This window comes from Cimex lectularius, unplaced genomic scaffold, assembly GCF_000648675.2.
Source record: "Cimex lectularius strain Harlan isolate CLEC.00 unplaced genomic scaffold, Clec_2.1 scaffold210, whole genome shotgun sequence".
In the NCBI taxonomy this organism is placed as follows: Eukaryota; Metazoa; Arthropoda; class Insecta; order Hemiptera; family Cimicidae; genus Cimex; species Cimex lectularius.
The window spans coordinates 202,434-274,522 of NW_019392884.1; the positions used below are offsets into that span (position 1 = coordinate 202,434).

General features: G+C 33.0%; 4 protein-coding genes and 1 non-coding gene across 11 annotated transcripts; 2 read left to right on the forward strand and 3 right to left on the reverse strand.

The window, feature by feature from the left end:
* Positions 1 to 8,872: 8,872 nt before the first annotated feature.
* On the reverse strand, positions 8,873 to 27,668 carry LOC106674196 (DDB1- and CUL4-associated factor 8). 6 transcript variants are annotated; one of them, XM_014406785.2, is made up of 15 exons: positions 27,442 to 27,667; positions 26,925 to 27,014; positions 22,401 to 22,595; positions 21,984 to 22,043; positions 21,851 to 21,898; positions 19,594 to 19,751; positions 19,285 to 19,534; positions 18,989 to 19,224; positions 18,751 to 18,925; positions 18,528 to 18,690; positions 18,343 to 18,473; positions 18,153 to 18,272; positions 14,576 to 14,686; positions 14,381 to 14,511; positions 13,727 to 14,314 (listed from the first exon to the last, which is right to left on the reverse strand). In XM_014406785.2, the coding sequence occupies exons 3-14, from the start codon at positions 22,569 to 22,571 to the stop codon at positions 14,386 to 14,388; spliced, it is 1,749 nt and encodes a 582-aa protein (XP_014262271.1). In that variant the 5' UTR covers positions 22,572 to 22,595; positions 26,925 to 27,014; positions 27,442 to 27,667; the 3' UTR covers positions 13,727 to 14,314; positions 14,381 to 14,385. The 6 variants fall into 6 exon arrangements, with proteins under 6 accessions (XP_014262276.1, XP_014262271.1, XP_014262270.1 ...); XM_014406784.2 differs by lacking the exon at positions 27,442 to 27,667 and adding an exon at positions 27,125 to 27,235; XM_014406790.2 differs by lacking the exons at positions 13,727 to 14,314; positions 14,381 to 14,511; positions 27,442 to 27,667 and adding exons at positions 8,873 to 9,334; positions 27,125 to 27,237.
* Trnad-auc lies at positions 14,860 to 14,932 on the reverse strand. Its single transcript has one exon. It is a non-coding gene; the product is annotated as a tRNA-Asp (tRNA).
* Positions 27,669 to 30,560: 2,892 nt separating the features above from the next.
* LOC106674135 (coiled-coil domain-containing protein 85C) lies at positions 30,561 to 36,239 on the forward strand. Its single transcript, XM_014406670.2, has 8 exons — positions 30,561 to 30,681; positions 30,878 to 31,165; positions 33,987 to 34,119; positions 34,258 to 34,515; positions 34,588 to 34,756; positions 34,816 to 34,931; positions 35,014 to 35,151; positions 35,308 to 36,239. Exons 2-8 carry the CDS (start codon positions 30,990 to 30,992, stop codon positions 35,350 to 35,352), a joined length of 1,035 nt encoding a protein of 344 aa, XP_014262156.1. The 5' UTR covers positions 30,561 to 30,681; positions 30,878 to 30,989; the 3' UTR covers positions 35,353 to 36,239.
* Positions 36,240 to 36,519: 280 nt separating this feature from the next.
* Positions 36,520 to 54,347, reverse strand: LOC106674136 (ankyrin repeat and SAM domain-containing protein 3-like). Of its 2 annotated transcripts, XM_024229043.1 has the most exons (7): positions 54,180 to 54,347; positions 47,215 to 47,388; positions 38,538 to 38,733; positions 37,062 to 37,180; positions 36,934 to 36,998; positions 36,743 to 36,875; positions 36,520 to 36,661 (listed from the first exon to the last, which is right to left on the reverse strand). In XM_024229043.1, the coding sequence occupies exons 2-7, from the start codon at positions 47,322 to 47,324 to the stop codon at positions 36,601 to 36,603; spliced, it is 684 nt and encodes a 227-aa protein (XP_024084811.1). In that variant the 5' UTR covers positions 47,325 to 47,388; positions 54,180 to 54,347; the 3' UTR covers positions 36,520 to 36,600. The 2 variants fall into 2 exon arrangements, with proteins under 2 accessions (XP_024084811.1, XP_014262159.1); XM_014406673.2 differs by lacking the exon at positions 54,180 to 54,347 and having other exon boundaries at positions 47,289 to 47,379.
* Positions 54,348 to 63,731: 9,384 nt separating this feature from the next.
* LOC106674138 (peroxiredoxin-5, mitochondrial) lies at positions 63,732 to 71,868 on the forward strand. Its single transcript, XM_014406674.2, has 4 exons — positions 63,732 to 63,919; positions 68,019 to 68,153; positions 68,271 to 68,402; positions 71,423 to 71,868. Exons 1-4 carry the CDS (start codon positions 63,824 to 63,826, stop codon positions 71,615 to 71,617), a joined length of 558 nt encoding a protein of 185 aa, XP_014262160.1. The 5' UTR covers positions 63,732 to 63,823; the 3' UTR covers positions 71,618 to 71,868.
* Positions 71,869 to 72,089: the final 221 nt, after the last annotated feature.

Sequence of the window (72,089 nt, forward strand, 5' to 3'; positions counted from 1 at the left end):
ACATGATAAATAATATATTTCAATGAATTAATCTTTACGTGAGGTACTGATTGAAATGAAAAAGTCAACGTCACGAGCGGGATTCGAAAGTCGTGGGTTCGAATCCCGCTTGTGACGCTGATTTTTTTCATATCAACCGATACCTTACGTAAAGATTGATTAACTGAAAGAAGTTATTCGGTCAATCGGACTAGAAAATATAATGGATTAAATTTATTCGTTACTGATCACTTTGCTTTGCCTAACCTCGCATTGGTTGGTTTCAGACCAAAATGATCCATAACGACCAAATTACAAACAAAAACTTACTCAAGAATTTTGCGCATTCGAATTAATTTCTTAATTTTACGGATTGCTTTGAAATCTTTCTCTTATCAGTCCGCTATTCATCGCCTACCAAAGCGAAATTGGGCGGACCAGTCTTAGATTTGGTCTTCAGCTCCTCTCCGACCCAAATAAAAAACGGTAAATTTTACTAAGAGCTTATCCGAGAAATTGTCAAATAACAGGCACACTGAAGATGGCGAAATGCCGAAACGACGACCAACCCAGTCAGGATAGGCAGACCAAAATGAGTAACTAACAAATTACAACTAAAAAACTTACTCAAGAATGTAGCGCATTCAAAATAAACGAAATTAATTTCTATTTTTAAAGATTGCTCTGAAATCTCTCTCTTATCAGACCACTATTCACCGCCTATCAAAGCGAAATTGGGCGGACCAGTATTAGATTTGATCATCAGCTCCTCTCCGACCGAAAAAAAGCGGTAAATTTTACTAACAGCTACTTATCGGAGAAACTGACATGTAACAGGCACACTGAAGATGGCGAAATGCCGAAACGACGACCCAGTGAGGATAGGCAGACTAAAATGATCAATAAATACAACTAAAAATTACCCAGGAACTTAGCATATTCAAAATGAACTAAACAACTTTTTTTAAATTAATTAATTTCTTATTTAATCGTACCTCCACGTCATTTTCATTAAAGATTCATCACAGCAAAAATGGGTGCATGTAACAAAAAAAAATCAATAAATTTAAAGATCAAAATCATAACGATAACAATGAAAGAAAATAGTGAGAAATTAGTTCATTAAGCACTTAGAAAAGTCGAAAATGATTTTTTTTGCCCACCACCCCTATACAAAAGGGGAAAATTGTTTCATAAAAAGTAATAGGGGTTATTTAAATGCAATTGATTCAGGTGGGGTGGTTTAAAGGGATGAATGGGGTCTTTTCGATTTGCATGAGTGGCTATTGTCACGAGTCGCACCCTTATCATAATTCAAAAGTCCAACAGGTGCTCTACGGTAAAACATGCATCACGTGCCTACGATTACGCGAGTCAACAACCCTTCCCTCCCTTGGACACGGGTGCCCTAAAGGGTTTTTTTTTATAAACGACTACCTAAGTGGATTTGGTAGTGAGATGATTTATGGTTTATTAAACAACTAAGGCTATTTTTTTATATATTCTTGAGAGATAATTGAAATTTTATATGTGAATATATAGGACCAACAAGGTACGACCAAGTTGTTGGGTCACGGATTTGGACCAAACTTTTTTTGGTGATTCTACACTCACAAATATCGGACACACTTTTTGTGAATAGGCCCTAGTTTCACCAAAAATTGTGAAAGTTTAAATTTACCGTTTTTTAATATTTTAATTCTCCTTTCTACTTGCTCAAATTAAGTATAAGAATATATCATTTTACAGCATTTTTTTATGTAGATTGCAATAAAAATATAGTAAAAGCTATCAAAGTTTATCAATAACCAAAAATGTCTAAAAGCCAAATATTTTTAAAATATTTTTTTCGTGGAATTAATATTAAATTTCGTGTTAGCACCTCTAGAAAACCCTAAATCTAAATTTTTGTACGAATTTAAATTTATGGATTTTTTGACCCCTAAAATTTTTCCGATTTTTGAAAAGTCGTTATCGTTATATCTTAATGAAACGGCTATAATTAAAAAACGGATAAAATGATTTTAACGTTAAACAGGTCATTTGAAAGAAGAGGAACATAGCTTTTTAACGACGTACGTAACGTTGAAAGGACGTCGAAATTATCAGTCAAAAAATTAATTAATTAATTATTAGCGAAAAACAGCAAAAAGCGATGAACTACCTACCTAAAACACTTAACAAGAACAATCTCTAACAATCAACACTAGCACAAAATCACAGCAGTGAATTACATGTCAACAAAAGCATAGATAACATCTAAGCACATGCAAAACAACAACAAAAATAAAAAAATAAATTGAGAAAATGTTTAAAATAATTCACTAGTTTTCGTGGTTCGCGTGACCAATTAATATCTTTCAATTAATTAAGGTTTTTAGTTGAGATAAAAAAGTCAGTGTCTTGAGAGGGGTTCGAACCCACGACCTTCGGCTAGATACGCCGCTGCTCTACCACTTGAGCTATCGTGACTTCGATCCACTCAGACACTAACTTCCCATCTCAACCCCACCTTTTGAGTTTTCCCTCCTTTTTGCCATTTTTCAATTTTTTTTCTCTACTAAAAACCTTAATTAATTGAAAGATATTAATTGGTCAAGCGGGCCACGAAAACTAGTGAATTGAATAAGTTAAAATGAAGTATATCTTCACTAAAGCTCTCCGTGGCCATTTCATTTGTCACCGAGAATCAAGACACATTTGAAAAATGGCAAAAAGGAGGGAAAATAAAAAAAAATAGGTGAGGTTGGGATGGGAAGTGTCCGAGTGGATCGACGTCACGATAGCTCAAGTGGTAGAGCAGCGGCGTATCTAGCCGAAGGTCGTGGGTTCGAACCCCTCTCAAGACACTGACTTTTTTATCTCAACTAAAAACCTTACTTAGTTGAAAATAAATTACAATTGGTAACATACAATACACGAACGCTAACAATCTGGCACAAAAAACACAACATAAATTCAAGGCTATGGAGATTAAAATCAATACCAATGAATAAAGAAAAATTGATAATAAAAATCAACATATAATTCAATAATAAAAAATTAAAAACATGCATGGCCTAAGAACGATCCATATTCCTAGGGAACCAAACGTACAAATTAACTCATCTCCTAAACCTGGCATAAAAAAGACACTGGAAAACTTCTGAGATAAACCATTGACATTTAGGAAACCAACCAATAGTTCAATACAAGTTAGAAGCTGTACCATGACATACAAAATCAAAATCAATCAGTGAATCCATCCAAAATCTCCAAAACCTGGAGAAACACAAAAACCTGATATCTTGGAATTTTGGGCAACGAAAAAGCAGACACACTGGCGAGAGGAAGATCTGCAAGACTGTAAATAGTCCCCGAAGGCCCGAACCTATACTTGGGATAACGAAAACAAACGCAGAAGCCTCCACCACAGGAATGGATCCAAATGTGGATAAACACTAGGGGCGCTAGTCACAGTAAACTTATGTTAAAACAACAAACAACCATCAAGATTGGCAAACTCAGTGATGCAGTTGGAGAAGGCCAGACTCAGAGGAATGATAGCACTATTAACTGGTCACTGGCATCTGAGAAAACATCTATTGTGCATAACATGGGCATATACAATGATGATCTGCAGATTATGTAATGAGGAGGAAGAAACAGCCATATCATCTTCGAATGCTAAGTAACAGCTCAAATTAGACAAGTAGCGAACAGAACACAAACCTAAGTTAGCAGCAACAACAGTCAATGACCTAAAATGATTCTTCCGAGAAGGATTGAGTCGATTGCACTGAACTAGGAAACTAGAAAACAATAAGCCAGAAGGCTGCAGTCCCTGGGAAGCACAAAACCCGTTTAACCTCATCATCATCAGGGGTAATGTACTGTCCTGGTTACCATCAGTCAAGTATTTTGTATATGGTTGGATAGTAAGTTAAATTTTACTACCCTTGTAGACTTGTAATCTATCCGATTTAAAAAAAAAATAAGAAATGTGTCATATAATATAACATGGTCATATGTAACACCCCATTTGTAGATTATGTAATAAGGAGGAAGAAAGAGCCATATCTTCGAATGCGAAGCAACTGCTAATGGAGACATAACCTAGCATACCTAAGGAACGAAAGTGTAGCAGCAACAGTCAAAGACCTAATACTTCTGAGAAGAAGAATTGAGTCGATTGCACTGAACTAGGGAACTGGGAAGATACAACAAGCCAGAAGGATGCACTGGAGAGCACAAACCTTCCTAGTATCTTCATTACCATACCATCATATGACACACAGTATGAGAGATCAGATGAATCTCCAAAGAAACATTAGTATTCGGCGTTTTAACATACATAATTCCAAAACTTCTAAAAGAAGTCGTATTATTGGTCATATTCATGTCCGTGTACATAAAGTATGCGAACATTTCGAAAGTCTTTCTTATTTATGAAAGGCCAAGGTGTAATTCCGTTAATTTTGAAACAATCTTTTAAAAGGGAGCCGTCGGAATAAAATGCGAGCAGTGTCCGTTCCAGCTTTGTTGTTGGAAGTTGGAACTTGGAAGAGGGACGGCAATAATTTTCCCTACAATTTCTCCCTACTGGTGGAATGATGATGGAATGATTCCCCCACCGTTGTCGCAGAGTTCCCCTCCAGCATCACAATTCGCCCCCGGCGGCTGGAAGGAAGAGAGAAAAAACTACGTAAAAAATCTCTCCCTTTGTGAGGGAGGGTGACTTGGGGTGCACACGCCGGGAATATGGAATGAGGTCTGTCGGCAGAGGATTATGTGTAACACGTCCTGAGCGACGAATATGTTAGCTACTCGCCTCGCAATCATACCCTCGTCTAGGTGTAAACAAATCACGATCAACCCAACTTTTGACTTTTATCAAGATTAATGGTGGGTTTTCTTCTCCCCCGCACCCATGGACAATCTGGTCAAGCATTGAAGCTGAAGACAGCTTCGACTTGTCATACAATTAAAACTTTTCAAGTCTTTGTTATATGGCCTATTTCGTTCTACTGTTCACACCAAAAATAATGACTAGAACTTTAACAGCAAATGACTTTCCTTTAATCTGAAAGCGCATGGCCTATGTAAAAACATAAGCGAGATGGTGAGCTAACAACAGTTCCAACTATCGATGTACTGCTCTCTAACAATAAGTTCAAGAAACATACACAAAAATAAGTCTTAATAAAGAAAGGCGTTCGGCACTTCGCCCTCTTCAGTGTTTCAAAGCTGCGAAAATACACGGAACAGGTTGATCAAAACCCAACAAACTAACTGAATTTTGCTTTTTGCATTTTGCCAGCTAATTTCTGCTTTGGTACAAGTTTTAGCAATGACTAGCAGTTTCGTAATGTATGGTTTCGTTGAGTTTTTGGATGTATAATTTTACAAAATTATTGATGATTATAGTCTCGTCTTGTTTTGTAAATGCAATTTACGAGTATCAAATTATGAAGGTGATATGCTCAAGAACAAGTAGAAAAATTCAAACAGCAAATTCGATTTAGTAGTTTGCTGGTTTCTGATCAACCCGGTCCGCCTATTTTCGCTGCTTTCGTATGACAGACTGAAGAGAACAAAGTGCCGAAACAGTTCTTTTTATTACGACATATTCCAATCATCCTGGTCCGTCTATCCTCGCTGCTTTGGACTACATCATATGTCGAGTTACACTGAATTTTGCCACAATTTAATTCTAGTGGAGGCAAAATTAACTTGACGATGACCTTCATTCTATGAACGCTTATGTTCTTCTGACCAAGAACAGGGCTGGTCAAATCAACCCACCTCACGGGAATAAACGTTAAGAAAAATGCGCGTTTTTGTTAAATATTTGTTTATTAAAAAAATTTTTTTTACTAATTAAAAATCAATTTAACATTAATTTAGTTTATTGCACGTCTGTCATCCTATGAAAGCTGATCTTCTGGCCAAGACAAGTTCCGGCCAAATCGGCCCACTCACGTGAATACACTTTAAGAAAAATGCGCGTTTTTGTTAAATATTTGTTTATTAAAAAAAATTTTTTTACTAATTAAAAATCAATTTTACTTTAATTTAGTTTATTGCACGTCTGCCATCCTATGAAAGCTGATCTGATGGCAAAGACAAGACCTGGCCAAATCGACCCACCTCAACTGACTAAACTTTAAGGCGAATGTGCATTTTTTTAATATTTGTTTTTTTTACTTTTTATACTAATTAAAAATCAATTTAGGCGTTAGTTTAATTTATTGCACCTCTGTCACCCTATGAAAGCTGATCTGATGGCAAAGACAAGACCTGGCCAAATCGACCCACCTCAACTGACTAAACTTTAAGGCGAATGTGCATTTTTTTAATATTTGTTTTTTTTACTTTTTATACTAATTAAAAATCAATTTAGGCGTTAGTTTAATTTATTGCACCTCTGTCACCCTATGAAAGCTGATCTGATGGCAAAGACAAGACCTGGCCAAATCGACCCACCTCAACTGACTAAACTTTAAGGCAAATGTGCATTTTTTTAATATTTGTTTTTTTTACTTTTTATACTAATTAAAAATCAATTTAGGCGTTAGTTTAATTTACTGCACCTCTGTCACCCTATGAAAGCTGATCTTATGGCCAAGACAAGGCCTGGCCAAATCGACCCACCTCACGTGACTAAACATTAAGAAAAATGTGCATATTTTTTTAAATATTTGTTTATTTAAAAAAACGTTTTCTACAAATTAAAAATCGATTTAAACGTTAATTTAATTTATTGCGCGTCTGTGATCTTATGAAAGCCGATCTTATGGCCAAGACAAGGCCTGGCCAAATCGACCCATCTCACGTGACTATACTTTAAGAAAATTGTGCGTTCTTTGTAATATTTGTTTATTAAAAAAAAATTTTACAAATTAAAAATCAAATTATAACGTTAATTTAATTTATTGCACGTCTGTCATCCTATGAAAGTCGATCTTCTGGCCAAGATAAGACCTGGCCAAATCGGCCCACCTCTCGTGAATAAACTTTAAGAAAATTTATTCAGAAATCCTGAGATGCGGTCTGGTGTGATGTAGGTTTCAGAAAAACATTTTCTTTATCGTGCCAACGTTTCCATCTTTATTGAGATCACCTTCAGGGCTCAAAGTGTTTGTTTTCCGTGTTTTTTGTGTGTGTGTGTGTGTGTGTGTGTGTGTGTGTGTGTGTGTGTGTGTGTGTGTGTGTGTGTGCGTGCGTGCGTGCGTGTGTGTGTGTTTCCAGGGGGCACTTTCAACACGACAGACAAGAATGACACATCTACATGGAAAAAAACACTTTGAGCTCTGAAGATGATTTCAATAAAGATCGAAACGTTTGGCACGATAAAGAAAATGTTTTCCAGAGACCTACATCACACCAGACCGCACTTCACGATTTCTGAATAATCATCGACATCAATGGTCACATCTCACACAGATTTAAGAAAAATGTGCGGTTTTTTAATATTTGCTTATTAAAAACCTTTTTTGCTAATTAAAAATCAATTTAAACGTTAATTTTATTTATTGCACGTCTGTCATCTTAAGAAAGCTGATCTTCTGGCCAAGAAGAAACAGATCAAAATCGTATCTCCGCTAACTTGGCATACTTTTTACTATTTAGAAATTTTAGTTTTTTTATATTAATTATTGATTAATACGAGTTTTTCTCGTTAAAAAAAGGAATTTTGTTTGACCACGCCTTTCACAGTGCGTCCGAATCATCTTTCACCCTATTCCTCGAGTCCTTCGGGAGAAATTAGATATAACTGACATCATTAAATCATGATGGATTTCCATTACGTCCTCCCCAGTCGCTGTTTTTTTTTACATTTCAATAGCCGATGAAGAATTCAATAGGGAGCCTAATGGACCGCAATTCTCTGTTATTCACCCCATTTCAAAAGGTTGAAAACTGCATTACGCCTCCTTTTTTTACTTTTTTATTTGCCCCAAAATAGTATACATGGCTTCGCATTGACCCTACTTTTTTTTCGTTTGAGTTTTATAACTTTTAGGCCCATTAAACACTAGATCGCCTAGTGGAAAACAGATTTTTATGGGAAAACGTTACAAAATCGTTATCGAACTGACGAAATTTTAATCCACTACGGTTTTATAAGTTTTCTTTATATTTTTTTATGTATATTTTAAAGGAAATGAAAGAATCAGAAAATATACTGTTTTGAAATATTAAATTTATCGTTTTGTATAACATAAATACGACGATAAATAATCGTCCTTTTCAGCGGTAAAATTTTGGAAATACATTAACAAATAAAAATTGGGCGATATAAGTTTCATTAAAAGCACTATATATTACACGACCAAATTGATTAATAGATAAGTGTATATTACTGTTTTTGGTAATTTCTTATTATCTATGTTTTTTATGTCGGTATTCCATGAGGCCCGGAAAAAATTTTTCCCCATGAAAATTGTCAGGCGGACAAACAGTTACATCATTCGCTAATGGACTTCTCGACTCCTGCATTATCGGCCCCGATGCCGAAAAGATAATTTAATTATTGCCAACGATAGACATAACTTGTCCTCATAAAGTTACAAACGAGATTAGAAACTTGACCGGGAAAACTTCTATCCTTTTTGGAACGTCTTATTTATAAGTTTACCAACCTGTCAATTTATTGCAATACCACTCGGATATATTTACCGGTCGGAAGATGAAAATCCATGAAAAACTGATTAACTAACTTTTATAAATAATTGAGAGAAGTCACGACCAACTTGAAACTCGATTCCCCCCCCCTTAATCTCATATTAAAGGCTATTACTGAGTTAGTGATTTATTTACAAAAACGATATTTATTACGATTATGAAACTTTCATATAAATAGAAAATGCCAAAGGACAAATAACTTCTAATTAAAGTTAAACAACACAGATCAAATTAAAAGAAACTTTATGATTAAAAACATTTTACAACAAATACCTTAATACAGACGTTTTAAATTGTTACTATTAACCAAAGCACTTATTTTAATTGATTTTTATTTTTTATGCAAAGTGTGGTTGAGTTGAAAAATTAGTGTTACTAGTGGGACTCGAATCCAGGTGTCGTGGGTTCGATTCCTACCCATGACAATTATTTCTCAACTCAACCACACCTTGCATAAAAAATTTTAAAAAACTGATAAAACAATAAATATCATAACATTATTACTAATAAATGTAAATTATCTATGTTTACAACTTACATTAACTAGAATGTATCACATAAAAGAACAATTAAACGACAAAGAAAATATAACACATACAGTCAAGGAAGTTCATCAACCAGCGAGCATCATTTTGCTGATTGCATCGTTCTTCGAATCCAAATAATGATCATTTCATCAAACGATTGCCTGCAATAAAAAATTTTATAGTCAAGCACCGGTGGCAATAATGGCAGAATTAATTACACATAATAAAATCCTAACAAGGCGTGGCATTTTATCACCTAAAAAAAAACGCGCTTCACATTTTACAAAAACCTTTACCAAAAGACTAGTTTACAATATATTCAATAAAAAGCTCTATCATCAGATAATATTTGATTTTGAGCATAATTCAATTTATTAAGGTTTTTAGTTGAGATAAAAAAAGTCAGTGTCACAAGCGGAATTCGGACCCACGACCTTCGGCTTGATATGCCGCTACTCTACCACTTGAGTTATCGTAAGTGGTAGAATAGCACCGTATCAAGCCAAAGGTCGTGGGTTCAAATCCCGCTCGTGACACTGACTTTTTCATCTCAACTAAAAACCTTAATTAATTTAATGATATTAATTGGTCAAGCGGACCACGAAAAATAGTGAATTTGAGCATAATTTTTTTATGAGTACTAAATAAACAATGGTACAGCAATAAATAAAGAATAGTCTATGACTGGAAAAAATAAACAGTAAATACCATAAAATTAACGGTTTTATCAATTAAAATGAAATAAAACTCTAAGAGAATGCATTAATTGATGATTAACGATAGCACAATTTTTTGGCCAGTTTTTCTATATAGATACATTATTATTTTTTGCATGTAAAATTAAGCTTGCAAAAAAATTCAAAGACCTGAAATATGAGATTTTTTGCCTTAACAGTAAGTTATGCTGGGAGCTTTTTAGTCTTAAGTAAAAAAAATGCTCTTACTGTCTAAAGAGCCGGGTTGTTGGAGACTTTCCCAAATTATAAAAGGTAAAAAATAATAATTACAAAATAAAAGAATATTCAGCTAAACAAAACTCTATTTGAGATTAATAAAAAGCAAATTAAATTTACAATTTTTTTCTTAAAATTTAAATAAAAATGAAAAATGAAAATAAATTAAATATGTACAGAATGAAATAATGCTGCTTAAATATATGAACCAACAACAAATATTCTAATTGAAAATAATGAGGTTGAATAAAACAAAAATATTATTTGACTATAATTAGTGCTATTAATAATTTTTAAAAAATCAAGAAGTCTCAAATCAAATAAGTTTGGTTAAATTATTCCCATATCTAATTTACAAAATTTCTAAAATAAGAAAATAAATTAGGTAACTCAATACCTAAAACCAACATTGATTCAAGCAAATTGAATTTGTGTTCATGAATCCTAGAGAAAGGAATTGTGCCAATGACTTAGTACTTCTTAAGAGAAGGATCGAGTAAGTTGCTCTGAACTAAGGAACTAAGAAAGTACAAGAAGCCAGAAGCTTAAGTGGAGAACAAAAAATCTCGACTTCTTACTATCCGTATTCATCAACTACACTCAAGAATTATTCATATTTCAATTTCTCTCGCTTTATGCTGCAGAAACATATTCCATCATGTGAGACATACGGACCAGGACCCAAACCATGTAAAATAGTCGTTAGTAAATTTAACTGTGTAAATCATTAGAAATAGTTTCAAATTTTGAACATCCTAATGAACAAAATATATCCCTCTTAAAATTTGACAGATTTTTTTTTATCGAATTTGTCTTATCCCTGATTTTTACATACAATTGTATCAGTAATAAGGAAATCAAATTATTATATCGACACTTAATTTATACTCAGACGTGTTCTAGCTCTAATAAGCAATTAAATTAAAATTTTAAAAATGTTGGCACAGAACCTTATTAGTACATTCTTTTGAATTAATTAAGGTTTTGGTTGAGATAAAAAGAGAGCGTCACAAGCAGGATTCGAACTCACGACCTTCGGCTAAATACGCCTTAGAAAAGATCTAAGAAAACAGGGACTATAAACAGATCATCTACACCTAAGGCAATATTTTGTTTTCAACATTCCTTATTTTTTGACAGTGTTATAAAATATGTCGATGTAAATTATTAGACAGCTGGACAAAATTTAAACACACAAACAACAAATATTAAACATATGTTTTTTACCAATTAGTATTGAGTCATTGCCATACCTCAAAATAATCCAGCTTTTCATGAATATTTGAAACGTTATTTCAATATGTCATAAATATAATAAAAATAAACTATTATACTTCCCACCTTAATAGAAAAATCTTCAACAGCTTTATCGAAACCAAAACGGCCTCCATGAGAAAAGAACCTGAAGACTTCAATAATGATGAATAAAATACACGCAAAAAAATGAAAAGATATATTTTTTTATTGACAAAAATAAACAAATTCTAAATAGATTAAAGTATGTATAACACAGGAATAAAAATTTATTAAAACATCGTTTTTATTAACTGAAAAATTCTTAAAAACAATGGCCTTCACTAACATGTTTACGTATCTGATAAAAGCTGATGGCAAATTTGTAAACTATTATTATTAATCCATTTTATTAGAAAATCTATAATTTATGATGGATCAGAGGCTTAACATACAAAGAAAAAGAGTGAATGTAAAATAACGTGATACAAAAGAAAATTGTTTTTTTACTATTCATTTATAAGAAATGCAATGATGGAAAGCAATAAAACAGATTAAAATCTTTAAAAAAATGAATCTGATTCCTGGTACAGCCCTTGGTGTTCATTTATTACAAAATTTTCTATTTTTATCTATACCCTCCTCTGCCGTTTATGTCACCCGGAAAACATTCTCCATGTGTTTGGATACGATTTCCTTCCATGTATTCTGGATTCTGCGTTCCGAGTAGAAATACATAAAAGTGTAGACATAACCGCGTACAATATTCAACATACCCAAAATGCTATTTTCAAACTTCACAACATGGTTCTACTTCATATTACTAATCAAGCATACAAATGTACTATTTTTTATTTTGATTAATTACTCTTTTACCTAAAGTCTTGGTTGAGATGAAAAATTTAGTGTCACGAGCGGGATTTGAACCCACGACCTTCGGTAGCCGTCATCTCCCCCTACCTGGACACCAAGCCGAAGGTCATGTAATTGAAATAATTAATATGGTCAATTATGACCTCTAAACATATATGGATTACTATTTTTTATTTTTATTTATTTATTTTTAAAGCAGACTTTTTGAATACTAGAGAGGTTATCTTCAAAAAAAAGTTTTTATTGTGTCTAAAGGAAATTTACATTTTAATAGACTTAGTTAATTATATGAAACCTTTGTTTTTATATATATTTAATCCAGGTATGTTTTTATTAAACAACTGTTTTCAATTATTTAATGGAAGACGCAAAAAAATGAGACAATTTTTGGATTATAAATTTGTTTAGTGCATTTTTACAAGACATTGTTAAAATATTACAAGAAATGATCTAATTTTATCACCAACTAATGGGACATAATTAATATTTATTAAATAAATGTTTATGTAGTTAGTTTTTAGAATTTTAAGACACACCTACCTGTTATGTGCTTGTAAATATTTCTTTTTATGTCCAGTTTATTATGGGTTTGTAATTAAAATTTGTCTTGAAATTTCCAATTTATTTTATTTCCACATTTTAAACTTAATTAATTAAAGCGTAATAAACTAACTGTTCTGGGCTTACTGAGGGCATTGAAAAAAAAAAATGTGTTATCATACCATGCTAATGTACAAGGGCTTCTGCAAACTAGATCTTAACAAAAAATAATAAAACAAAAACAAAAAATGATTAATGGTTTATAATTTTTTTAACAATAAATACAGTACATTTGGTGATAAATTCTTTTTAAGCCTATAAATAAAATAGTGAATGACCACCATGGATAAATCAAAAATTTTGTTATTAACACGAGTGCAGGAGCGGGACGTAGTCTGCCCTGACTAAGGGAAAACACCAGCCATTTTACACTTAATTTTTTTTAAAATTGATATCTCATACTTAAACCATTTATAATTCAGATTAAGAATAGGATATCAAAAATTTTGGGGAGGAATTTTTTTATTGTTTTCAAAGAGATTCTTTCTTACAATAACAAAAATAATAATTTATTACTTTGTTTCAACTATACCTTTATTGGATTAAATTAATATGTTGCAATTTGAAACGCGAATATAAAAAAGAAATTGGCTTAAAAATAAATAACCAGATTTTTATCTACTTTAATGCTCCATTTTTATATATGTATATATATTTTTTTACAGTTTTGTAATAATAATTTATGAAAAACATACACCAAAATACACAAGCATAAATTTCTTCACAATCCCTTCCAGAACTTCTCGGGGTCAATCTCTTAGAAGGAATTGAAATAAAGACGGAGTTATACATGATAAAGTCTTCAATTTTACTAAATTTCTAATTTAATTAATATAATTAATTGCTTAATTTTCACATTCTAAAGATTTTTTCATTATTTAAAGCAATAAAAAATTGATTTTTTTGTATAGTATATTTAGTCCCATTTATTACTCTACAAAAGTGATATAACAATTTGTACCCTAATAACACGGTAAAAAGTGGTTAAAAATCTAAAAAAGCAAAACAGGTTTGCAAAATAAATCTGTGTTTAGTCAGGGACAAGGAATGATCTTGCCAGAGAATAAAACGGAAAAATCCGCACGACTGGGTGAAGTTTAAATCTCTGGTAAGGCCATTACCTTCACCCTTCAGCAAACGTGTTAATAAACAAAACAAAAAACTCATTTCTCTGACTTTGCCTTCACATTTATAAATATAAATTACAAGTACATTCTAAAAATATACAATTTACACATATTCAATGGATATAAGTATAATTTGAAATGTTTATATTACAAAATGGACATACATATCTCAACTTTTGTTTAATTTAAATTAAATGTTTCAGACATCAGGTGTGAACAGTTGGATAGATGTAGGCCAATGTTTAAAATATATAAACTAAAACATATCACTCTCATTCTCCATTTAAAACAGGTGGAGATAATTCACAAAAGCAAATTGGAAATTTGTATTAACTTCGGAAAATTCGTTCTTCCCCTGAAACAGTGACAACTTGCAAAATAATCCTGCACCGAAAGAAATAATCATTTTATTTACACTTACAATGACTATACAGAAGATAACGAACTCGAACTAGAAGAAGTTGAATCATCGTTATAACCTAAAAATGTTTCTAATCCCAGGGCATCCAAATGTACATAAATAGGTTGACGGTCTCCCGTTGCGGCGTTGTTCTATAGTTTTTTTGGAATTTTAAATTATAAAAGTAGGAGGAAATAAATCTAATGTTGGACGTACCTGATCTATGTTTCGGATTTGCCTCCACCAGCGAGCGATAGTCGAATTCAACGATAGATTCCCACCTGGGACTATTCTAGATTCCCTATTACTAATGTTCTCTGCAACAGTCTGTAAGAAAATTCATCTTGAGTATATAGAGGCAATGACAAAGGGGAAAAAATGACACTTGTATTTGTTTATTTTTCATAATAACTATTTATAAATTCACTAATTTCGTGATCCGCTTGACCAATTAATACATTACAATTAATTAAGGTTTTAAGTTGAGATAAAAAAGTCAGTGTCACGAGCGGGATTCGAACCCACGACCTTCGGCTTGATACGCCGCTGCTCTACCACCTGAGCTATCGTGACCTCGATCCACTCGGACACTAACCTCCCATCTCAATCCCACCTTTGAATTTTTCCCTCCTTTTTGCCATTTTTCAAATGTCGTGTAATCTATTTGATTTTCAGCGGCAAAAGAACTGGCCATCTCAACTAAAAACCTTTTTTTTTTTTTATTTTTTNCTGTACAGCTTATTGTACTTTATCCCCGGCTCCATATTTTGGGGGAGGGCTCGCAACACAAATGTGAACTTGAGCCCCCGTTGTGCCGGTGTTCTTCCATCGAAGAAACTCATTTTTGAAGGGGGTTGGGACCAAATTCAGGGTCGCTGAGATCCGATCCCGTCCCTTCCATTGATGAGTGCCGTGTCAATTTCTTTCAATTGCGGCCACCGGTCCCCTTAGGCGTCAGAAAAAGTCCAGAGGCGACGGTGGGGATCGAACCCACGACCGCGGGATCTAATAGCCGAGAGTCTGATGCCTTAACCACTCGGCTACCGCGGCCCCTCACTAAAAACCTTAATTAATTGAAAGATATTATTGGTCAAGTGGACATGAAAACTAGTGAATTAAATAAGTTAAAATGAAGTATATCTTCACTAAAGCTCTTCGTGACCATTTCATTTGTCGCCGAGGATCAAATAGATTACACGACATTTGAAAAATGTCAAAAAGGAGGGAAAATTCAAAAAGGTGGGGTTGAGATGGGAAGTTGGTGTACGAGTGGATTGAGGTCATGATAGCTCAAGTAGCAGAGCAGCGGTGTATCTAGCCGAAGGTCATGGGTTCGAATCCCGCTCGTGACACTGACTTTTTTATCTTAACTGAAAACCTTAATTAATTGAAACTATTTATAAAGATTTTTTTTTGCAAGGGTATTTCAACTACGAGGTTATATGATCTCTATATATCAACTCTCGGGGTGCCAGCGTTTTTGAAAAAAAAATTTGTAAGTATGTTGGGTTCAACTGCAGGGCCACTGGATTTGTACCCGGGACCTTAGCTTACAATGACAAGCGCCTTTGCAGCCACCAACGCCCCTAATATGTATAAAGATTAATAGTTGATTCAAAATACAAACACAACATTAATAACTTGTTTGCAACTAAGGCCCCAGGTCCCAACCTCCAGGCTTAACCACCATGATCTGACTCTGATGCTAAAAATGCAATAAAAAACATAATTAAAAGAGGCAGAGTCAATAGGCCGGATTGAAAGAGAAGCTCTCATGTATCAACAGCACTGTCTTTGGGTGGTCCTCGGAGGAGCTCACCCGATTAAGGCCAGGCCGTGTGAGGTTGGACACGGACACTTATATTTGTGTTATATCTCCGGCGTAGAGAAAGGTTGTTCGATGTGTCCCATCTAAGTGACGAGTCCAATTCCTTGGCTCTCTACAAGGACCGTGTAGGAATGCGTTTTGACACCCACATCTGAGAATTGTGCTTGAGCACGGCAGTGAGTATTTGAATCCATTGTTCCTACTCTTGGAACAAACAGGGTTGTTCCATTGTACGTATATAGTAATTAATTAAGTAATTAATAATTGTGTATACCTAGTTCAAAGTGAATGTATTTATTAGCGTGAATGTGATGTGAGATGGTTGATGGTGGAATATAGAGTATCCACATCAATTAGGTTAGTTGATTAATATGTATAAAGGTTGTGTTGAAAGTGAATGTATTTATGAGCGTGAATGTGATGTGAGAGGGTTGATGGCAGAATATCGAGTACCTGTCGAACGTCATTTAGGTCCATCACACCCTAAGAATGGTATGAAAGGAGTGAATTTAAGAATGAACGTGTGAATGAACGGGCTTGGAACTGCATGCATTTGGTACTTAATTAACCTGGCAATTCTCAGTGACCCCTGGAGCCCAACCTCAGGTCGGATAAGACTGAGATCTGATCCCAGAATGCCAACACCCAGAGTGGGTGATTCTCAAGTCATATGTATGTACTTGTGCGGATTTGAGCCTACAGAAATCCAAATAACTTGTTTACCTTTACAGTGTATTACTCATCCTTTTAAAAAACTTTTTAGATCAAAAATAAATAAAACCAGTTCAATTTCATCCTTTTCAGAACCAACTTGTCAAGTGAATTATTAGATTTTTTATTGGTTTAGCAAGAAAGTAATGTCCTTTTAATTATTTCTCCTCAGTTTCTGTTTTCAACTTGTTTACTTGTGTCGAACAATTTAACAGGTAATCATGCCATTGGATGAAACGCATTTAAGGCATTGATTACTTTATGAATTTAAAAAAAAAAAGTAACTGTTGCAACTTAAAATTTATGTGCAGTGTTTGGTACTAATGGTGTAAATGTTCGTAATGTCCGATGGCGGTTTGCTTGATTTAGGGAAGGAAATTTTGTTATTGAAGATAATATGCGCAGGGGACATCCTTCTGAAGTTGACGATGACATAATCAGGATTATGGTAGAAGAAAACTCCTTTTTGACGGCCCAAGAATTAGGACCATACTCATTAGAAATAAAAAAAATTCAATTTTTTTCAAAAACTACATGGCTTATGAGCTTAAATTCTTGCAATTCTTGCTACAATCAACCTAGCAGGTCATATCAAATAAAACATTTTTTTAAATTTGTTTTTGTAATTAGAAACTACGGTGTTTACGAGCTTAATTCTTGTTCCAATTAACTTAGCAGGTCATTTTATGTCAATTAAGACACATAAGACAATAAACAAAATTTCATTGTTTCTTTTTTTTCGTTTTACTCTAAAACAATGTGGTTTATGAGCTTAATTCTTGTTCCAATCAACCATTTTACTTTGAATAAGGCAAATTTTGATTTTTTCATTTTTTTTTTTTTTTTTTTTTTTTTTTTTTTGTAGATGGGTTTGTTCAAAAGTATGCTTCATGGATTCCACACAAACACAGTGAAAAGAATTTGGCTATGTCGTCACTCTTATGTTTTTTAATTACTTTTATCAGCTTATTCTTAATTATAATCCACTCTCAACATGACACAGAAGAATGACACATCTACACGGAAAACAAACACTTTGAGCCCTGAAGATGATCTCAATAAAGATCGAAACGTTGGCACGAAAAAAAAAAAGTTTCTCTAAAACCCATGTCATACCAGACCGCATCTCACGATCTCCAAATAATCATTAAAAATACATATAGTTTGAAATAAATAACAAAATACAAGTGTCTGGTTTTTTGTCTTAGATCGAATTTTTCACTGTAAAAATATTATATTAAAAGAAAAGTTTACCTTTTCCAAACCATTTAACAACGGTTCGTGTTCACAAGATGGTATCCAGATTTTAATATCTGAATCTAGACCACTTGTTGCCAGAACTGGGATGTGAGGGTGAGGTTCTATACAATTTATCTGTAAAGACAATCCAGTAAATTTTGCAAATTTTTTTAAAATTTATTTACAATTTTTAATTTATACTCACCACACCATCCTCATCACCTCTCATCCATTGTACGATAGATTCAGTATTCTTATCCCAAATATATATATGGCCACAATCAGATCCAGAAACGATAAATTCACTTTTGGGACCAAAGAAATTTACTCCTTTCACTGTAATAAAAAAAACATTAAATCCATGTTTGAAAATTGTTAACGTGAACAAACCTGTTTCAGAATTCCTGTGACCTTCGTATCTGTGTATGAAGTCTGTTTCACTCGAGTGTTTCGTATCAAATAAATAAATATCTTGGTCATTATAAGAGCCAATAATTTCCGTCCCGTTGTAGTTAAACACAGCACAAGTTACATATACAGAATACGGCTTCGTCTAAAACAAATATTTTATATTTTAAAAAAAAAACCTAATGGATGTTTGATGTAAACCTACAAATTTTTTCGGTTTAAACTTTATATCTGCATTTCCATCACTTCTAATAAATCTTCGATCATACAGTCTTATAAAGTAATCATCTCCAGAAACGCAAATTTCATTCTCGTTCATAGGATTGCTATGAATGCTATAAAGACTAATTTTTCTCTTCCCTTCTTTTACGTATGTCAGCCTGGAAAGGAAAAAAATTAGTAATTGCAAAAGAATTAAATATCAAAAGTACAATTTTGCTTACTTCTCAGGATTACTATCGCGAACATCAGTTTGTAAAATTAGAGCGTCTTCGCCAGCCGATAAGACTACATGTGGAGTCTGCGGTAATAGTGTTAATTTGTGGCATGCTTTAGTGTGTTGAGCGAGTTTTGTTGTGTTTGTATAGTCGCCAGTACTATCCCGATATGCTAGTCTTATTTGGCCGTCTCGTGAGCAAGTGACAATGTGCCCGTCTCCAGTTAAAGGAAGAAATTTGCACTGTTCAAACAGACAATTATTTCAACGTTAGCTTTAAATATACCGGAAGTCTTGATCTACCTGGAAGACGTTTCCAGAATGGCCTGTGTTAAATTTAGAGAGGCACTTTCCAGCTGCCCAATCCCAAACGACGACATTGCGATCGTCAGATCCACTGACGAGTTTAGTTCCGGATGCGTTGAAATTTATAGCGTTCACACAGCCGTTATGCTCTTCCAATTTGTACATCAGCTCTAGCCTTTCCACGGCGTGAAGAGACCCGTAAAAATGTTGAGTGAAAGCGCATGGATTTCGGTTAAACCCATTTTCTCTTAAATATGATTTTTTATTAGACTCAATTTGTACTAAAATTAATTTTTATCAAACTACCTCAAATAAAGTTCTTTAAGAATAAACCAATTGTGCTTTGGTTTTGGTTTGAATAGAACTTTTGGAGTCGGCCTCACAACTTCAGATTCTTTTTCAGTATCTGAACTCGTACTTGATGTGTTTAGCCATTCCGCATTGCTGCCACTGTCATCAAATTCCTGAAACAATTATAATAATATGATAAATATAATTTAATGTTTATCTTTAACACCGCAAAAGACGCAACATTTGTGTCATGCCCATAATATGATGGACACATGGTCTGCGTCCTCCCATTTATAGTTTTTAAACTCTCCCACCACTTCATCCTTTACAAAATTCCATTTGAAATTCATACAACGGCCTCAAAAAGGTGCAAAAGCGTCATTAGCTATGGCTGTTTCAATTTTTCTTTTTTTTTCAAATGGAAATGGTTTTTTATTTATTCTATTAAAACCATGTAATTTCTGTGTACGTGTTATGTTATTTTAACTTTTACCCATTTTGTATGATTACATCAAATAAAAATAAAAAATATTGTAGAATGAAACAACTTTTATTCAAGTACACATTCAAATTGAAAAAACCTTCTGCGGGGGTTGGGTACTTCATTTACTGCAGGGGACGCACCTTTTGTGTCATATAATATTTATCACTTGGGTAAAAGTTAAAAAAAAAAATCTTTTACGTTATTTCTAAGCAGCAAAGAGCTATTTTATAAATTGGGTTCCATCGTGGGCAACCAAAATGAGCAAGCATAGGATGCAGTCAAGTTAATCAGTAGTTTAAAAGAGAAAAAGGTAAACAAATACAAAATTTATAAAAATATACAATTGTTGATTTTACTGATATTTCTGATTTTGCCTTTTACTACAGGCTGTCGCTGAATATATTATTGTTTCAAAATAACTTCGCTTTTTTTATATTTTGTAAGACAGTGGACCACCTTTGACCGAACTTAAAAAAAACTTCAGATATTCTGGGCGTACCGTTGTCTTGTATCCATTTGTTGCATTATCGAGTTGCTGTTACATACCAACTGATACACAATTATGCATTGTATGTTTTTTTTTTTTTTTCATTTTTGCCTGTATTATCACATTTTATCGTGCTGCAATGGGTCTATGGGTCTTCATCTGTGATAGTTTTCCTTTTATTCTTTTTCATCTTTAATTTAATCTCTCTCTCTCCCTCTCTCTCTCCCGCCCTCTCTCCCACCCTCTCTCTCCCTCTCACTCCTCGTCTCTCTCTCCCCCTCTCCCTCCCACCCTCTCTCACTCCCTCCCTCCCTCTCTCACTCCCTCCCTCCCTCTCTCACTCCCTCCCTCCTAGATCCTTGGTTTTTTTTTTTTTTTTTTTTTTTTTTTTTAATTTAATAATTTAATAATTGACAATGAATAGAAAAATAATCTCTAGGACCCAACCGTTTTTAATAACCGACTCCTAAACGAGTAACCAGTGAATGAGTGAACCACACAAAGACGATAAGCAATGGAGTTACCATTTTGGCCGTACAGACTATGACTTGCCTGAATCCGTAAAAAAAAAAAATTATTCAATTATCCGATCAAGCCCATTTGTGTGTGTGTGGGGGGGGGTTAGCCGAGTGGTTAAGGCATCAGACTCTCGGCTAGTAGATCCCGCGGTCGTGGGTTCGATCCCCACCGTCGCCTCTGGACTTCTTCTGACGCCTAAGGGGATCGGGGGCTGCAATTGAAAGAAATTGACACGGCACTCATCAATGGAAGGAGCGGGATCAGATCTCAGCGACCCTGAATTTGGCCCCAACCCCCTTCAAAAATGAGTTTCATAGAAAAACACCGGCACATCGGGGGCTCAAATTCACACTTGTGTTGTGAGCCCCCAAAAAATGAAGCCAGGGATAAAGTACAATAAGCTGTACTGCTGCAGTGCGTAGGAGGGAGGGAACTCCTCCAGTTCCTAGTATCCATTGGAAAAAAAAAACTTTTGTTCCAACATTACATTTTTTAACACAGAGTAAAACTACTCAGGCTCGCACCATACATGATTCGCAGCAGCGGTATGCAACAAGTGAATACAAGGCTTTATAAGGTGTAATCATATAACTTATAATAATATTTTTCAACAATTTTTTTTTTATGTATATTTGGATCTTTATTGCATTTTTTATGCGATATATTTTTTTTACCATCGATTTTTAATAACTTATTGATAAGATGCGGAAAAAAAATCCCTAATAGTAAATAATTTCTTGTACCAACCACATGCGATTATGGATTGCACATTTAGAAATTACCTCGACTGCCGAGCCTGAAGCATTGCCATTCTCCAAGGCTGTCGTTCTCTATTTTGAAAAATTGAAAACATTATCAAAAATGGACTCACAATAATTAAATATATGCAAAGTGACCATTCAACACTGATTGTACCTGGTCCCAAATTCTCCAGATCTCGCTTAATTCTTCGGATGATCTTGGAGACGTTTCTCGCTACAAAACACAATTTTAATTGGTTTATAAATGGCTATTTTGTGCTTTTGAAAAAACTTTCGCTACAGCAATTAATATAAACTTATTCTAATGCAAAGCAAAGTATTTTCTTTTTTTTTTTTTTTTCTATATCGTAGAACCATTAACAGGATTACAACATAAAACATTTAAGTATGTTATTTAAACAAAAAAATCACGAATTTATCAGAGGTTTGTGTGCAGAATTCACACACTTACACAGTCTTATCGAATTTAATATTGACATTTGTATTTTTGTATTAAATTTTACTGATATATCATCGTAGACATTAATTATTTAAAATTTATTCGATACTTTTGTGAAATAACGTCACTTACAAATTCGCCAGATGAAGAAGAGTTGCGAGGAGAGCTTTCGTTAATTGTCAGCACAAGGGGAGGCGCAGCACCGTCTTCGCTCTGTTCCGCTGGGTTGAGCATATCACCACCGCCCCGTGGAAAGCTACCCTGGCTCCCTTCATCATTGTTGTTTTCCATGCTTTCATCCATCACACCATCTTTGTTTAAATATAACTGAAATTTAAAGGAAAAAATATACATATAACTACGTGTGGTGAAATATGTTGTGTTTTTTAAGGCACTGATTTACATAACATAAAAAAAAACTATTATATAAATTCTGATAACTTATAATAATCATTAAAACATTTGAAAAATACAGACATGATTGTTTAAAAATATACATTTGACTCTGTTTTCAGCATGCAGAGATAGATTTGCTCAATGTGTCCCATTTAATTGAAGAGAGGGGGTCATTCCATGGCTCCATATAGGGAGCAAGTAGGAATTGTGATCAAGTACAGCAAACCTTTGGGGCAGTAGTTTGGGTCCCCTATTCCCATTTGTGGGAGAAACTTATATAAAAAGTTTGCTTCACTTTCTTCACTGTTTCATGAGAATGTATTTATAAGCAAGAATGTGTGAACTACAAACGTGTCCATGGCAGAATGTCAAGTATCCCATCGACCCTCAATTAGACTATAAGAACTAGACTAATTACAAGTGATAATTAAAGAATATCAAACACTCGTTTCGTATGTATATAAGAAAGAATGTATTTAAGAATGATTCTTGATTAAAATTTCAGGAATGAGGAGCAGAAATGACCTTGTAGCTAGCCACTGGAGCCAAACTTCGGCAGTTAGTAGGAAAAGACAGAGGTCTGATCTGGATCAGACACAGAGTGATTCTCGTGGCTTGGAGTACAATCCTGCATTATTTGCAGGAGTAAAGTAATTCCCATCATAAGGAGGGCTTACGGAAATTGAGGAAGCACATTTTCCTGCCAGTAAAACACAGATTCCCACTCCCAATGTGGTGTTGTGTGCGACGATTTCGCCAAATTTTGAAACTGGATTTTCCCTATGGCGGTGTTAATATCCATTTTTTGGGAATCGTCTCACCCTGAGAAAGGGTTTGAAGTGCGATGTGAGGCCAGAGGCGGTGTGGAAGAAAGAGGGGATATACAGGATAAACGAACTCCTCAGCTGAGGTGTTTTCAAAATATATGCCAATCAGAGGTCCAGCTAATAAGTGGTAACAACTGTCCAGCAAGAAGACATTTTGCGGCCATCTTGGAACGGCAAACCTGGGATCCCGAAAATTCAAGTCTACACGAACGATGCATTATAACCTTATTTTTTGTCAAAGTCAGTAATTTCAAAATTATAATTTTTCACCAAAGTTTAAAAATTTTGTTTTAAAAAATAAATACATTTTTTTCTTTTACTTAAAGGAGTACATTTTTAATTTTTAATTTCATTTCTAATTTCGTTATTATGTTTTATTTTATTATACATTCCCTTTTCTTTTAGTTTGATTTGATATTTTAGTTTTAACAACCCTACATAGTTGGGTGCAAATGTGAAGGCAGTTTTTAGTGGATAGTCTTATCTATACATTTCAAAAAGAAAAATCAATGGTATAATTGAAACTGACCGTCACATATCTAGCGTCCTATCTGGGGTAATTAAAAAAGGGAATAGGAAATTTGAAAAAATGTATTAAAAATCACTATCCATTGGGTTTCATGGAAGAGGTAAAACTACTTTATAATACTTCATTTGTACTATTATCAATTAATAAACGATTCGCTGTTTCAGAATTCAAACCCAGAACAGCTAACGTACAGCAATCTGATCCCAAACAACCAAACCGCCAGAGGGGGTTGATCATATTGGGTTTCAATTCTGCACATACACTTAAATCAATAAATAGCAAAGTTTAAAATCTTGATATTATAGTAATCCCAACCAAAACTGAACTACAAGTCTACAATCTAACCAATGACATTACCAATATTTTTAAATTCAGAGACATGATTCTTTAATGGGAACATAGGCTTGTTAACATTTAGGGAAACTTCTGAACACAAAATTGATAATTAAGTAATATATAAATCCTAGAAAAAAATATTTTGTTTTTCACTGGTGCATAATTGAAAACAGGCAAGATTAATGTAAATAAGGTAAATTGATTGTTTGTTTTGGAAATGTAAATTGGAAAATTTTTAATAAATATGTTTAGCATGTTTGCAAACTCTAAAATAACAATGTTAGCATTCAAATCCTTATAGTAGATGTTTCATGCTAAATAGTGCTAACACTATCAATGATTTTTGAGAAGATAATGACTTTGTTCTGTACAATTCGTGGGAAAAAGAGGAGAGAGAGAGAGAAAGAGAGAGAGAGAGAGAGAGAGAGAGAGAGAGAGAGAGAGAGAGCGAGAGAACAAGTTGATTTGTCATTCTGAGAAAAGATTCTTCCAAAATACCACAAGAACGTTAGCGTACATCTTACGGTTGATGAAGAATAATCAGTAGTGTTAATACAAAGTTTTCAAGTATGTTTGGAAATATGACGGTTTTGTTGCGTACCAATTTCGAATAAATTGGGAAAGCAAGTTGTTTTTGTCGTTTTAAGACAAGCTTATTCTAAAATAACAATATTAGCACACAAATCCTCACAGTTGATGTGGAATGATAAATAGTGCTAATACAGATGTCAACAATGTTTTTGAATATAATTGCTTTGCTGTGTAAACATCCTAAGAAAATATAAGAGCATTTGATTTTTTTCATTTTGAGACAAGCTTACTCTAAACTAACAATGTTAGCATTCAAATCCTTATAGTTGATGTTTTATGATAAATAGTGCTAACACAGATGTATCAATGATTTTTGAAAAGATAATGGCTTTGTTCTGTTCTGTATAATTCCTGGAAAAAGAGAGAGAGAAAAAGAGAGAAATTGAGANTGAATATCGAGTATTAATACTATGTACATTACAATTATTTAAGGTTTTTAGTTGAGATGAAAAAAAGTTAATGGCACGAGAGGGATTCGAACCCACGACCTTCGGCTAGATACGCCGCTGCTCTACCACCTGAACTATCGTGACCTCAATCCACTTGGACAACAACTCCCCATCTCAACCCCACCTTATGAGTTTTCCCTCCTTTTGCCTTTTTTCAAAGTGAGTTTTCAACTATGTTTGGAAAGATGACGGTTTTGTTGCGTACAAATTTTTAATAAATTGGGAAAGCAAGTTGTTTTTGTTATTATGAGGCAAGTTTATTCTAAAATAACAACGTTGGCATACAAATCCTCACAGTTGATATGGCATGATAAAAAGTGCCTAACATAGAATTGTCAACAATGTTTTTCAATATAATTGCTTTGTTGTGAAAACATCCTAACAAAATGGAAAAACAAGTTGTTTTAATCATTATGAGACAAGCTTATTATAGAATAACAATGTTAGCACACAAATCCTCACAGTTGATGTGGAATGATAAATAGTGCTAATACAGATTTGTCAACAATGTTTTTGAATATAATTGCTTTGTTGTGTAAACATCTTAAGAAAATAGAAGAACATTTGATTTTTTCATTTTGGGACAAGCTTACTCTAAAATAACAATGTTAGCATTCAAATCGTTATAGTTGATGTTTTATGATAAATAGTGCTAACACAGATGTATCAATGATTTTTGAGAAGATGATGGCTTTGTTCTGTACAATTCCTGAAAAAAATGGGAGACAAATTGACTTCTCATTCTGAGATAAGATTCTTCTATAAGAACACAAGAAATTTAGCATGCAAATCTTTATGGTGGTTAAATAATAATAAATAGTACTAATCAGATTTGTCAATGATGTTTAAGAATATAATGGTTTTGTATATTACAAACGAAAAAAAATTGGGAGAACAAGTTGATTCTATCATTCCGAGACATGTTTTTTTGTTAATGTCAACAGATAGAAAATGTCTCACTAAACGTTGTTCAATTATGTTTCAAAAAGGAATTGTGAATATTAACGTTATTTCTGGAGATGAGAGATAAATTAATTTTAATAGATAATTCCTGCAAAAACAATCCTCCTTTTTGACTGATTAAGACTGGAAAATAGGCGAGGCTGGTGTACAAGTAAAGTGACTTCAGTTTAGAAATGTCAATGCCTGAGAAGAATAATGGTTTTCCTGTCAGCGGATTATTTACTTAATTTAGACCTGAAAATGTCACAACTTTACGTTTGAGTCAATTGTCACAAATTGCCAGGTTTAGACGTACCACTTGGCCTTTTAAAAATTTCAAAAATAGTATCTAAGTGTCTAAAAGTGCCCAAAGGGAAATGAAAAACCTCAAAACCGTCCTAAAATTGGTCATTTTGGGCTGAACGGACCTTGTAAGTGCCTGGATACGCAGTGTCAATAAGCGCAAAAAAAAATGACAATTCTAAAATTAAACATAAAAGACGTGCACGGCTGGTTAAAGATTTTACAAAAAGGAAGCCTGGAAACGGGCCTCCTTTGTCGAAATAAATCCAAAATATCCACTTACAAAAATTTAGACGGCGAGATTCGCTGTTTCCGAGTGGAACTCCATCCGACGTTCAATCACAAACGAACGACGTCCGAATCTGAGTCGTACCTGCGAATGTGATAAATGAAATAAAATAACCTTCGTAAGTGAATCGACTCGACTTTGACGAAAACGACAACAGCACTGCCATAAAAGACAAAAAAAGCCCCAGACTTTACCTGGCGTATCCACACTGGACTTAATTAAAAAATTTCCGCAGATTTTCCCTATTCACTACACTTTTCCATGTTTTATCCACTTTTCCGAACGCGTTAGACACAGACAAATTCAAATTTCTAATATGTTCTTGATTGACCTTACAAAGTGTCTACTCAACATAAAAAAGATATTAATTTCTACAACTTAAAAAAAAAACCTTTGAACTAAATGCAGAAATGTTTTGTGCTTTAATTAAAGCATGAATAAAATTGAAACAAACGGGAAAGAAACTTGGGCGCGTTTTTAGACAGATTCAAATTGTGCAAACATTGCTTACTTTTTATTTCCCCCTGTTCTTCTTCTTTGATTATTTGTTAGTTTTTCTGTTATCTGCTTGTATCCTATGTTAGATTGTGTCCTCATTTGTCTTTGGCCGAGTTCTTGTTTCGTGTTTCGCACATTTTGTTTTAAATCTGGATATTTTGCCCATTTTTATGTTTCACAATCGTTTTCTACTTTGTATACTGAACTTACAGCTGAGTTGATGTGAATTTTGTAAATTCCCCTTGATTCCACTAAGATCGCTTATTTTTTTATATTTTTAATTTAATTTTTTTTTAAAAAGGTGTTATACACATTGTTTGTTTGACAAATGTTAGACAAGTTGTAAAAATAAAAATTGGCTTGTTGTGTTTTAGTTCTTTTCTATGTAGTTTAATTTCTTTTAAAGGTTTTTATTTTTTCTTCTAACTGGGTCATCTCATTCTCTCTCTCTCTCTCTCTCTCTCTCTCTCTCTCTCTCTCTCTCTCACACACACACACACACACACACACACACACACACACACACACACACACACACACACACACAACAAATGTAGATCTAGAAGCTGAAAGCTTACTGACTGTCAACACAAAAGTTCCTTATTCACACATACAAAGATGTATGAGGGAGAATAGCACAGAAACATGAGAAAAGCCACAAATGCGAATCATTCGTAAAAAAGTGTAATATTGAGAATGGCAACAAAATGCCAGACAAGGCCTCTAAACAATAACATCTTGGTGTCAAAATATAAAAAATTTTATATGTTCATTAAATTTATGAAGATAAAAAACTCTTTATTATTCTTATACAGCACAATTGATATTTATATTTATCTTGTCTCTTCTTTATATTCTTTTTTGTATTTATTCTAAGCCTTGCTCCTCTAGCAACATAAAACTTGACATTACATCTCTAGATTTGTATCGTAAAAAAAAGTAAATATTTTTAATGCATTATATGCGATTGCAATATGAGTATGGTACTACTGGCAATATGAGAATATCATCAAGTATCTGGGTCTTCTGTTCCGATCCTTTGAGGTTAAATTAAAACAAGGTTAAATATACAAATATATTGAGAGTCTTATGCCCCCTAGTGAATGTATTTACTAATATGAATGTGTAATGTGAGAGGGTTATATGGCAGAATTTTGAGTACCCCATCAACCCCCTATTATATTAGTTATATGTGTGGAAGATGATGGAGGAATACCACCCTAATTAAGTGATTGTAAGCAAAGAAGATGGGTTATGCTCGTCTAGTATCATAAAACTTGACATTAAAGCCCAACATTAGTACCATAAATATTTTTATTGTATGATATGTGACTGCATTTATGCAAGGGTTTGGTAGTAATATGTAAATTATTCTTAGTACATTTAAGTGAGATAGAAATGATGAATGATGGAGTGAGTTCAGTGTTCAATCCTTTATTAAAAAAGATACTTCCTACTCACAGTAAGTTTTTTCCAACGATCCGGAATTCGAGCCCTTAGCTCATCATTGGGTTGTAGAAATCCTTCAACCTGATGATAACTAAGGGCTTGAAATCTGGATTGTTGGAAAACAATTTACTGTGAATAGGAACTATCTTTTTTAAAAAAGCATTTAAGTGAGATTGTGAATAGGTTCGAATTTAAGAACTGATTGTGTTGAAGGGTGAAATGACTAGCTGTTCTAGCTCAGTGGCTAGCCTGATAAAACCGAGGCCTAACCTAGCAGGGTGTGTGATTCTCAAGGCTTGCTGGTTTCCCATTTATGTTTTGTTAATGTTTTACTAAGAATGCAGTTGTAATAAGCAAATAAATAAAATAAATAAAAAAGTGAGCGTGAATGGGTGTTATGACCTAGCTGCTATCAGCCCCTGGGACCCAACATCGGTGGCTAAATTGATAAGACCGAGGTCTGACCCTGGACTGCTAACACCCAACACGCTGTTTAATATTAGGGTTGCCCTTTATCACTCATATAAGCACGATTGTATATTATGTGTATCTGCAGGCTGTGTTCACTTCCTGCAGGAATTTTGGGTCCTATATCGTTTTGAATAATGCCAGGTATAAACGGTTTCTTCCATGTCTGTTAAATTCTAATGTACTTATACCGTATGATAAAATAAAAATATTTATTTTTGCTTTTTTACGGTATTAATGTAGGGATGTAATGTCAAATTTTTTATAGTGTGACACAAAAATGTTCTCATTCTGATAAAACCAGTCTAACCCCTGGGTAGATAATTCTCTGCTAGTTAAAGTTTTCCCATTTATATTCCAATGCTAATTAAATCCATTATGTTTAGTAGTTTCGATTGACCAAATTACTTCTTTCAATTAATTATTCTTTTTATGTAAGGTCTTGATGAAATAAAAAAGCTAGTGTCACGAGTGGGATTCAAACACATGACCTTAAGCTGATGTATGTTCGAATCCCGCTCATGACACTAGATTTTTAATTCATGTTAATGTTTTACTAAGAAGTTGTAAAAAAAAAATAAAATAAAATAAAAACATAAGTGAGTGTGAATGGGTATGGATTTATGAACTGATTGTGATGCTAGCCCAAATTTTGGTGGCTGAATGGATAAAACCCAGGCCTGACCTCATGGTGGGTGATTATCAAGGCTTAAAGTTCTTAAGTTAAAGTTACTCCATTGTTAACATTTCTATTTAAATTACAATAGTGTTTTGTCAGCATTTTTCCTAGCAATACCATAGTCTTTAATAGATGCAGAAACAACAAAAAAATGAGCAGAGAGTGTCGAAAATTTTCTTCGGTTTGACAGATAAAAAAAAGGTCATATTCAGATTATTATTTCAGAACGTGACATTAAAGGGAAAGCAGAAGCTGGATGTAAGATTGCTTAATAGCCCTGAAGGACAGACAAGCAATTTGCATTATCTGGTAGAGGACGTTCTTCCCCTGGAATGTAAAGAATTTCTGTTGTAGAAAAGAGCTCATGTGACTTGTCTTTTATGTTTCCATTGGGTAACGTTTAATATTTTATTAGAATGTAGTTAGAGTAGAAAAAAAGTGTTTTTCTGGAGTGAGGTGGAGTTTTAAAGTTTATAAAATCCTTGAACTTAGGCCAAGGCTGGAGTTGGTAGCATTGTGGTAGAAACAACATTTCTCTCCCTCCTACCAGAAGTTCAGTGATTGTGAGAGAGCTGATGCTAACTGGGTTAGGAATGTTGTTTTAGCACTTGTTGACATATTTATTTGAATCGGGCTCACTTTCGTTTCTGTAAAATGGTAAGTGTTTATTTTATTGCGTTGAAGGGAGGCTGTCGTTTGTAACAGTTGTCCTTAAGGGGGTCGATATCTTAGAGGAAGTCCATAAGTCGTGTGTCCAAAGTTTATAATCATCGGTTAACGGTACCGTCGAATCAACACACTTTCTTGACCCGATTCCGGTCGGTTTTGTGAGGTTGAGGCCGATATGTTGCAGCTCTTCGTCCCCTGGGCTGCCCTGGAGGCCGAGGATGTGATTTCGCCCCTTTCGACAGACTCCAAAGCGGGATAAACAAGTGGGAAAGGACTCCGAGCACTCTTCAGGGAACATGTCCAACATTGTAAACAAAGGAGGGATTGTCGTGAAGAAGGTAGAGAGTGGTGGAGCTCCACCGAGGTACCAAGGTCCTCCTCCGCAAGAAATCATCAGACCGCACCATGTACCAGGTGCCATCGTAGCCGATCCTTCGCATCTTTACAAGCCGTCCGTGCAACAAATCGAAAGGTGAGCCTTGCTCCACTTCTACCATCTTGCTCGTGCAGCATCAGGGTCAATGGGATACTCAATATTTCACCATTGACCCCCTCACATCACAGATTCACGCTAATAAGTACATTCACTCTCAACTTTCAATCACTTAATTAGGGTGGTGGAATAGTCAATATTCCTCCATCACCATACACATATAACTATCCTAATTGAGAGTCGATGGGGTACTCTTTATTCCGTCATAGACCCTCTCACATCACAGATTCATGCTAGTAAGTACAGTCACTCTCAACATTCAGTAGGGGACATGAGACTATCAGTACTCACTAAAACAACCTTGGTACAATCACTTAATTAGAGTGGTGGAGTACTTGATATTCCTCCGTCACCCTCCACACATATAACTAACTTAATTGGGGGTTGATGGGGTACTCAATATTCTGCCATATACCTTTCACACTGCACATTCACTATGAGACATAAGACTATTAGTATACAATAAAACAACCCTGTTTTCATGGACATAAGACAAGACTATCAGTACATTTACAATAAAAACAACCCTGTTTCTGCATCGGAACAAATAATTCAAATATTTGATGCTGTGCTCAAGCACAATACTTATATCAAGTAGCGTTCTCTATATGAAGCCAAGAAATTGCCCCCTTTCAATTATGATTCACCGTTCATATCCGGCAAAATTCAAAATTATAGAAGACCCAGAATCCTGCTATTCAAAGGGAATACAGCCTGCGGACACACAGTTGTGTTTGTTTGCATGACATGGTCTCAGTACGAGAACATCTTGGCATCCGGCAGACCTCAAAAATCACCCACCCCGGGATGAGACCTCGGTTTTATCAGAACAAGAACATCTTTGTGCTTGCTCGTATAGCATCATAAAATTTGACATTACATCCCTAGATTAATACCGTAAAAAAAGCAAAAATAAATATTTTTATTGTATCATACGCAATTGCATTTATACAAGGGTCAGGTACATTAGAACTTATCAAATGTGTTCATATTTATTTTTTTTACAACCGCATTCTTCATAAAACATTAACATAGCCTTGGTAATCACCTACCCCGGGGTTACACCTCGGTTTTATCTGGTTGGCCACTGAGGTTGAGCTCCAGTTGCTACCAACAGCTAGGTCATTTCAGCCCCCATCACAATCCAAACCCATTCACACTCACTTTTCTATTTATTGTATTTTATTTGTTTGTTTTTACAACTGTATTCTTAGTAAAACATTAACAGAATATAAATAGGAAAACTTTAATGAAACACCCTGCGGTTAGACCTCTTTTTTTCTGGCCAGCCACTGAGGATGGGCTCCAGGAGCTGCCGACTGCTAGGTGATTTTAGCCTCCAACACAATCAGTTCCCAAATCTGAACCAATTCACAATCTCACCTAAATATACTAAAAATAGTTTGCGTATTAGCACCAGACCATTTTATAAATGCAATTGCATATAAAAATATTTATGGTACTAATCTAGAGATGTAATGCCATGTTTTATGATGGTGGACGAGCAAGGCAAGAATGCTGGAGGAGCCAAACTCTTAAATGCATTCTTTCTTATTTACTTACAATCATTTTTATGTCTTTTTATTGGAATCTAGTTTGTTCTTCTCTACCCGTACTTCTTAAATTATCAGTGTAGAGTTATTGACCTTAATCAACAAAAATAAGCAAATAAATAAATAAAGTTATAATATTTATTATCTTTTTATAAAAATAAAAAATTAGACTTTATTTTAAGTGGTTGTAATTGTTTTTACGTAAGACTTTATCATGAACAAACAGTGAGAACACAGACATAATGTGAAATAGAAGGAAGTGCTTCCAAGAAATTTATTTCAAAATTTAAAAGAGGATACTTGATTAATAATTACCTATTCTAATTTTTTTAAATTACTATTATTTGTAAGAAAACCAATATGTGCTGTGAACCCAAAACCAATATTATACAATTATAATTCAATAAATAATATGATTTTTAAAAAAGAATGCAGTATTTATCAGGATTGTTATAGAAGTTTCTTTTACGGGTTCGATGGTAGATGACCTATCCAAAAATTTAAGCTGGAAAAGTGCTAATTGATACCATTTATTAGGCCTTACATGGTTGACATGGTGACACTTTTCAGGTAAGGCCTCATGTTCTGATAGTTATATATGTCCCATGTGATAGCAGATTGAAAAAAAAAATTCTCCCTATTGAGAACCGTTATGAGAAAGTTTTAAACACTTAAACTTTGAGTATAAGTTGATTGAAGAAAAAAATTAACCAATTATTAGGAATTTATTTAAGGTTTAAGTTGGGATGTTTACTTTATGACATGCCTTTGGGACTAAAATAGATAGCTGTCGATAGCCCTGGTCTGCCAGCATTACCATAGTGGATGATTCTCAAAAGCCCAACATAAAAAGTAACTCTAACAATAATTTTTTTTACACATGCATCTTGATAGGCAGATTTATCCTGACCATATGATAAAGATCGAGATAATTTTTCTTTCATTAAATCTGGTTGCTGAGGAGTCAAGTCAAAGAGGAAGATACAATTTTTTCTATATTCTATAAACATAGAATAAGAGTAAGTTTATGCACTATAAGCCAATTTAATGAAAATTTAACTTTATTCTTTATTTGAAAGACCAAAACAGAGACAGTAGGCAAGTCAGGGTGTTCAGAAATAATCATATTATTAAAAGCCATTAATTTTCACTAATTTATGACATTTTTATATATGTTGTCAGTTCTTTGTAATTTTTATTATTAAACTTTTTCCTTTGTATAATAGAAATGTATTTTTTTTTTCTAGAAGAGAAGGAGAAAACATAATTTCAAGAGTGCTTCCAGGGCAGTACTGTGTCTCACCACAGCCCACTCAACAAGATATGCTCAAGTTTGTACGAAAGCCTGATGCAGAAGCAGCACGTCTAGCTGCAGAACAGGTAGGAAATGTGTGATCATGTTAATTTATGTTAATGCCAGTGAGATTTTCTCAAGGCTTTCATGAGAATCGCTTTCTTTTATTTTCATCCCTTCCCAATTGTTATACGCTTTAAGATAAATTTATTACAACTTTCTAGACGAGAAGAGTAGCCAATGAAATGAGGACTCTTAAAGAGACCAATCAAAGATTGAGCGATGACAACCAAGAGCTCAGGGACCTTTGCTGTTTCCTAGACGACGACAGGCAAAAAGGAAGGAAACTCGCAAGGGAATGGCAAAGGTTCGGGAGGTACACTGCAAGTGTAATGCGGCAAGAAGTGTCCGCTTATCAGAACAAGTTAAGGGAACTCGATTCCAAACAGCAAGAGCTAATAAAAGATAATTTGGAATTAAAAGTACTTTTCTTTCCCATAATATTTGTTTTTGTCTTCACAATTTGCACTACTTTTTCTTTTTTTAAATTGCAGGAGTTATGCCTATATTTAGATGAGGAAAGAAATGGGATGTGCCGAGGCTGTGGTGCAGCGCTAAGAAGGGATGATGGAGATGGCAGCAGTTCAAGTACAAACGCCGACGAGCCCCAGATGCCTCCTCACAATACATTCCGTCCAGTATCACAAAATTCGACAAATAATGGTAGAAAAAATTTTTCCTGTTTTATACATGAACTTCTTATAATTTGATTCTTCCAACAGACACTCCTCAAATGTTAGAATACATACAACGTTTGGAGGCAAGGATCAAAGTTCTGGAAGAAGAGAACAGGAGCTTACATCAGAAGCTTGGCACACCTGTCCCAGTTTGGAACTCTGTAGGTGTTTTATTTTCCATTTAATTATTAATTATATACCACACAATTTTTTTTTTCATTTTTATATTTTGCCTAATTACAGGAGGTTTTATCACCACCTCAGAGTGTTGTACAAGCGCTTCAGGTGCTTGAGGTTAGAGAACAGTTGGAAAGAAATACACCCGACCCTGGGGCACCAATGGACCAAGGAGAAAAAGCACTTCTTAGAGAAATGTGCAATGTAAGTTTATAATTAGTTTAACAATGAGTATTTGTGTGGTACCCCAATTTTTGGTTTAAAAAAAAATGTAAGTGGATTATCAAAGTTCGTGTGGGTGTGTGCATGTGTGTAAATCAGTGAGCAATTATGAAAAATATTATATTTAAACATTTGTAGGTTGTTTGGAGGAAACTAGAGGAGGGTCCCAATCCGAGGAGGTAATAGAAGTTCAAAAAATACAAATCGATTAAAAATAAATAATAAAAGTTCCTAAGAATTGAATATTCTACGCCGAATTTAAGGTATCTCATTAACCTTTTTCAATGCAGTCTTGCCATCGATGGTGTAAAATTTTAATAAAATCGTTGGATTTTTCTGGAAAAGGTCGGGGGTTTTTAAAAATAATTACTGATGCTATTTTTATGCACTTGTCTTTTTATATCAATTTATAGAATAAAATGTATTAAAGAAAAAAAACACCAATTTTCTGATTCGACAGATTGAATATTTCCTTGGTGTATTTTCTTCACAGAATTTTTAGTTAACTTGCAATTTTGTACAGACGTTCACCAAAAGTAGAGTAAGATGAAAAGAAACTAAAGGCCAAAATCATTCGCTCTAATCAGGTTTGATCAATTAAGATCAAACTTTGATTATTTGTTTAATACTCAATCATTTTTACCTTTGCTTACCTTTGTACCTCCTTCTGTACTTTTTTTTAAGTTTGTGTTTGTATCTTTGTTGTAATATTAAAACAAGGGGAGGTGAAGGGCCCTGTTTTTTGTTTGTTTTAATTTTAATGTAAATACTTTAAGACTATAAACTTGTGCCTTATCAGTATAAAATTCTTGCCTGAAACAAAATGATATACAAATTACCATTTGTTGTTATTGTAAATAATAGAGAATACCCACCTTTTTGCTTTAAAGAAGAGTACCTTTTTTTATATAGCATATATTTTTATTTATAACATTTCACTTCAGTGATTATATTAAATAATATATAAGGAATCTGTTTTGTACTAGGAAGTACTATGTTACTGTTATGTTTCAATTTTAGAAATGTGCTTCAAGCGTTGAATGTCTGTTTTTATGCCATGCGGGCTAATTAAAAAAAAAAATTCAGGTAATTCTGTTCATACATTGTTATTTGTAATGTTTATACATTTTTAATTTATTGTACTAACTGTTTGAATTTTTTAAAAATTATTAATTGTTAACACAATCCTAAAATTTGTTTATTTCAAATTTTAATTAAAATATTAGAAATAGACGATAGTCCTCTGTTTTCATGGCTGATGTTCATTTAAGCCTTAAAATTGAAACAAGTTTTTTTAAAAATATATTTATTTGGTAAAATTTATAATTTTTAAGTTTTTGCCTAAGTATCAATACAAAATTTTTTTTCTTGTTATATAAATATATTAATATTACACTTTTGATTAAAATAATGTTTTTGTTATATTAAGAATCACACTCCTATCTTCAAATTGAGAATCAGTCGTGACAGCTTTCTTCTCGCTCCGAGAGTACTGAAAGAAAAAAGCATACTTTCTGTAAACAAATCTTAAATTTGGAATTTCTAAATAAATTCTGGATTAAATTAAATTCACCTGATGCCTATTTGTTTCATATCTGGTTCAGTCATGTGTAAGAACTGCATTAAAGTTATATTATTGCTCTTAAATATCGTCCAGTATTTTTCCAGGCCGTATTCTCGTAGAAGTTCCTCCAATGATTTATGACCTGCAAAAAGGGATATATTAAATTTAAACTAATTGCGATTAAAGAATCGCTTCATCACCTGGCACGTTGTATCCGTTCTCGTATTGTAAATGCATGTCGATTATATTCCTATTATTTCCCATCCTGCTCATAATTAAATATTAAAAATCGATTATCCCTTGAAACTTCAAATTTTTGTTAACTTACAGTGTTTCTGGCTGATTTATCTGCGTTAAAATGAACGATACAATATCCATGTTCTCATGCTCGGTTGCGTATTTTATGGCATTTTTTCCAAATTGATCACAAGCATCTAGGAGTTCCTTCTAAAAAATAAAATTATTCAGTAGAACATAATCATAAAAAATTTCAAATGTGTATGCTTGAAAATTTCCCAAACATAGAATGGAATTATTAATGGCTTTGACAATCACTTGGAATAAATTATTCATGATTGATCACAAAAGATCAATTGAAAAGTTCAGCTCATAACAAATATAATGCTCTGCTTTGGATGGGGGAGAATACGCAGTTAGGCATCCAACGACCGGGTTTGTCGTGATACTCATCAGTAAGTTGGAGATGTTTGGTGTTAGAGGTCATTCAAATAGTTCAGCTCACGTCTCCATTGAAGACAATCTACCCTATCTTTGTAACATTTAGAAGAATGTGGGAGTGCCTCAAGGGAGCATACTAGGCCCATTACTGTTTTTGCTGTTATGTTAACAACCTGCCTGCCTACCATTGTGCCCTTCATTGCTTCATAACAAACTTCACTGATGTCTCCAATATGGTTTCAGCTCATTTTCTCTATGCTGCTTTATGTCATACATCTGAAATATTTGATAGGGCAAGCCGGCGGTTTGCTATTACCAAGTGAATCATTTTGTCATGATGTGCAACATTCAGCGAGGCAAGAACCCGTAGCTTTGAAATTAATATTTTGGGTGGGAAATTGGACATTGTGGACAGCATAGTTTTTTAGTATCAAACTTTTCTGAAGCCTTCGTTTTGACTTTTACATAGCTTTCCTGGTGCGAAAACTGTCTGTTGTGTTTTGAATTCAAGAGACTGAAACCAGTTGTACACCAGTCTCAACTGCTAACAGTGAATTATGCTTAATTAGTATGCTAAGAAAAAAAAAAAAAAAAAAAAAAAAAAAAAAACGGTTAGTAAATTCAACAGTGTCTGTCAGTAGCGCTCAAACTTTTATCCATGACATCGAACATCCATCCAGGACCAGCACAAGGACAAATTCAAAAAAGACATGACAAAAAAAAGTGATGCAGCAAATAATGAAGACGTGAAATAACTATATAATACCAATTGCCTTCTAGGACTTATAAAACAGCTTTAAATAATTTATAAAAAGTGTTAAAATAATTTTAAGAGGTTCTCTAAACATGGAGAGTCGGGATCAATAAGGCAATACTAGGGCTTCAACCAATCCCTCTTACCAAATAAATAAATAAAAATATCATGTCATTTTTTTTTTAATATATATTATTTTACTGAAGCTAAAAAAAAATTTTAATTGAAATTAACTAAACAATTGCAAGTAAAGGCATGGCTTCTATGGTAGGCTCTTTCATTGGAATACTTTTTTATGTTAAATTTTCAGCTGAATCTTTCTTTATTTTAATTCTTGGTGTGTGAAGGTTGTATATGTTTAATTTTTCTTACAATAAAAACATCAGTTGCTATTTCTATGTTGCCTGCTATGGCTGCCAGAATAAAAAGCGTCCTCCCACAACCGGTGACAACTCGCTTGTCGGCTCCTTTCGCGATGAGGAATTTAACAAGTTCCACCCTTTTGTACACGCAGGAGTACATGATTGGCGTCCAGCCGGATACGTTTTTCTCGTTTACGTTTCTACCGCTGGAACAGAATGGACAGAAAAATAGAAACAAATATAAATTAATTGATTTTTTTATAATAATTAAAATTGCTACTGTAAGAATGTTATTAAAAAATAAAATAAAGTAAAATTCACTTCAAGTCTCATCGAAAAGGCTATATTTCTGAAATAACAATTTGTCCTGATTTATTTATCAGTTAGCAATTCTCTATCTGCTTGAAAAATCTATAATAGACCTTGGCGATTAGGAAAAACCTGAAAGGCTGTTCTATATATTTCAACAAAATAAATTTTATATAAATAACCATTGTAGATTATTAGTAAATTTTCTACTCCCAAAGATATTTTGACAAAAAGTAATTCCTTTACTTTGAATAAATTGTTTTGTGTAAAATGCGTTCAAAAAAGTATACAACAAATTAGTCGATAGTAAAAATATTATCAGAATATGCTTTAATATATTGTAGAGCATGGTAAACGAAGAAAACCAAACAAAACATATATTTATTTTTATTATATAGAATATTTACTGAAGTTTGATGTATGTTAATGAACGCTAAAAAACAAATATATATTTTTAAACTCAATATTTATAAAACTGTCAGCGTGTTTCACACAAGCTAAAGTTTTTTTCATAAAATGGAATATTTCCTTTTCAAAGTTTGATTTTGTCTTTTGTAAAGGCCTTGGCTGTTCTGTTCATGTTAAATTTTAATATCACATTGATCTATTGATTTTTTCATTTTACCATGTTTTCCCTGGGCATTATTCACGATTAGCTTAGTTGGAATGGGTTTAACATTAGTTCACTTCCATTTTGATTGTTGACATTAACAAAATATCCAAATGAAGGACATTTTGTTATTTATTTGGTTCAATTACTATACAGAAATGATGGTTAAAAAATTTTAAGGGGAAAAATTTGGATCTTAATTTTTTTTAAATCCTGGCCTTAAAAAGATGTAATATCAAAATTGCAGTTTGAAGCAAGCTCTTAAATTAAGAAAAATTCAAAATTCTAATCTAAAGAATATTCTTAGTTTAAAAGAAAAAAAGTTATAAAAAAAGTTTTGACAGACAAAATTGTAGTTCTGAAACGTTCTTAATATAAGAAAAAAGTTTTATTACGAAGTTCGTGCTTAATATTCTTTATATACTAATTTTTTAAAATCTAGTACGAAAAATTTCCAAAATCAAAATCTAGTCCGAAGAACTATCTTCATTTTTTAAAAATCTCGTTTGCAGAATATGATTACTTCAAGAAAATTTGTTCGAAGAACAAGTTTAATATCAAAACTCAAAATTTTAAAAGGATATCTTTCTTAATTTTAGAAAAAAAACTTTAGTTTGAAGAACATGTTCCTTAACAAAGTTCTAGTTTGAATAACATTCTTCATTCAATGAAAAATCAGGCCTTGCAGAATGTTTTTGTTAATTCGGTTCAAGTGGATTATCAAAAGAAAATGCTAGCACTAGAAAATTCTTACCTTAGATGGTTTTCTTAAGTAAGTTCTAGTTTGAATAAAATTCTTCATTCAATGAAAAATTAGTTCTAGAAGAATGTTTTTGTTAACATAGTTCAAGTTTGAAGAATGATTATTCAGAGCATATTCTATATTAAGTCCTTAGCTTAGAATAAAGTAGTTTATTACGGAAAAAGTAGTATGTAAAAAGTATTAGTATTATTAAAAGTATTATGTAAAAAGTAGTAGTTCTAGTACGGAAAAATCTACTATGAAGAGCATTTTTAAACTAACTATGTTAAAAAAAATCTAGTATAAAGAATATCTCAATTTTAAAAAAAGGTAGTGTGAAGAACAATTTTAATTCAAGAAAAAAATAGTGTTAAGACTTAATTAATGTACGGAAAAATGTGGTATGAAGTAAGTTTTTAATTTAAAAAAATTCGTATAAAGAAGTTCTTAATTTAACAAAAAAATCTAGAATGAAGAATGTTCTTAATTTAACAAAAAATCCGATATAAAGAACGTTCTTAATTTAAGCAAAAATCTTGTATGGAGAACATTTTTAATTTGAAAAAATCTGTATGAAGAACATTTTTAATTTGAAAAAATCTATAAGAAGAACATTTTTAGTTTGAAAAAAAATCTGGTATGAAGAACATCTTAATTTAAAGATGTTTTTTAAAAGGAAAAGTCTAGAATGAAGACTTTTAATTTAATAAAAAAACTATTAAAAAGAACAATTAATTAAGGTTTTTAGTTGAGATAAAAAAGTCAATGGCACGAGCGGGATTCGAACCCACGATCTTCGGCTAGATACGCCGCTGCTCTACCACTTGAGCTATCGTGACCTCGATCCACTCGGACACTAACTTCCCATCTCAACCCCACCTTTTGAGTTTTCCCTCCTTTTTGTCAATTTTCAAACTTGACTTCAGACTTCCCATCTCAGTTAGTGTCCGAGTGGATCGAGGTCACGATAGTTCACGTGGTAGAGCAGCGGCGTATCTAGCCGAAGATCGTGGGTTCGAATCCCGCTCATGCCATTGACTTTTTTATATCAACTAAAAACCTTAATTGATTGTAATATTGGCCAAGCGGACCACGAAATTAGTGAATTTAATTATAAAGAACGTTATTATTATGAAAAAAAAAACAGTATGAAGTAAGTTTTTAATTTATAAAAAAATGGTATAAAGAAGTTTTTATTGTAACACAAAAAGCTCTAGAATGAAGTACATTCTTAATTTAAGCAAAACATGTAGTATGAAGAACGTGCTTAATGTACGGAAAAAATGTAGTATGAAGTATATTTTTAATTTGAAAAAATCTAGTATGCAGACTTCTTCATTTAAGGGAAAAGTCTAATATGAATAACGCTTTTAAGTTATGAAAAAATTAGTACGAAAAAGTTCTTGAAAAGTTGAGTGAAAATCTAGTATGAAGAACATTATTAATGTAAGAAAAATCTAGTATGAAGTAACTTTTTAGTTAAAAAAATTCTCGTATGAAGCACTTCTTAATTTAAGGGAAAAATCTAGTATGAAGAACGTTCTTAATGTACGGAAAAAATGTAGTATGAAGAACATTTTTAATTTGAAAAAATCTAGTATGAAGAAGCTTCATTTAAGAGAAAAGTCTAATATGAATAACGCTTTTAAGTTATGAAAAAATTATTACAAAAAAGTTCTTAATTTGGGTGAAAATCTAGTATGAAGAACATTATTAATGTAAGGAAAATATAGTATGAAGTAACTTTTTAGTTAAAAAATTCTCCTATGAAGAACTTCTTAATTTAAGGAAAAAAATGTAGTATGAAGAACTTCTTAATTTAAGCAAAAAACCAGTATGAAGATCGTGCTTAATGTACGGGAAAATGTAGTACGAAAAACATTTTTAATTTGGAAAAAAAAATTATATGAAGAACTTTTTCATTCAAGGGAAAAGTCTAGTATGAAGAACGCTTTTAAGTTGAGAAAAAACTAGTATGAAGAACGTTCTTAACTTAAGAAAAAAATCAATTATGAAGAATGTTCTTTAATTCTAATTTGCAGATTCTTTAATTTAACTTAAAAATATGCAGTTTGAAGAACGATTTTTTAATTCCGATCCGAAGAACATTAGGTTGGCTCTTCCAAAAGAACAGGGGACAGAAGGTAAATCTTTCCTATGAAAAAGGATTAGGGAGAGAATTTGACTGTATTTATGGTCTTAGGTACCTTCGTCCATTATTTGAAGTGCATTGACATCATTACAGAAACGAAGATTTCCCGTTAAGAGAACCAATTTGGACAATTTATAGCTGCCTTCTTGTCCCAATCAAAGAAAGGAGAAAAAAGGTAGGCAAAACAAAGCGAGCAAGAGTACAAATAAAAAATAAATTATTCCAAGACTAGTATAATCTTAAGTAAAATAATGAAATTAATTTTTTTACAATTTTTTCAATTAATTAATCTTTTTATGTAAGATTTTTGGTTGAAATGAAAAAGTTAATGCCACGAGCGGGATTCGAACCCAAGACCTTCGGTTTAATTCCTTTCGCCTATATCAAAGGGATTTTTATTCTATTACTAAGAATAGTCTAATTGTAAGCCACTCGCTTACTCCTCTAAAGTTCGGTTTAACCCAAATTTGAGATAGGCTAGATACGCCGCTGCTCTACCACTCGAGCTGTCTTGACCTCGATCCAATCGGACACTAACTTCCCATCCCGCTCGTGACACTGACTTTTTTATCTCAACTAAAAACCTTTAATAATTTAAATATATTAGTTGGTCAAGCGGACCACGACGACTAGTGAACTTTTAAATAATTTATTTACGTGAAGATATTTCAAAATCAAATATCGGGTTGTCCGGAAAATAATGCAGGATTTTAAGTTTTCATTAAAAAAAATCTATATAAAATATTCTGTTTACGTTTACAGGATTACTCATTTGTATGAATGTCAANATTATTTTGATTAAAGAACATTGCTTTAAAGTAACTAGTTTCTTTTTTTTTGTTTAATACCAAAATCCTGCATTATTTTCCGGACAACCCAATAGAAAGAAAATAGAAGTCCATGATTTTTCTTTAATAATTCAAGGGTCACACAGTTGAACCTTGACGTTTATTTATCTATGATACAATTTTGAATACATTTGTGCTTACAATTTTCCAAGCTAAGGTTCATGCAATTCAACTTTGTAGACAAAAGTTGATAAAATATCAAAGGAGCACAGATTTACAAACTTTCGGACAGTCAGCCATAAAGCACACTAAATGCGTATGGTATTAGCATCAAGCTAGTCTATGCCTAAATTGCTTAATGACTATAGGAAAACACAACATGGCTATTTTAAAGCGGATTCAGAAACACGAAGGTATACAAGAAAATGACCTACTGGCCAAAAAAGCAATCGTCCTCTCACCCATGAGACCGTAACCACAACTTGCACCGTAGCTTATGTTGGAACTGTAAAAACGTTTGAAAAAGAACTGGAGAAAAACACCGGGCATGATTTATAAATCTCTCAGAAAGAAAGGCGATGAAACTCTATCTCAGCAGGCATTGAAGAAAATTATTGGCCAATGGCAAATCGCAAAAGGTTCAAAAAAATGTATATAATAAAAAGCGAACTTTCCACAGTATAGTCCAAATTATAGGGGTTCCACAATAAACCTAAATGGGTCTTAGTGAAATAAGGAAACACAATAAATAACACAAAGACGAAAATGAAAAGAGCACAGGTTTGCACACTTTCGGACAGTGAAAAGCTATAAAGGCACTGCCTGTAGTTACAAACTAGTCTGGGAATACCTAAACCTTTACATGCTAGGGAAAGACAGACAAACAGACTAATTTAAGATGGGTTCCGGGAACATGATGACCAACTAGCCAAAACTATGACAACCCACATGGAACTAGACGCACCGAGTGTACGCTAAAGTTTGAGCTTGAAAAAAAGCTTGAGAAAGAAACCACTGGATAAAGATCTCAAAAAGGAACATGGAGGATTTAAGGAAAACTATAGACCTCTATATCGGCCACTTCCTCTTAACTACTAACTAAAGAAGGTGGGCAAAGCAGAGGCAGAAACGTGCCGCACCTTCAGGAGGAACTAGAGACATCGGGAATGTAGAACTCCTTCAACCTGATGATGAGCTAAAAGCTCGAAATCCAGATCGTTGGAAAACAACTTACTGTGAGTTGGAACTATCTTTTTAAAAGGATTTTACCTACATAGGTCCTAAAAATTCAATCTCAGAATTTAAGCCTTTAAGGATGCTAAGGACTTTTTACATTTATTAATTTTTCATATATATCCATCAGTCTAAATAATTCCGATATTTTCTAAAGGGCTGGTTTTACATGGATCAACATTAACTTATAAATATTAATCCATTTATGTTTAGTGGTCTAATTGAGCAAATTACTTATTTCAATTAATTATTCTCTCTCTCTCTCTCTCTCTCTCTCTCTCTCNAGTTTTAAAAGAAGCGGGAAATAGTTGAGAATCGATTATCTGTCGAACAAGTCGTACAATGATTTTGGTTTGCCTCAATATGACCATAAATTTTGGAGAATACCTACTCGCTGAGCATTTTTTTTTAATTGAAAATTTTGAATTTTCACAACCAACATAGACAAAACCTTTCCACCAGTGGAATAAATAGTTTTAGAAGAAGCGGGAAATAGTTGAGAATCGATTATTTGTCGTACAAGATTTTGTTTTGCCTCAATATGACTATAAGTTTTGGAGAATATCTACTAGTTGAACATTTCTTTTAATAGAAAATTTTGAATTTTAACACCCAGCATATACAAAACCTTAAACCAGTCGAATAGACAGTTTTAAAAGAGGCGGGAAATATTGAGAATCAACTATTCTATTGATTTACTTTAAATTAATACCTTAGTTTAAACAGCTAAAATTCAAGTTTATACCACCCAAAACTGGAATTTTAATATTCAACACACAACAACATTTGATTTTTAAAAATAATTACTAAATATAACCATAAATTTTGGAGAATATCTGCTACTTTATTTATTTATTGTATAATGTTTGCTATGGTAAAAATAGTTGCAATTAGCCATGAAGTTTGGATGTTGGATTCAATAATTCATGTAGAAAGAATAGCGTTATTATCTTTTCAGTATAGAAAGAAAATTGTCAGAAATTGATTACTTTTCTTACGACCTAGATAATGAAGCATTTCACCTTGAAGCTTTTTTATTAATTATTCATTGATTAGTCACCGAATCTTTGGTCAAGTCGATTTCTTGAAGCGTTGGGAGATATCAACTTAGAAGATAGAAATCGATAATTCGCCGTTAGCCTTTTTTTAAGCATTTGTTCCTGAACGTTATCCCAAATTTTTGGAGAATATCTGATGCTTCAGCAGACCAAAATTTGGATTTTAACTAACAACAACCATCCCGCTTAAGAAGAGTCGGGAAATGTTTGAAAATCTATTATTTGTCAAACAATGTTTGATTATTTTAACAATTAATTGTTCAATATAAGCATACATTTTCGAGCATATCTGCTAGTTGAGCCCATTTTAAATTGGGTTTTAACCGTACAAGGGTGAAATCTTAAAATCTGTAGAATGTATCGTTTTAGAAATGATAATCGATTAGTTATTGTGCAACGTTGGCTTTTGTAAAAACAATTAGAAAATTTTAAATTTTGAAGTGTATCTGCTATTTGAGTCTAATGAATGTTGGATATATCAACAATCCACGTGGAAAAAAAAGGCTTTCTTATCGTTTTATTAAAGAAGGAAAATAGTTGGAAATTGATTCTACTACAGAATCGTTATTAAAACTTTTCACCTTGAAGCTTTTTTTATTAATTTTTCGACGATTAGCCATGTCATGGAATGTTTGAATCGAGTTTTTGAAGCGTTGGAAGATATCAGCTGGAAATCGATAATTCGTCGTATTTTTGGAGAATACGAGATACTTCAGTAGACCAAAAAAATTTTTTAACTGACAACAACCATCCCGCTAGTCGGTTAAGAAGAGTCAGGAAATGTTTAACAATCGATTATTTTTCAAACAATGTTTGATTTTTTTAACAATTAATTGATCAATATAAAGGAGGTTAAATTCAAAAGGTGTGATTGAGATGTGAAATTGGTGTCCGAGTGGATCGAAGTCACGATAGCTCAAGTGGTAGAGCAGCGGCGTATTTAGCCGAAAGTCGTGGGTTCGAATCCCGCTCGTGACACTGACTTTCTATCTCAACCCCACCTTTTGAATTTTCCCTCCTTTTTGCACGATAGCTCAAGTGATAGAGCAACGGCGTATATAGCCGAAGGTCGTGGGTTCGAATCCCGCTCGTGACACTGACTTTCTATCTCAACCAATACCTTACTTAAAGGTTAATTAATTGAAAACAATTTATTGGTTCGGACCACGAAACCTAATCGGTTCAATATAACCACAAATCTTCGAGCATATCTGCTAGTTGAGACCATTTTAAATTTGGTTTTAGCCATACACGTGTGAAACATCTGTTGAATGTATTATTTTTTCTATCGATTATTTATCGTACTGCCTTCGTAAAATTAATTTCAAAACTTTAACCATAAATATTGGAGAAAATCATCTACTTAAATCCAAAAAAAAAATTGTATTTTAACCATCAAACAAGAACTTTCACAGCACCATTAGATATTTTAATATGAAGATTAATTGTCGATTATTTTACTTATAAATTCTGTATTTGAGTATCTTGTTTTTTTGCCTCATAATTTTTAATATTAATCAGGGGATACACACAAAGTATCTGCGACTTGAACACACCTTAACTTGAATCGATTAATCACCACTGAATTTTCAACAGATCTTACATCCTTCTGTTAAAAACTACTTAATTTAGCTTAACATCTATTATTAAATGCTAAGCCCTTGTAAGTTTTCAACGTGGTATTCAAATTCGGAGAGTACCGAAGTTCAAGGCGACCTACAGTTCATCATAATGATTATAATTTGGGCAGTTATTTTTCGCCGAATGTAAGGAATGGATTGCAGAGAGGTCGTACCTCCCGAGTAGCTTCTCAACGACATCAAGGTAACCCAGGGAAGATGCCGTGTGCAGATCCATTTCAATCCCTACCTCGCCCAACTCCAACGCAGTGCCCCACCACTCCATCTGGAAATTATTGATCTGGAACAACTGCTCTCCGGGGTTTAAACGCCTCTCCCACTCGGCTTTGCTGTAAACAAAAATCGTTTCAGAATTAAGTATTGACTTGAAGCTTAATAAAGAATTGTTTACTAACTTGGTTATCGAGAAAAAAATCATATACAAACTTTTTCAGTTTAATTTCTTTAAAATTTAATCTTTACAATAATTCTATGATATACCAACAGTTGACTTATTTTCAATACATAAATAGCATTTTAAGGAACATAAATACAGAATTTATATATTAGATCACGGTTGTCCATGTGTCGTGCTCATTATTGGCCTTGAAATACTAGCCAAGAATTCCTTTGTCCCTAGTCAGTCTGTCGTAGTAGCTCGATGATTCTAACAAACTGGAATTCTAGCTAGAAAAAAATACATTCCTAAGTAGTTTATAGGTAGGAAATGTCTGATGACTACTCTACAGCGTTCTACTAGATCACTTATGCCTCACACATAGATATTATCATTCGGCAGAGAATAATGACAAAAAATGGCCTTTCTTTGTGATTTCTTCTTCTTTTTCTCGATAGGCTTTCCGCTATTCGGCGCAAGCTTTTAGATATCCGGCCCGGAGGACCAAATGGAATAAATATAGCATATTGATATATAAATGGACCTTAAAATATCATAGATAAATAAATATATGGTCAGATATCATGATGTAGAAAGTATTGTATAAATTAATAATAATAATAATAATACTTTATTTCCTAAATATAGGTACAAAAAAAAGGACAGTATTTACAGCTTGGATGTAACGTCAGACGTATTTGTGTGTATTGTATAAATTAATGGATAGATAATAGATCGTACAATAATGCGTCAAACGAATGTCTGGCACGATAATTAGGTAGATACACAGCTGGATATGTATGTTGTATGATATTGGTTGATAGAGGGATATACAATTAAAATAGGAGATTTATAATTTGATCGAATATGGTAGATGAATAAATTATATGTATATACATAGATAGACAGATAGGAATATAGGCCGTATAAATGTAATGAATTCACCTACCGGCCCGGAGGACCAAATGGAATAAATATACTATATTGATATATAAATGGACCATAGTATATTACAGATAAATAAATATATGGTCAGATAACATGATTAGGAGATTTATAAATTGATAAATTGGTAATATGGTAGATGAATACATTATGTGTATATGCATACAGGATAAATGGGCACATAGGCCGTATAAATATCATGAATTCACCCACCAGCCCGGAGGATGAATGATATATATATATAGCTGTGTATATTTCCAAATATCGTATCAATCATTCGATTGTATCTATCCAATCTGTATTATCCAATATGCTATATATATATATATATATATATATATATATATAGCATATTGGATAATACAGATTGATAGATAGATAGTTAAAATATGAAATATATAAATTGATTGATAGGTAGTATGGTGGATAAATTGATAGATAGGATATAAAGATGGGTAGATAGGAAGGCATATAAACAGATGGATAGCTAAAATAGTAAATACATAAATTGATAGATAGACAAGTGACTAAATACCGTGATATCTATTGACGGAAGATTAAATAAATTGTTTAAATAATGTAAATATAAATTGATAGATAGTTCAAAATAAATAAATAGTAGATAAATACGTTGATACATAGATTGATAGATATACATATAAATGGATAGATAGCTATAAAGGTAGATATATAAATTGATAGGTAGAAAAGTGATTAAATATAGGGGTATATATTGATGGAAGACTAGATAAATCGTTTAAATAATACGTATATAAATTGATAGATAGTTCAAAATATGTTGATACATAGATTGATAGATAGACATATAAATTTATGGATAGCTATTAAGGTAGATAAATAAATTGATAGATAGAAAAGTGACTAAACGCTGGGGTATATGTTGATGGAAGATTAGATAAATCGTTTAAATAACACATATATAAATTGATAGATAGTTCAAAATAGTAGATAAATACGTTGATACATATGTAGATTGATAGTTAGACATATAAATGGATGGATACCTATAAAGGAAGATATACAAATTGATAGATAGAAAAGTAGCAAAATACAGTGATATATATTGATGGAAGATTAGATAAATCGTTACAATAGTAATAAATAGATATACAGATAAATAGACATATAAATGGATGCCTAGCTATAAAGGTAGATATATAAATTGATAGATAGATAAATAGAAGATGTCGATGAAAATCTATATATAAATATTTAGATCTATTGTTGTTGTTTGAATTAGATAGATAAAGTTATATTGACTTACATTATGAAAAAAAATTAATAAAATGGCGGATAGTTGATATGTAAAATAAACAGACGGATATAACGCTTGAAAATAATAAATAGATAGACATTGCACAAATGGTCCTTCAAGTAAGTTATTTTATTTTGTAGGTGTTTCCATTTAGCTATTCATAACGGTGTTGTGAATAAATTTTATAAATTTAAATTCTTAATTATTGTCCAATTTAAGGGTTCGCTGATATTTATTTCGTTAGAGTTGTAGTTTCGTTACTTTACGTTAAGCAAGTTGCTAACCTGTAATAAATGGCACTTTCCACTTATTCTTATTACACTTTGGGGACGATCCCGAGTCGGGACATCCTTTCTATCGAAGTACGAGGGGCCACATTGTCTTCTCAGTTTCAAATAGCCTCGGCGAAGGGTCGCCCATGAGAGCTGGGGACCTCCGCAGGTCACCTGGGAACGGTTTACAACGGATTTAAATTTGCATTGGAGGAAATTATCCGACAGAAGGGGCTTCGGTTAAAAGTTCGTCCGGAAATGTTTTTCTTGAAAACCGCCGGAAACTTGAGAGACTTCAAATTCTAATACACCCAATCACAACCAAGTTGTGCAGATTTTCAACGAATCACAGCATGTTTTGGATTTAATCATATTCATAGCGAGTACATTATACATGGTAATTTCCAACGTTTTCCATCACTGTAAAGGTTAAAAAACAGCGCTTACATAATTAATCTTGCTTATTTATTCAGATTTCTAAACTACCTTAATTTTGAAATAGCAACAATTTATGTTATGAAGTTTTTTTATAAGCTGAAAACTTTCTGATGGAACCTGTATAAAACACCTTATAATTTTCCTATTTTTGTTTTTTAAACAATTTTTATTAATTAAAGTGAATATATCAATTTATGTATTAGTCACTTTATACACGAATAGATAATATGTTATACGTAGACCAGTAAACAGTTAAATATAAACATATAAAGCATTGTGGATATAGATGGATGAATAAATATTTCGATAGAAAAAAAATAATATGAATTAATACAATGATACATAGATCTAGAATAAATATAGTGATATATAAAATGATGAATAAATTAAATGGTATACATATTCGTATAAATTATTGTGTAGATAACATTAATATATTGGTTGAGATAAAAAAGTCAGTGTCACGAGCGGGATTCGAACCCACGCCGTGAGCTATTTAGCCGAAGGTCGTGGGTTCGAATCCCGCTCGTGACGCTGACTTTTTTATCTCAACCAATACCTTACTAAAAGATTAATTAATTAAAAATAAATACATAACGTTTTAGATATATAAATGATATGATAAATAAACACATTGATAGAGACAAAATAAAAGACAATTATGTTTAAATAGATAGAAATCAAAACAAATATACATGTAGCTAAAACGGTACATATATAAAATAATGGTTAGAGTATTTTTTCTGTAATATACTTTAATTTACCTTTACTTTTACACAAAAATCAGAAACATAATACATGGATAACAATCCGTCTGTCGGGAGTTAACTAAAATAAAAACATAAATAAAATGAAAAATATTAAAATTAATTAATAATAATAAAATACTTAAAATGAAATGATGGCTAGATAATATATTCATTTATTATCTGAAATAATGAGTAGAAAACATGAATATTGATGTATTGATTGTTGTATAGGAAGTTAGATATATAAATGATATGGTAGATAAATACGCTGGAAAAAAGATTGATAGGTAGATAGATAAAATAGAAATCAAGATGGATAGTCATTACCCAAATTGATAGATATATAAACGATTGATAGACAAAATATTGAATAAATACACTGATATATAAAATTATGAGTAGACAAAAATGGTATACACATAAGTATAAATTGTTGGATAGATAATATTGATACACATTATACAGGTGAATGTATACATTGATATAAAATTGAAGGAGAGATACAATGGTACGTATAGCATTATAAATTGATAATATATTTGACAAATAAAAATAATATAGATGATGGATTGATAGATAAACGAAGGTATAAATTGTTGCACAATATGACATTGATCGATACATAGATAAAAAAAATATAAATTGATAGATAACGATGTGGATTACCTTATAGGCTGATACATAAAAGAGATACAAGCATGGAATCTAGATATAGATATATAAATTTAAAAAAGTAGAGATATTGGGTAAAAAGTTAATATTTTATCCATACATGTTTGACAGATTGATTGATAAATGAATGGATACAATAAAGACATTAGAAACAATGAATTTGTAGATGGATTGAATGGCGGATGGATGAAACGGCAAAAAATCGGGTTGACACAAGGATTGATTTTTATTGATAAATGCATGAGGTATGATGAAGTGATGTAGATAGACAGATAAAACGATATTGTTAAAGATCGATAAGTAAAATACGTTGATATAAAAGGCTATTCTAGCGAACTTTTCCTGTCTTCAGTTTTTTTATTGTAAACGCTAATAAACTGTTTTTTGAAAATTTTTAGAGTAATGACAAGTATGAAATTTGTAGCTTGATTCTCGGTTTGTATACTTGGTCTGTCAGACCAAACCAGCGAGTGTAGGCGGACCGGGATAAGGGACGACAAATGGAGAACTGTTTTAGATGCAGGGTCGAGAAGGGACGGTTCCGGTAGATCACAGAACGTTCAAGCGAGGTTCGAACGTAATGAAAGGGAAAACGTTTTGAAAATGTGCCAGAATCGAAACCCGCCGATTGCCGCTGTTATGTACGTGTTCGGAGTTGCTCACATTGCAGGAGAACAATGGCATTATAGGGACATAAGGGGGGAGAATCGGGCAGGGATCGGAACATCTGCTACCAGGTGGCTTAATTCTCTCTCATCGCCAAGCGCACTAAGCACTCCTAAGCTCTTTTAGAAAAATACTAAGGGACACTTTTCCCTTTTAATTATATCATATATGTAAAAGGTTTAATTGCATTTTTTTACCTTACACAATTTATAAAAACATAAATTTTAGAAGAAGTAAGAAAGGAAATTTAGATTACACACAAAACGCTGAGATTTTCTAACTTTTATACGGGGTGGTTCTCTACTCGTTTGATAAAGTCCGGCAGATGCTTCAACACATGCAACACAATGCATCAAAAATCTTCAACCAGTGAACAACCAAAGCAGAAAATTTGGACAAAATATGTACACTAAACATAGACAAAAAAGACCAACAATACAGAAGTTGTAAAACCCAACTTTAACTTAACAAAAAAAGCACAAAAACACATAAAAAAGAGGATAAACACAGCGAACAACAAAAGCAGAAAATTGGACAAAATAACTACATTAAACAGATAAAAAAAGAACAGCAATACAGAAGTTGTAAAACCCAACTTTAACTTAACAAAATAAAAGCACAAAAAACACATAAAAAAGAGGATAAACACAGCGAACAACAAAAGCAAAAAATTGGAGAAAATAACTACATTAAACAGATTAAAAAAAGAACAACAGTACAGAAGTTGTAAAACCCAACTTTAACTTAACAAAAAAAAGCACAAAAAACACAAAAAAGAGGATAAACACAGCGAAAAACAAAAGCAGAAAATTGGACAAAATAACTACATTAAACAGACAAAAAAAGGACAACAATACAGAAGTTTTATAACCTTAACTTTAATCTAATAAAAAAGCACACAAAAAATATCCGTAATTTGTTTGTTTACTATATCCATTGTCTTTTATTGTGTTTTTTTATGATGAAAATTTTTGTATGCTTTTTTATGAGTTTAAAGTTAAGGTTATAAAACTTGTTGTTCTTTTTTTTAATCTGTTTAATGTAGTTATTTTGTCCAATTTTTTGCTTTTGTTGTTCGCTGTGTTTATCGCCTTTTTTATATTTTTTTATTAGGTTAAAGTTGGGAAATAAATTTTGCCCCAGTACAAAAAAGTTGAATTACTAGATTAAACCATTCCTGTTTTTTTTTCTTTTTTTCCAGTAATTAAAGAAAAGTGTATACCACTAGAATTTTCCAAGCTAGATTTGTTTCTAATGAGGTTACAAATTTATTTTTTTTTACAGATTTTCAATTTAGCAGTTTTTGAAAGATTTTTTTACCAAAAATTAAATTGAAAATCCTGGAAAGGTTCCTTCTTAAAGGAAAGTTAACCCTTCATTCAATGCTTTTTCTGGATTCCCCAAAAATGGATAGTTCAAGAGCTATGATTAGATTTATGAACAAAACTACAGGTAGTTCAAAAGAAACATAAAATGTTGAGTATCTGGGAAAAGTAAATCAGATCGTAGCTGCTTTTGAGGTGAGGAAGCACATGAGGAATTTTGTCGTACGCGAATGAAATTAGAAGTAGAAAGAATAAAAGTTTTACATTTTCTGAATCAAAGTTTTATCCATTTGCAATACGTACAGCTCTGGGTGACATTTTAGGCCCGAAATAAATTTTCGGGGTGATTTCAAAGCAAAGAGAAATATCTCATATAAATAGGAAAATATGCTAAAACTTACCTTTTGCCAAGTGAAATCGGTTGTAAAAATCCAACTTGCGACTCCTGTTACAATAAAACACAAAAAACCGACGTCTTTACACAAATTCAGCTGTGAAATCTTACGGAAAGGATTAAAATGAATAATAAACAAAACAGCACGCGGTGAATGAACATCGCGAAAGAAAAACAAAATAAAAATACAAATTTACATTGTTTTCTTTTTTTTAAAGGGTTTTACACATTATCCATTAATATTTACTTTTCAATATTTATTAACAAATAAATCATATTGTACAGCGTGCTGTCGCGAAACGTAGTGGTTTCGCTGTTGTTGAACCATAGCTGGAAAAGGAGTCAAAAACGTCACCTGCAAAAATTAAAAATCCCGTCATATTTTGTATAGTTTGTATCGTTAATAAAATATTAATTACCAGAGCAACACCGGTCCTATATTTGGTAGTTGAGTTTGAACCCCCAGATGGTAAACAATTCCATTTATTTATTTTTAATCATCAAAAATCGAATAAGCTGAAAACATACCATACCGTGAATTGGCTAAAATTTGAATTGGCGTTACTTTTTTTCTTTTGAAAATCTAACCCGTTACCACTTGTTATCGCCCATAATTACATCGATAAGCATACTTTGCCAGTACTGCGTTTGCGATTTGACCTCTGACCTTATTTGATAAAAGAACGTTCCCCTTAGATTTTATAAGAAATCGACATAAGCTTTTGTATTTACCTTCGAATTTCTACCATTTTGTAGTAAAATAACGTGGCATAAATACAAAAATGTTCTACCTTGGTAAAGAAGGCACGAAATCAATTTAAGAAATTGCAAAACACAACATTACCGGGCATACTTGCCAAATTTCGGCATGGTCCTACAACCAGAGGATGGCTTATAACGCTCAGGACATAACGAAATAAAACCAGTCCTAAGAGAATAAAATCCTAAACAGGATAAAAATAAATTGGAGCTGGCTACAAAAAATCCTGCAAAAATAAAATTTAAAGATAATTCTGACTAACCTGTCCAAATAAAAGTAAAAGCAAGAGATTTTTTAAAATGATTATTCAGAAATCGTGATATGCGGTCTGGTGTGATGTAGGTTTCAGAAAAACATTTTCTTTATCATGCCGACGTTTCGATCTTTATTGAGATCATCTTCAGAGCCTGGGATTTACAAACATTGTTTAAATTTAACAAAAACATGTAGGATGTTCACAAAAAAATATTTTTTTTATATTCAATCAAAGTATTTCTACTAAATCAAAGTGTTTGTTTTCTGCGTAATACTTTGATTGAATATAAAAAAACATATTTTTGCATTGTATAAATTCACTTTTTTCCACATCCTACATGTTTTTGTTAAATTTAAACAATGTTTGTAAATCCCAGTCCCTGAAGATGGTCTCAATAAAGATCGAAACGTTGGCACGAGTAGGAAAATGTTTTTCTGAAACCTACATCACACCAGACCGCATCTCACGATTTCTGAATAAATATAATACAATAGAGATCAAGTGTGAAGTCGACTATAAAATTTTATTAATAAATTCAATTAATCACCATTCAAACAGAAAAGCGTCCTCCTTTTTTGATGCTTCAAGAGGAGACCTTGAAGTATGAAGATGTGTGATGACCTTGCTGATCATATTACTTTCTATGCCTTTCCTAGGCTCATTGTTTATGAAAACAATGCTTGTTCGACCACAGAAATTTTGTTTCTGATCACCTGCACATCACATGTATACTCTTAAGTGACCAGCATGAAAGAAGCCAATCGAAAACGTCTGGGACAATTTGTTTGGGATCTGGTTTCTGGTCAAATGGTGAAACCAGATCCCAAACACATTAATCGTCGTGATCGATTTCTTCTTCATCAACATAATTCAGCCTGGGACAATCTCAAACTCTACAACCCTTGAATTGCTAAAAGCGGCTGTGTTGTAAGAATAGGACAAACCCACAGGATTTTCTACAAAAATGTTTTATGAGACTGCCATCTTTTTTTTCAGGGAGTTTATATAATCAAATTAAACCTTGCGATAAGCCATTTCCAGTGTGTGAACAGCGAACTTTGGTGAACTTTTCAATACAAGGGAATTTTTTCCCAAAGAATTAGATCAATTATAGGGTTAATTTAGTTAAGATTCTTTTAAAGAAACAAATTCTATAGGGATTCATTAACAAATAACTTTTTTTTTAAATCGTTGTAATACAGAAAAAAATAAACTATATTAAATTGAAATGTGTGGTGATTAGTGAGCGTAAATCGATAATTATTCAGAAATCGTGAGATGCGGTCTGGTGTGAGTGGGCACTCTCAACACGACACGCAAGAATGGCACAATTACACAGAAGACAAACACTTTGAGCCCTGAAGAAGATCTCAATAAAGATCGAAACGTTGGCACGATAAAGAAAATGTTTTTATGAAACCTACATCACACCAGACCGCATCTCACAATTTCTGAATAATTATTAAATTGAAAATTCTCAAGACAAATTATTCAGTATTGCATAAGAATAACAAACCTTGGCTCTACTTGGTCTTTAAAAAAATATGTATATTTGAAGGAGAGGATTTATTATATTTATTTATTATGTAATTTTATTAAGTAGTTAGAGTGTATCTATAGGCGGTGTGTCGTTAATCATTAAAAAATAAATAACGTGAAGCAAAATATTTTCACCATTGGCTAGGGAAAATCGATTGCCAAAGCGAGAATAAACGGACCCATGCTTAAAAGCAGTGAATATGTGAAATTAATCAAACATGCAGAATAAACAAGCAGAAGATGCAACGTAGAACTGGAACCGCAGTGAAGAAAGGGAGATTATAACCAGTGACCGTGAAAAAACCGGATCGAAACCGAGCGAGAACAGGCGGACCAGTTTCTTAAAAGACTAAAGCGCCAAAAAATAAGTAAATTAAGTCGGCAAATGAATTTTATTTAATGCGATAAATATTATAAAAATTCTTGATTAATCATACGTCATGTGATATACAGGGTGTCCTTTTTAGATGGCCCGGCTGAATTTATCTAGAACCAATGACGCCATAAAAAAATATAAATTTAATACTTTTTAGTCTAGTTTGAATTTTTTACCTTTTCTGGAGAAAAGTTATGCAGGGTTACCTCAGGCCCAGTTCAACTTCAAAATTTTAAATTCGATCCTAACACACTAAAGGATTTTTTACGCTCAAAACAACCGTGCAAATTTTTAATTGATCAAAAATGACAAAGTTATGGCAAAAAGTTTGGGGGGAAAAACAAACATTTGGTTTGCTATTTATTAATCACATTTCATGTTCGTACTGCCTGCGTAAAAATGCAAAGATATGCTCTTTTTAACCACTCTTCGCCGGTGCTCAGAGCGATAGAGTCAGGGAAGATTGATAGACAAGCATTTTCTATGATGCTGTGAACCACCTGATGACATGATTACGAAATTCTCGGATTTTCCCCTGCCCACGTTCAAAAAATTTCAACGGTATAGTATGACATTAGAGGTGAACTTGGGGTTCATCTGTTCATAAGTTGTATGGAAGAAGGTTTTCTTCAGCCACCCAAATCGACGTTTTTGTGCAAGGAATTAGGCGCCTGTCATAATCAAAGTCCCGAAGTCCCTGGGCAAGATGAAATCGATACGGCGTAAAATTATAAGTCCGGAGTACATCTCTAATTTTATTTTTTGAAAAACCAAAAACCCTTCCAACGTTTCGGAGAGAGGAATTCGGATTTTCGCGAAAATACTGTCAAATATTCAGCTCCTCGACGAAATTACGCCGCCAGTTTCTTTTTGCCATAACTTTGACCCATTTAAAATCCGATTGCACCATTGTTTTCAGAGTAAAAAATCCTTTAAAATGATATGCCAGGTCATATTTGAAATTTTGAGGTTGAACTGGGCCTGAGGTACCATGTATAACTTTTTTCCAAAAAAGGTAAAAATTTCAAACTAGACTAAAAAATATTAAACACGTATTTTTTGTTCTTTTTGATAACGTAGTCGGTTCTAGAGAAATTCAGCCGAGCCATCCAGAAAGGACACCCTGTACAGCTTTTTAATTTTTTTAACTTTTAAAAGTTATGCTTGTTTTATGGCTATTATCCTTAAAATCAATCACATATTGTCTAATTAGACGTTTGTCAATGTGCATGTCTTGTATTTTATTAAGTCAAACCTAGCATCATCGATGTTATAAAGTTTGTTAACCTCTGTACTTTGAGTATTCGGTCCTGGAACCAAATACTCAGAACCCATGGGAAAATACACCAGTATCTTCCAAGCTGAGATTCACGCAATCGAGAGATGTACTCAACTCAACTTGACTAAAGGGTACAAAAACAAGAGCTATCATGTCAGATAGCCAAACAGTCATCAAGGCACTAAGCTGAAATATCATTAGTTGAAAGATGGTGTTGAACTGCAAACCAAATTAAACATATTAGATACGCAGAGCAAAGTCAGCTTCTGTTGGTTCCCAGGACACTTGGGAGTAGAAGACAACGAGAAAGCGGACACCCTTGCAAGGAAAGGAGCTGCTACACCGCTGATAGGACCCGAACCCTTCTGTGGCATAGGAACCCACTCTACCAATGAATATCTCCGACAGAAGGACAAAAAGAAAATGAAGGAACAACGGAATTCACTCAAAATCTCCTAACAAATTTCGGAAGAAAATAAATTATAGAATGTGTCAAAGGAAGAAGGAATAAACTGCGAATCCTAATAGGATTCTTAACTGCAAGCTAAATGGACACTTAAAGAAGATTGGAATATTGGTTCCCAAGTACTCGGCCGTCCTTAAAAGGACAATGAGGATCTTTAACGTCCGCAACTGGCCGATTAGGCCTTATCGGACGTTTTGATTCTAAACATGAGAGCTGACGCCCTTCCGCATACGACTAAAGGGTGTTACAGCAGCAGCGTTGCTGTAGAAGTTGTCCCAGCCCCGAGGGGCCAAGACGAACCTAGCTCCCCGTTTGCCCATTCCGAGTGGTTGGGTCCGCATTGAGTATCGAACCGTATGCCGCGCGCAAAGGGCTACCTAGACCGAAATACATCACCCTTGTCTCCCACGCACTTCCTAGATAGAGAAGGCCACTCTACCTCCCAGAGTATTGGGGCTTCCCCAGCGTAGAAACTTCGGGATCCGCTCCGACCGCGATTTTGTTTAAAGTGGAATTGCTAACCACCCCCTAGAGGAGACTGCCTTCGGTAAAATTTGCCATTCGTGTACATTAAATACTTCGAGTAGGCACAACCGACACTATTTATTCCCATCCGCCACTTCTCACGTATTCGAGGGACTCTGACAGCATAGTCTGAGCTCCTCAACGCTATACACTTCGATGGACCGATCCTTCGTATCCCGTGAGGCCGGGTTTATAACGATGGTCATACGCAAGTGCTTGGGCGAAGGTCACAAATAGAAGAACAGCCTCTTCGCTAGGTTCCCGCCAGGAGCGTCGCCAGAACCGCTACGAATCCATTCCCAATGTAGCAGGGTCTTTGGAACATTTGTGCTACCCCTGAAGTCACGCCCGTAGTGCAGATAGTTATGCACTCTCCCCCGTCTATGCAGACAGGATCTGGTACCCTAATCCACGTGCGCCTCTGACAACGCACCCTCCGTCCCCTGCCGACCTGGAGGCCGACATAAATACAGCTTGTGCTTTAAAGAGGTTGCGACCGCCCTCAAGGCTGCACCATTATTTTGCGCCTGGAAAACCCCCTTTGGAACCAAGGGTTGGGAGAGGTTGCAAGGAAGAGAGAAGGAACCAGGATTGAGAAAAGGAAGTGAACAAGGACACGAGGTACACCTTTTCAGGGCCTCCCGCCTTGTCCACGCTGTACCACCCACCGTCGATGTAGTTCCACATTAAGTGGGCTATGACTCCCCTGGGTGGATAAAGATTGACATAATCCAAGATGGCACAAGCAGATTCTGCAAAGAGGAAGAGTAGACACAAACACATCTACTAACAAACTCCAGTGCCCGCAGGAGGTAGTGCTTTGGGATGTACAATGTGACCATAGAAGAGATTCAACCATTGAAACCGGGTGATGAAATAGGACTCACCGGTGTACTTTAGGCAGATAACATGGGATATAATAAAAGTCTTAAAAGTCGTAGTATATTACACCTCGACTATTACATCTACATCTACATCTAACCTCTGTACTTTGTTTGTTTTCATAAAAATTTGCCTCAGGATAAAATACATACCTTGCTACCTGATCATGTTAACAATAAGGAATCCCAAGACAACAGTCATTACGCCCATTATTATAATTAAAATATTGAGTTTGACGATTGCTATTATTACTTCAAGTATAGCACGAATTACTTCTGTAATCATTTAAAATTTTAGAATCATCACAATCGCCCTTCTTTTCCCTGCCCAGTCGACCCTGGGACGGCGAGGCTGGAAATAAAATTAAATCGCTGTAACATCCGATTTTTTTTCTTAAAAAAAGTTAAATTTAAAATTTGTACTTACCAGAAAACCTCGCTAACTTATGTTTAAAGTCCGGCTGCTCTTGTGACAAATGGGACCGCCTCCTTCACATCAAAATTTCACACCTTAAAAAAGTTTCATCTATGATCCATTCCTTCTAGCAAATATCAGCATTAGGTAAATAATACTAACAATTATTTTTAGAGATAAAAACGCTTCGGAAAAGTTTAAAAAGAAAAGCTTTATTATTTTTCTTTAACCATCAGCTGCGGAAAAGCACCTTTTAAAAGATTCAAACCGAAACAGTACTTCAAATTTTACAATTTTTGAATGGGCAACATTTCCAAAATATAAATGATATTTACTGCATTCACGCGATCATCTTATTACAGGGGCGTCGGTGGTAAAAGTCCAGAGTTCGAATCCAGCGGCCCCTCATTCGAAGCTCGAGTGTTCTTACAACCTCATAGTTAAAACACCATTGTAAAAAACTGTCGGTATGATGGCAAGATATTGACCAAAATAAAGGGAAAAACAGTTTTAATTCAGGATATATGTAAGGTGAGGCAAAACGATAAAAACGCCATTAATTTGAAAATGCGCGCAAAACGTGATGCTATGTTGAGATATAAGCAGGGTGAGGCAAAATGCTGACTGCTTTCGTTGAAACAGGACTTACTTTTTTACTTATTTTACAAAATTTGAATCTTAATTGCAGCTTTCTATGCGCCGTTGTTATAAGAAAATGGCGTTAATTGAAAAAATACTCTGGACAGAGAGAGTGATGTTAGGGTTATAAGCAAGATGAGACAAAATGCTGGCGCCTTTCTTGAAACACTTGAGCTAATTATTTGATTTTTTTATCTGAAATTTTTAGGATATTTTAGCGAAAATTGAAATTGCAATAGCTGCTTTAACCTTTTGATTCCTTGACCAGAACACAAAGGGGTTTCGGATAACGAAAAAACAGACACACGGGCCAGATGAGTCCCTGAACCTATTCTTGGGATAACTAAAACAAACGCAGAATCTTTCATCACACAATGGATCCAAAAGCAAAAGGAGAAATGCTAAGCTTATGATAAAACAACCCTCACCAAAACTGGCACACTCCATTAAAAAGGGCTAAACAGAGGAGTGATAGAATTATATACCGGTAACTGGCGTCTGAGAAAACATCTATACAACATGAGAATGCTCAATGATGACCCAGTTTGTAGATTATGCAATAAGGAGGAAAAAACAGCCACCCATATCAACTTCGAATGCTAAGCAATCGCTCAATGGAAACATAGCCTGGGATGCGTAGGAAAACCGAAGAAAAGGACAGGAAAACCATTGTAGTAGTCTGACCTAATACTATTAAGAAGAGAAGGATCGATTCAATCGAACTGAACTGTGGAAGTAAGAAAAATACAGTAAACCAGAAGGCTGCCGAATATATCTCATACTTGAAATTGCTAGCAAAAACCCACCTTACATAACCCACCGTACTTCCAAAACTGCTGTACTAACTTCGATTCCGAAGCAACCGCTTACAGAAGACATAATGTGAGATTCAAAGAAAACCCAGTGTGGTGACCACCTGCTCTCTGAATCACCATCATTTCAGGAATGGCCTCACTGATCACTCTCCACTCTGCAGCAATCAGAGAGGAGCAATTCCGTATAAAGCAGGAGTACTGACCCGCTAACTAGAGACTGGTCTCCCGAAGAGGTCTCAGCATTCACTAATACAGCAAAGGAGACGAACTACCACTATCTAGTATCAACCTGGACAAGCCGACACCAGCTCAACAGCAAGGGCTCTCTAAGCATCAGCCTCGTTTTAGCCTCCTCAAAAGCCCACGAGTCTACCGACTCATTATGTCTGGCCCCGGACTTCATCCAACGGTTCTCTCGGTCATGGACCTCTATGGTATGATATGGTAATAAGGATACTAGGAAGCGGAGTTTGTGCTCCCCAGGCCCTGCAGCCTTCTGGCTTATTTTGCCTTCCTAGTTCCTCAGTTCAGTGCAATAGATTCAATCCTTCTCCTTAGAAGTATCAGGCCATTGACTGCTACAATTTGATTATGTTAAATCTCCGTTCAGCTGTTGCTTCGCATTCGAAGATGATATGGGTGGCTGTTTCCTCATCCTCATTACATAATCTGCAGATGGAATCATCGTTGAATATGTCCATGTTGTATAAATGTTATTGGACCTTAACATCGGCTTTACATTTCTCAACACCGGCCATCGTCAAGGCCACCAAAACTTCTAGTCATTAAACCTAGGATAAGGAATTGTCAATGAGCTATAAATTCTTAGGAGGAGTCGATTGCATTGAACTAAGCAATTAGGAAAGTACAAACCAGAAAGCTCTAGGGGAACAAAAACCCACTTCCTAGTACTATCATCATCTCCTCGTTTTGATCTACACAGTTTTTAGTTTTGATTGTCATCGCATCCCCGTAGACTGAGTTCTTCCTTCTTTTTAAAACAATAGATGCTATTCACAGTAAGTTGTTTTCAACGGATTTCGAGCTTATAGCTCATCATCAGGTTGAAGGAGTTCTAGACGAACTCTAGAAATCTCGTTCTAGTAGAACTTCAACGTGATGATGAGCTATAAGCTCGAAATCTGTTAAAAACAACTTAGTGTAAGTAGGAACTATCTTTTTAAAAAGATGGAACACCTCCCTCTACCATTCATCATTTTTATGAGTTCTTCCTTGTACTTATAGGATTTTTACAATTCGAATGTCGATATTCTTGTGTAATATCGTTTGGATGATTACGTTATTCTTTACATATTCAAATGCCGTTTTTAAGTCGATAAATAGGAGACACAATAGGATCTTTGGCTTTCCTTATTTGTTGAGACTAAAGTTGTCAATAAGGAACATCATCCTCAAACTCTTTTGTATGCGACTCGAGGACAGAGAATTGGAATATTCATAAATCCGTTTCACAAAAAATGAAAATGAAAAGCCCCTTTTATACAGAATGTCTCCTAGGATTGAGGGGTCTTATTTTTATTTTAATTTTTCAGGGTAGGCGAAACAAAATTAAAAAGGCACGATGCCATACGCGTGGTCGGTGCCTGGCTTTTTCTCAAGGCCGCCGCCGCATCGCAGAGGCGGCACAGCGGTCGGCCTTTCTGGAATCGAAGAAGGGTCGGAATTGAAGTCGAACCGCTATGCATTCCGTCGCCAGCCGCTGTTCGCTGAGGTCTTTCCGTTCTTTCTCTAACAGTTTCACTAAATTTCACACCACCCCCGCTGCCATGGCTCAGGTACGACTAGCTTTTCCTCTCACTTTTAATCCTATTTTTATCACCGTCTGCATTTCTAGCACTGATTTTTTTTACTCAGAAGGTTATGTAGGACCTATCCAGGTTTTATAACCTAAAGCCTGCTCTTACCAGAAATATTTTGTCACTTTTTTTTCGATTTTGTTTTTCCTTCTATTTCCAGACCATTTTTATTTTACTTTTTTCGAGTGAAAAGTCCGATTCCCGGACGTGTTTACGCAAATCGACCACCATTCCTTTCGTCCACGTTCACCCTTCTGCGCCACAATTTTCCTGAGAATCTTCCAAATTCTATGGCCTTTTGAAATGTTTATCCATTTTATAATAATAATAAAGCCATTAAATAAATAAAAACCATTAAAACAACAAAGTCCTTGATCCCTCCTACTTCTTTCCTACATGTACTCCCAAGAATTCCAAGGACCTACGCTCAGGAATATATTTTTAAAAAAAGTGTTATCTTTTATCCACTAATTAAATTATGTAACATATTTATTACATAAAAATAACAATTTGGTATATTAACTAAATAAAAGACAAATCAGGATTGTAAGTTCTTGTATATTATCAACTCTGCAAGGTCTGTAAGGAAACTTAAGAAAGCTTTTTATATGGAAGAAATCAATTGCCTAGATCACGCTTTCCAAGATTTTTGTATATAAAAAAATATATATATAAAATACAAAGTTCTGAAAAGAGATGATGTAACACTATTATTTCTACAGATCATTTTTTCTTTAATTTGCACTTGAAACCCAGGTTTGTTAGTAGTACAGATGTAACGCTATTATTAATTCAAATTATTATTTTTCTTTAATTTATATTTTAGGACCAAGGTTTGTTCGTAGTTCAGATGTACGCTATTATTTCTACAGATTAGTTTTTTCTTTAATTTGTACTTTGGGACCAAGATTGGTTCATAGATCTGATGTAACATTATTTCTATAGATCATTTTTTTTCTTTAATTTGTATTTTGAGACCAAGATTTGTTCATAAATCTGATGTAATACTATTATTTCTACAGATCATTTTATTCTTTAATTTGTATTTTGAGACCAAGATTTGTTAATTTGTTCATAGTTCTTATTTAACGCTATTATTTCTACAGATTGTTTTTTCTTTAATTTGCTTTTTGAGACCAAGATTTGTTCATAGGTCTGATGTAACACTATTATTTTTACAAATCATTTTTTTCTTCTTTAATTTCTGCTTTGAGACCAAGAATTGTTCATAGTTCAGAATATTGTTATTTCTAGACCTTTTCCCTTCAGTTTATATTTCGAGACCAAAATTTGCTTTAAGTTCATATGTAAAGCTATTATTTCTAGTCAATTTTTTTTTTTTTTTTTTTTTAATTCGTACTTTGATTCTAAATATATATTCATATTTCACGTCATGTATTTAAAGGTATTTTTTATGATTTATTTATCTAACAGAGAAATAACCGCCTGGGGGTAAATTACATGTAAATGCACATTTTATTTCATAATCTTTTGATCCATTGGGTCAAATGAAAAAGAAAATTTGACATTGAAATATCTAACTCTAAAATTATCTCATATTTTCTTTATGGATTTCTATTCATCCATGGACCCTGGTTTTATTTTTATTAAAAAATTGGAGTACTTTATTTATTTATTTGTAATTGTAAAGAATGCATTGGCTGATTCCAATATTCTCTCATCCGCTGACAGGGTTTTGGCCTGCATTCATTATAATTAAATGAAAAATTAAAGTACTGGATTTTAATAAAAAATAACACTTATTTAATTCAGGTTTTAGGTTTTTAAGTATATTTTTGGTGTGTTTACCAATAAAACATTTATCCTTAAAAAGATGGATTTTGTTCACATTTTTATTTGAAAGAATGGTCAAACGGTAAGACATGATTTATAATCTCCCCTCCAATCTAATTGAACTATTTTTCTCCAATTTTTAGTCTGAATAAATAAACAAATATTTTCCCCATTAATTCTTCTCTTGTTGGTTTAATGTTATTCCTTGTCTACTTTACTGTCTTCTGTGTGTTAAACAAACAAGAAATCCTCCAGTGTTTCAGACGGTAACACAGGGATAACGCACTGATTTTGTTGTTACACCTTGTATTGTGGATTGTGGTGTGTTGGCATTTTTTTTTTTTTTTTAAGGTTTACTGGTAAATAAATCCACCCTTTTTTTCCTGAAATATCTTTTTTTTACCCCTTTATTATAATTTGTTGATATACTTCGAATTCATAAAACAATTAGAGTAAAAGATGGCTTTGGGTAAAATTGATCTTGTTTCTTACACATCCTTCTTTTGAAGATATCAAGAATGCATCTTTTTATTGCTCTAATTTCCTAAGAGGGTGTTTCTGTTATTTTTATGCATGCTTCAACTTTTTGGAAAATTTTAAAACAAATTTCTTCCTCATCGTTTTGCGACTTTGTTGCAATAGAGACAACAAACGCAAAAATTGTTTTATGTGAACTCAAGAGATTTTTTTTTAACAAATTTTTTTCAGCTGTTATTTTCACAAAATCGTCAGCCATTGTTTATAAAATGATTTTTCCCTATGATTATCATGATGAGATTATATGTAGTTTTTAATTATTTAAAAAAATTAAACATCCTATTGATTCTTAATTTATTTTTATTTTATTTTATTTTTTCTAATAAAACGTATGAATCTTCAAACTGTGCAGTTATTTTTGTTATTCCCCTTGAAGAATTAACAAAAGAATAATATTCCATACACGTGTAAAAATTTACCTTATGATTATTTATTGACAAATTGTTTTTTATTTAATAAAAATTTTGTAATTAAAAAAAAAATTATATATCGTCAAATTGACATGTTTTTAAAGCATTGAATGTATGTTATTGTTTTCTTAGATTATTTTAACATATTATATATGTAATAAATTTCGTTCTGTTTATGTAAAAAATTGTAACTCGGACTGTCATGCCCGGATCTTTATAAAAAAAATATATATTTTAAAAAAATAAATAAATTATAGTTGTTTTGAAAACAAACTGTGTCTTTTTTGAATTTAAAACCTCTGGAGAGTTGTGAAAAATTGTACTTCTTTATATATAATAATCTGAAGGGACATTTTTCATCGGCACAACCTTAATTCGACTTTCGCACATTTTAACATGTGCGAAATCGAATAAATGTTGATATTTGGAGATTTTTATTTACGGACATGAAATATAATGCGGCTGGTCCAAAAGGGAATTTTTTATTTTATTTTTCATAATGAAAAATATGGTGTTTGCAAAAAATAAAGTGAATTTATGTTGTAAGTAACAACTTCAAAATAATAATATAAAAAAAATCTACGTCCAATTAGAATCTTTTTCGAAAGATGTGCAACTTTATAGAGGAAAATAAAAACCCATCAAAAACTTTACGCACAAGTAAAAAATTTAAACTTCCAACAGAAATAGCAAAAATATATCTACGTAATACTGAAATTGTTAATTTGTTGGCTTTCATTGTTTTTTGTTCTGTAATGGATAAGTTTGGAAGACTTCATTATGAGCGTTGTTTCACATTGGCTTTCAGGAATCAATGGAATAGTGGTAAGACTTAATTTCCACATCCACAAACGCTTTCATGTGGAAACGATATTAATTAATGTTTTTCTTATATGGTTACACCATTCATTTTTATTGGTGTAAAATTCCATTTGGAGAAAAAAACTATAACGAATGTTTGTTACAAATACAGGATTTTCTGACTGTGGTAATAACTATGGAGTAAATCCTTTCTTTTTTCCCTTATTGTCCAAGTTTAAAAAATATATATATTTTATATGCTTTATATTTGTATGATAAACAGTAATAAAATCAACAAAATCTGTCATTTGTACTTTGTGTTGGTTTTGTTTTTTGTTTTGTAAAACATTTTCTATATGAGTGCTTTTGTCACCTTGTGAATTATTGCTTCTCATGTCAAATTATTTCCACCGAGAAACTTTCCCATGTTATCACGAATTGTGATCAGACACAATCCTTTATCCATTGATACACATGCAGCCGATCATCGCGGGAAAATTTGAATGATTTAAATGTTTTTCCTTGTATTTTTAAAGGTTGGGGACCAAGTTCCTGATGTTGTCTTGTTTGAAGATACTCCAGCTGGAAAAGTTAATATGAAGGAGTTGTGCGCAAACAAAAAAGTTGTCGTTTTTGCCGTCCCCGGAGCATTTACACCCGGATGCTCAAAGGTATTCAATTTGGGATGTATTAATGAAACTAATATAGAATTAACACTTTCGTTGATGATTTTCGTCTAGCTTGATGTCAACTTCTCTATTATTTTTTTTTTCCAATTTTTGTTACAGACTCATCTCCCTGGTTATGTAAAAGACGCTGAAGCATTGAAATCAAAAGGAGTTGGAGAAGTAGTTTGTGTTTCAGTTAACGATCCATTCGTTATGGCTGCTTGGGGCTTAGAGCATAAAGCTAAAGGAAAGGTATAAAACCTCATATTTTCATTTTATCTGTAAAAATAAGGCATAGACATCAGAGTAAGTATTTCTAAAGCTTATTAAAATATAATTGAAGGTTTTTAATGAAAATATTTATTTGGATCCAAATGTTTTGACAAGGTTGATCCGATGTAATGTCTTCAGGTTATTTTTTTTCCAGCTGCTGCTAGGAAGTTAAATAATTAAAGAATTATTTTGTTGTGTAATTGTTCTTGCTTGTTTCCCAATATTCTTTTACAGGTCTACAGGCTTTTGAGGGAAAGGTAATTAATTGAAGATAAAGTCTTAATAGCTATTCTTTTTATTTTATTTTTAATTGTAATTTTAACTTAAAATTTCATTTTTCCCAGAAATAAAAATTTTCCCATGGCTTACCTTTTACCGTTTTTTATTTTGTAATATTTTTAATATTGTAAATCCCCCGAATTTTGTGCAGATTTGTAAAGATGGATGATTATTATAAATTGCATTACTTTTGTTTTGCAATAAATTTTATCACCAGTACAGATGTATGTTGATTGTAATTTAGGGAAGTTGTAAAAATCATTGCTTCGCTAAACTTTTTTTTGTAGTTGCGTCTTGTGATTTGTAAAAAAAAGTGTTATTCCTTTTTTTTAGTATTATTTTAATTTAACCATTCTGTTATTTGAATATTTAAACATTTTTATTACTTCTCTGTTGTTTATAAATAAAAAGAAAACTTGAAGTATTGATTTTCCCAACTTTCCACCTTGATAAAAACCTAGCCGATTCTGAAACGTTTGAGCAGACATTCACATGGACCTTGTTCACACCGAAGACTTACATCTTGAAGAAGTGTATTGTAAAAATTGTTCAAATAAAATCTCCCTTTGAAACCTGATATTGCTGATTTGTTCATTCAAGCCTTTATGAACAATCTATTGGCAAAGAACAGTTGGCATCGAAATAATATATTTTCTTTAAACCTTCAATTAAATTTTTTTTACAATCATTTTATACTAGATTTTTAAATAATAAGAATGCAGCTAATTTAGTACACTTTTGAAGAAAATGCAATTTTGGCGCTTTCGTATTTTATAATCGCATCAATTTTGAATCACAGTTTTACATTGCTATTTAATGACCAGTAGATGTAATTTAATATTTTTTATTCATTAGGAATTTCAGTAATTATAAGTACTTTATAGTTCATTTGACAATTTTCAGACGTTAAATTGAATAATTACATAATGTAAACAATTTGGGGTAAATAAAAATTGAGGTAAGTATGTGGAGTTGGAACTGGGTTTCAAGAAAATAACGATCAGTCTGAAAAATTTCTGATATTTTCTGTATTGATTATTTTGGAATGCCCAATAAAATCTAGTTCTCTAATATTACAAAATAAGTTGTTTGATGACGAAAAAAAGATTACAAAATCGTTGAATAGCAAAATTAAATTAATTATTTTGATTGACCTGTTTTATCTTTATTTGTCTTCTACAGAGAGAGAAAAGTTAGGCTAATAAGCTTAATTTGCCAAATCAAATGTTTTAATGACTTCTAAAAAAAAAGTTTTGACTTTTATATCTGACTTAAAATAAATAACAAGAGAATACCTAAAAATATTTGATTAACTTTTCCCCTGTTATTATTATTTTTAAAAGCTTATCACAACATTCATGCAAGAATTTTCCCTAGTAAAAAAATATGTTCTCTACTTCTTGAAACCATTATAATCCTTGTGTCTTAAAATTTGTATTGCAGTTTGTTTAATTTTTTTTATTCACTCATAAAACAATAGTTGTAGTGCAGTTGATAGTGATAAAAAAAAATTTAAATCGTGGATAACAATTTGTACAATGTAAATTGTGTGAAAACAGTTGATAAGCGGAGGATGTATCGCTTATTTATCATAAGATAACATTCTAAAAAAAAAAATTTTTTTTCAAGAAAGAATAATCTGCTTACTGCATGTTTAAAATATAAATGTTAATGAAAATAATTTATTGGGATTAGTAAATAATCAATGATTCGTAGTAGATATAAAAGATGAATAGTTGGCTTAAAGCAAAAACACAACATAAATGTTATGTACCTTTATACCGTGTTTCTAATCCTTCCACACTCCTTAGGTTAAAAATATTTAAAAAAATCAATTTCGTCCTTTCCAGAACCAACTTGCCTAGTGAGTTAATTTTTTTTAAATTGATTTCTTTGATGAAAATAAAATTGAGTCAAAATTTCATTATTGCTTCTTTTTTTCTTAAAACCATAGTTTTAAGTTTATATCTCTCCCGGTGGTCATTACATAGCCCAAGTCCTGGGTGTATCGTGCTCTACATGGTCGTAGAGCTACCATGGTCTATAGCTTAGAGCCACCAGAAGTCTATTGCGATCTGGACAACTTTGAAGGCTGGAGATTGTTTTATTGCTCTTGTTGCACTACAGCTTCCTTGATAGATAGTTCAAATCCAAACTGTCTAGAATGTAAGGATAAGCTCTAAAATAGTCATCAGAAGGCTTCATGAAAATACCTTTGTCGTAGTAGTACTGCGAGCTAGTCGAAAGGCGATTTGAGAATCAGCATCTCGCTCGGACACTTGAAGAATGGGGGGGGGCTAACTTCTTTTCATATGATTGCTCATTTGATTTTTCGCAAAAATATAAATTGTTATATTTTAATGTATCACTAAATGATAGTGTTTTGGCGAATTTTCTTTCAAACCGTAACAATTAAGATTATTAAAACTCATGCATTTCTGGTCCTGTTTTAGTTAAAATAAGTTGTAATTAATAAAATTAAAATAAATTTAGTTTGAAATAATTAAAATACAAGGGTCCAGTTTTTGCCTTTGAGTTAATAACAGCAGGTTTGAACTTGATTTTTTTTTTTTTTTTTTTTTTTAACAGCAAATGATTGTGCTAAATAAATTTTTCCCATTTTATCTCTTATCTATGAGTTTTTGTCTCTTAATCTAAATTTACACGAGGGAGGGAGATATAATTATTACTGTCCGTGTAAACAAACATTTATTTTTCAGGTCAGGCTCTTGGCTGACCCTGCTGCGGCATTCACGAAGGCGATGGGCCTGGAGATCAATTTGCCACCGCTCGGAGGGCTCAGATCCAAACGGTATTCCATGGTTGTCGATGACGGGACCATCAAGGCGCTCAACGTCGAACCAGATGGAACAGGGTTGACCTGCTCTTTATCAAATAACCTTACTCTAGTTTGAATCACACTAGTCTGGGAGAAATTTTTAACGAGGGAAATAAATTGTTATTGTAGAAAAGAAATAAGAATAAAACAGATATTCACTCCTTGTTAGTCAATAAAAAGTATATTTTTTTAATATCCAAAGGTCTAAAAATGTTCTGATCCATCTAAATACTTCTGAATAAGCTTTGACATATCTCATTATTAAATTAAATTGTGGTTAGTATTAGTAGCACAAAAGGTGAAGAATAAATTTGCTTTTTATCCTGACCAATCTTTTTTTTTNCCAGTTTTTTATATATATATATATATTAAATGCAGTTTAAATTGACAGCTATCAATAAATTGTTGCGAATTTCAAAAATTGTTTGTACAATTTACATTTGAAGCACTTTCTGTAGAAATAATACGGGCTAATATTGTCGTTTTGTTCATTCTGTTGTAACACAACCGTAATAATTTTACTGAAGTTGTCAAATTAAATTAAAATA

Excerpts from the sequence above, each read along its gene's own strand:
- LOC106674138 (XM_014406674.2), top strand. The coding sequence starts at position 63,824 with ATGCATTCCGTCGCCAGCCGCTGTTCGCTGAGGTCTTTCCGTTCTTTC. Across the intron at positions 68,154-68,270 it reads TTACACCCGGATGCTCAAAG|ACTCATCTCCCTGGTTATGT; the intron begins GTATTCAATTTG and ends TTTTTGTTACAG. Across the intron at positions 68,403-71,422 it reads AGCATAAAGCTAAAGGAAAG|GTCAGGCTCTTGGCTGACCC; the intron begins GTATAAAACCTC and ends TTTATTTTTCAG.
- LOC106674135 (XM_014406670.2), top strand. The coding sequence starts at position 30,990 with ATGTCCAACATTGTAAACAAAGGAGGGATTGTCGTGAAGAAGGTAGAG. Across the intron at positions 34,757-34,815 it reads ACAAAATTCGACAAATAATG|ACACTCCTCAAATGTTAGAA; the intron begins GTAGAAAAAATT and ends TTCTTCCAACAG. Across the intron at positions 35,152-35,307 it reads TTCTTAGAGAAATGTGCAAT|GTTGTTTGGAGGAAACTAGA; the intron begins GTAAGTTTATAA and ends AAACATTTGTAG.
- LOC106674136 (XM_024229043.1), bottom strand. The coding sequence starts at position 47,324 with ATGGAGTGGTGGGGCACTGCGTTGGAGTTGGGCGAGGTAGGGATTGAA. Across the intron at positions 37,181-38,537 it reads TAGCAACTGATGTTTTTATT|AAGGAACTCCTAGATGCTTG; the intron begins GTAAGAAAAATT and ends TTTATTTTTTAG. Across the intron at positions 36,999-37,061 it reads ATAAATCAGCCAGAAACACT|GATGGGAAATAATAGGAATA; the intron begins GTAAGTTAACAA and ends AATTATGAGCAG.
- LOC106674196 (XM_014406786.2), bottom strand. The coding sequence starts at position 22,571 with ATGGATGAAAGCATGGAAAACAACAATGATGAAGGGAGCCAGGGTAGC. Across the intron at positions 18,691-18,750 it reads AGTTTAAACCGAAAAAATTT|ACGAAGCCGTATTCTGTATA; the intron begins GTAGGTTTACAT and ends TATTTGTTTTAG. Across the intron at positions 18,474-18,527 it reads TCACAGGAATTCTGAAACAG|TGAAAGGAGTAAATTTCTTT; the intron begins GTTTGTTCACGT and ends TTTTTATTACAG.